Source organism: Lutra lutra, chromosome 4 (genome assembly GCF_902655055.1).
Source record: "Lutra lutra chromosome 4, mLutLut1.2, whole genome shotgun sequence".
Taxonomy (NCBI): Eukaryota; Metazoa; Chordata; class Mammalia; order Carnivora; family Mustelidae; genus Lutra; species Lutra lutra.
The window spans coordinates 29,910,423-29,982,511 of record NC_062281.1 but is presented as its reverse complement, the minus strand read 5'-3'; the positions used below and the strand labels follow the sequence as shown (position 1 = coordinate 29,982,511).

The following is a 72,089-nucleotide window of genomic DNA, read 5'->3' as shown; positions in this document are numbered from 1 at the left end:
GCAGTAACCTCCTAGACATTGGCCACAGCAACCTCTTTCAAGACATGTCTCCAAAGGCAAAGGAAATAAAAGCAAAAATGAACTTTTTGGACTTCCTCAAAATCAAAAGCTTCTGCATAGCAAAGGAAACAGTCAACAAAACAAAGAGGTGACCCACAGAATGGGAGAAGATATTCGCAAATGACACTACAGATGGAGGGCTGATATCCAAGATCTATAAAGAACTCCTCGAACTCAACACCCAAAAAACAGATAATCACATCAAAAAATGTGCAGAAGACATGAACAGACACTTTTCCAAAGAAGACATACAAATGTCTAACAGACACATGAAAAAATGTTCATCAGCATTAGCCATCAGGGAGATTCAAATCAAAACCACATTGAGATACCACCTTACACCAGTTAGAATGGCCACAATTAACAAGATAGTACAGTGTGTGTTGGAAAGGATGTGGAGAAAGGGGAACCCTCTCACACTGTTAGTGGGAATGCAAGTTGGTGCAGCCACTGTGGAAAACTGTGGAGATTCCTTAAGAAATTTAAAATAGAGCTACCCTATGACCCTGCATTTGCACTACTGAGTATTTACCCCAAAGATAGAGATGTAGTGAAAAGAAGGGCCATCTGTACCCCAATGTTCATAGCAGCAATGGCCACAGTCGCCAAACTGTGGAAAGAGCCAAGATGCCCTTCAGCAGACAAATGGATAAAGAAGACATGGACTATATATACAATGGAGTATTATGCCTCCACCAGAAAGGATGAATACCCAATTTTGTCTCAACATGGATGGGACTGGAAGAGATTATGCTGAGTGAAATAAGTCAAGCAGAAAGAGTCAGTTATCATATGGTTTCACTTATTTGTGGAGCATAAGGAATAACATGGAGGGCATTAGAAGAAGGAGAGGGGAAGGGTGTTGGGGGAAATTGGAGGGGGTGATGAACCATGAGAGACTGTGGACTCTGAGAAACATACTGCGACTTTTAGAGGGGATGGGTTGAGGAATTAGGTGAGCCTGGTGATGGGTATTATGGAGGGCACGTATTGCATGGAGCACTGGATATGGTACATAAACAATGAATCTTGGAACACTGAAAAAATAAAATAAAGTTTAAAAAAAATGAATTGAAAGACATAAAAGACAGAATGGAAATTCCTCCTAGGTAAACCAGTGAAAATATTGGAACAAACTTAATAGGAACACAGAAGAAAAAAATAATAGAAGAAAACTCTCCTAAGCTGAAGAAAGACCTTAATTTGAAAAATATAAATTATTTTTATAAAATCCACTCTCAGTTATACACTAGAGGTCCCTGTGAAAGTTGAAGAATGCAAAATGGGGGGGTCATCTGGGTAGCTCAGTCTGTTAAACATCTGCCTTTAGCTCAGGTCGTGATCCCAGGCTCCTGGGATAGAGTCCCACATCTGGCTCCTTGCTCAGCATGGAGTCTGCTTCTCCTTCTCCCTCTGCCTGTCCTTCCCCCTTCTTGTGCTTTCTCTCTCTCCAACAAATACATAAATAAAATCTTTTAAAAAATAAATCATAAATAAAAATGCAAAATATGATGTCATGTGAAAAATGCAAAGTGAATAGAAGTGTATATAGAGAACCATGATCTAAGCAGGGTGGTGGGGAGATAGTACATACATGCACTTGCATATATACACATACATATATGTTATACATATAGATACATTATAAACATACTGATTTTACTTTTAAAAATGGAAGAATAATAGTTTTCTTAATGTTTATCTGTGATAGGAGGAAGCAGCTAATTTTTTTTGAAGATTTTATTTATTTATTTGACAGACAGAGATCACAAGTAGGCAGAGAGGCACACACAGAGAGAGAGTGGGGAGCAGGCTCCCTGCTGAGCAGAGAGCCCAATGCAGGGCTCCATCCTAGGACCCTGGGATCATGACCTGAGCCAAAGGCAGAGGCTTTAACCCACTGAGTGTCCCAGGTGCCCCACAACTAATTTCAACAGGGAGAGAAACCAAACTCTTTTGTTGATTATAGCTTACACCATTTACCATCATTTTAAAAAATTAAATATCTTTTTAAATACCTAAAAATAAAATGGAATTTAAACAAATGAACCTAATTGTCTAACCATTTGGTGGCATAACTACACAGAGATGAGTAATTCCAAATGACTTTGTAGTTCACACACTGGATTATGTATCCCTAGTAGGATATAAACAAAGCACAAAAATAATTGAGAAAAATATTCAAGTGGTCATATTCTTGGGGATGATGTTATTGTTATTCTGGGATTTTTATGTCTGTGTTTTTTTGATAAATCAAGTGAATAATTAAATTGTCACAAATTTTTGGCTTTGGATAAAGAAGATAGATGAGATTGTTACTAAAATTGATGAGATTAAAGAAAAACCTTCTGGTCCTGAATTTGAATAGAAAGTGTCAGTATAAACTGAAAATAATTTTTTAAGATTTCTTGACTTACTTTAAAAACTTGTTAACAGCTTTATTTAGCTAGAATTGACATACAAAGAACTGCACTTATTTAATGTACAATTTGGTGAGTATGAATGTATACAAACACCCCTGTTACCATCACACCATCAAGGGACTAGATGTATCCAATACCTCCCAAAGTTTCTTTGTGTCATTTTGGGTTATGTTATTCTTAGTTTATTTGTTTTATGTTAAGACCACTTGATGCAATCTACCATATTGGTACAAAGTTTCCGTTATGCCAGATGAGTAAATTCTACAGATCTGTTGTAAAACATAGTGCCTCTAGTTAGCATTATGGTATTATATGCTTCAAAGGATTATTTTCTTTTAATGATACGAACCTATTTCCTAGATCTGTTTACCAGAAAGGCCTAGAAGACATAACTGGTGTAGTAGCAATGGCATCCTAGCATCAAATTGCAATCTTTAAATGACTATTTCTCATTATAAGAAACCAAGGCTCCTTAAAGAAATGACTGATAACCAAGTCTCATGCAAAACATGCATATAAGAAACCTGCAATTTCTGGTCATACTATATATCAGTGATGCTGTCAGACACTATCAGGGTCAGGTAAAAAAGACAGAGGAGCCAACTTGAAGAGAATCCTGCAAGCCATATAAGGGATAATTGAGCATCAATAAGAAAATAAATGCAATCCGTTAAAAACATCAAACATGTTTAGAGCTACAGATTCTTGATACCTCACATACATGCACATAAGCTAAGACTTGTCACTTTTGAAGGGTGTTAAGATACCAAGTGTGCAATTGCCTTGATGCCCTGCCTCACATTCCCACGGACACACCTCTGGGTGAAACTTCAGGGGCACTGATAGGACAGTCCCATGTGGGCTTATGTCTCACATTATGTTGACAGCAGCTGAAAAGCATGTGTCACTGCTTTCTTGCCTCTTGTTCATGCACAACTCAGAAACTTGAGGGAGTTAACCTTCCTTAGGATAGCCCTCCACCAATGGGGTTTGAGAATTAATAGATTAATGCTAAGTACTACTGCCTTCTGTTTTTCTGACAACCCTGAAAAGTGTTCTGCATTTTCTAGTTGTCCTCAACAGTGACCTGATAGGGTGTCTTGCCCGTCTGTTGTCTTTCCACCTTTTTCATCTCTACATGCCACTCAACACCTGCTCCAAGGATTTGATTCCAGAATAAACCACCTATACAGAAGTCTTGGCCCCAGGCTCTGCTTTCCCATGAAAGAAATCCAATATAGCTGTCTCATTCACTGAATATTTTGAAAGCTGGTAAATAAAAGTAAATAAGTATTTACTTCATCATGTATAATCTGGACCTAAAGGATAATCAGACAGTTGGTAAAGGGAAGTTTCTCTTTATAGAATTATTCCAATTAATAAAGGAAGGGATAATAGAATTTAAATACCACAATTTTGCAAGTACTTATGATTAATGGATTGGAATGAGCACCGATGACTGATAGCACCACAAAAGGAGCAACAAAAAAATGTCAAAATGATATGTGATGGAAGTATACACCACCACAGTAAAGAGATCTTGTCACTCAAACAACTCAGTCTGACCAGGACCTCCGGATCTAATTACCAATTTGCATAAAATATAAAAGACAGAAGAATATATTTAAGTGACACTGTGAAACCACAGAATTGTACAGAATTGTAATCAACAGAACCTAAAACGTAAGAAACTCTACAGAACTAATGAGTTACTTTGCTTAGTAAAAATTTGTAAGAAAAAAGATAGAAATTAGTAGCTCAAGAGATTTAGTAGACACATTAAACTAATAAATGTAACTTATTTGGATACTAATATAAACTTTTTTTTTAAAGGTATGGGACAGGTGGATATGATTATATATTTAATAATATTGAACAATTACTAATTATCTTTAGATGTAATAATGATACTACATCATATTTAATAAAGAGTTATCCTTTAGAAATACATATTAAAATATTTATAGATGCTGTGATTGCATTTGCTTCAAAATAATCAGGCATAGGAGTGGGTGAGTGGATGGGGGTATAAGTAAAATAAGATTAGTTGTGTATTGGTAATTGTTGAAACTCAGTGGAAGATAATTCAAGTTTTTTACAGCTATCTCTATACTTTTATATACATTTGGAAATTTCCATACTAAACATTAAAACTGCATGAATGCATGTGTGAATGTGTGTGTATACATATACATACCAACACCTGTTTAAAATATAACAGAAATTTCTATGACACAAAAGTGTTAAATTTCATATAGTTTATTAGGCTTTAACCAATTAAATAGACAACAAATGATTGATAAATGAATAATATTAACTTATCTGATATCTAACTTTGACCACATAAAGACTGTATTTTCCTTCCTAACAAAAGCATGGTAGTTACAATAATTAACCAGCCATACAATAAGCCATAAAGGTAACCTTAATTTCAGAAGCAAAATATGTGCAAAACACATCCTATAATCACAAAGCGATAAAATTTAAATGTATTATGAATAGTTCAATAAAAAATTTAAAACACTATTCTGAATTATTCTTGGATCAGTCTGTTATAGTTCATTTAGAATATGTCGTTAATGGATACTTCATAAAAAAAATAGTATGGAATGTGGCCAAAGCAACAGTGTTTAGAATAGAACCTATGGCCTTAAATTCATAGATTGATAAGGAAGAAAAAAAACTAATTATGTGAACTTAATTTTCTTTTCTTCTTTTTGTGAATAATAGAATATATCTTTAATTTTAAAAATTTCATTAGGAAATCTTACATATGAATAAAGGTTAAATCAGAATCTTAAAATTAGATTTGGCAGAACAATATAATGAAAATGATAAATCAAGAAATTAATGCTAACTTAAATTTTAGAAATTTATGAATGTAATTTATTACAGAAATGGGTAAGTGAGAATCATGAGACGACTGATGTAATTTCAATAGAGAATAAAATGTCACTGTGTAAAATTGAATATCTCAAAAGCAATTCAGTAATTTTATAATCCAATGATACTCCCATAATAGAATTTTTTTTAAATTCTCCTTCAAGCAAATAGACAAAACCAGGCTTTAATGGTGAAGCATTTTAAATACCTTATTAAGATACAAATCATAGCACAGATGCTATCAGTAATATTGTATGAATATTTACCAATTTAATATGCAATTTTAAAAGACAATTATGTATCAATTCAAGACAGATTGTAGATCTTAGTGTGAAAGATTATACAATAATTTTTTTTAAAAAGCATGGAGAATATCTTCATGACTTTTAGTACATGTAGTAGTCACAGTTCTCTAGAGAAACAGATCCAACAGGCGATATGGATATGTTTATAGATATACATATATATGAAAAACATAAAATCATGGTAAATGAGAAAAAACAAAAGGAAATTATATGTCTGAACTCTGTGGAGAAAAACTTTTGTTAAGCATAAAAATAAGTTCTAAAAGAACTTTGATATGTCTACACAAAAAAAGTGTCCTTTAAAACTTCAATATCAAGGGGCACCTGGGTGGCTCAGTGGGTTAAAGCTCTGCCTTCGGCTCAGGTCATGATCCCAGGGTCCTGGGATCGAGCCCGAATCAGGCTCTCTGCTCAGCGGGGAGCCTGCTTCCTGCTCTCTCTCTCTCTGCCTGCCTCTCCGCCTACTGTGATCTCTGTCTGTCAAATAAATAAATAAAATCTTTAAAAAAAAACTTCAATATCAAAAACAACATAAAAGAAAACAACAGAACCATAACTTGAGAGAAAATATTTGCAATATATATGGGACAAATAGTTAATCTTCTAACTCTATATAGAGCTCCAACATTAAATGAGAAAATGGGCATAACATAGGAACATAATTCAAAGAAGGAGAAATGTAAACAGATGTTAAACTTGAAACCATGGTACTTTACTAATAATCAAAAAGTGCTAAGTTTAAAACTCTGTCTAGGAAAATGTCACTAAGGCCAATGTCAGAGAAACTACTGCCTGTGTTCTTTTCTAGTATTTTTAGAGTTTCCGGTCTCACATTTACATCTTTAATCCATTTTGAGTTTATCTTTGTGTATGGTGTTAGAAAGTGGTCTAGCTTCACTCTTTTACATGTGACTCTCCAATTTTTCCAGTGGCAGTTACCAAAGAGACTGTCTTTTCCTCGTTGCATATGCTTGACTCCATGATAGATTAGTTGACCAAGTAATTGTAGACTTCTTTCTGGAGTCTCTCTTCTGTTCCATTGTTCTCTGTGTCTACTTTTGTGGCAATACCATATTGTTTTGCAGTATCCTACAGCTTTGTAGTGTATTTTGATTATCTGGCTTTGTACTTCTTTCTCAGGATTTCTTTGGCCTTGAGGTCTTCTGTGGTTCCTTAAAAATTTTAGGATTATTTGTTCTAGTCCTGTAAAAATGCTGTTGGTATTTTTCTAGGTATGTCTCCTCAGGCAAGAAAAAATCAAAATTAAATTATTGGGACTACATCAAAATAAAAGCTTTTTTGCACAGTGAAGGAAACCATTGACAAAACAAAAAGACAACCTACTGAATGGGAGAAGGCATTTGCAAATGATGTACTGAATAAGGAGTTAATATTCAAAATATATCAAGAATTTATACAACTCAACACCAATAAACAAACAAACAAACAAACAATTAATTCAATTAAGCAATGCACAGAGGACACGAAAGGACATTTTTCTAAAGAAGACATACAGAGGGCCAACAAACACGTAAAAGGATGCTCAACATCATTTATCTTCTGGGAAATGTAAATCAAAACCACAATGAAATATCACCTTACACATGTCAAGAATAGCTAAAATCAAAATGACCAGAAATAACAAGTGTTGGTGAGGATGTAAAGAAAAAGAGACCCTCATGTACTCCTGGTGGGAATGTAAATTGGTACAGCCATCATAGAAAACAGTATGGAGGTGCCTCAAAAGTTAAAAATAGATCCAGTAATTCCACTATTGGGTATTTACCCAAAGAAAATGAAAATATTAATTTGAAAAGATATATACACTCCTGTGTTTACAGCAGCATTACATACAACAGTTGGGATATGGAAGTAGCCAAAGTGTCCATCCATAGATAAGGAAGATTTCAATGGATGGATAAGGAAGATGTGGTAGATACACATATGGGAATATTATGCAACCATAAGAAAGGATGAGGTCCTGCCATTTAAAACAACATGGACAGACCTGGAGGGTATTATGTCAAGTGAAGTAAGTCATACTGAGAAAGACAAATATCATATGATTCCACTCATAATTGGAATCTAAAAAAAAAAAAAAAAGAAAGAAAACAAATGAATAATAAACAAAAAGCAGAATTAGACCTATAAATACAGAGAACAGACAGATGATTGCTGGTAGGGTTGGAGGAAGTGAAGGGTGGGGCAAAATAGATCAAGGGGAGTGGGAGATGTCTGCCTTCAGTTATGGCAAAAGTAAGTCATAGGAGAAAAAGTCCCAGCTTAAGGAATGCAGTCAATGATATTATAATAGAGTAAAATGGTACAGATGGTAGGTACACTTACGATGAATATAGCATAATATATAAACTTATTAAATCACAAAGTTATACACCTGAAACTAATGTAACATTGTATGTCAACTATACTCAGATTTTAAAAAATTATAAGAAAATAGTTTTTAAAGATCAGGGTCCCTGGCTGGGTCAGGTGGTAGACTCAGTCTAGGGGTTGTAACTTTGAGCCCCATGTTGGGTACAGAGATTACCTAAAAAATAAAACATCTTTAAAAAAAAAAAGATGAGATCTTCAGGAGGGTGGGTAGAATGGGCAGTTTTATGTACTTTCTGAAGAGTATAATTTGTTAATGAGTATCAAGTATATACCAACTATGAAAATGACAGTGACTTTACTGAAATTTTATTTGTAATACCTGAGTTTTGGAAATAATATCACTTTTTAATAATAAAAATAAGAAATTGAAATATAAAGTGTGCAAGTATGCACCCATTAAAAACAAGTTTTGGAATAATATGCAACAGTATGATGACCATTTCTCATTGTACTATGAGTGAAAAAAGCAAATTATAAATCTCTGCATATATAACCTTTCCTGACTTTTGTAAAAAGTTAAAACAAAATCCAAAAAATATTGGTAGATTCACATATGGTAGAGATAGAGATAGAAAAAAATATTGAAAAGATATATATTAAAATGCTAAGTTTCATTGTTGGAAGTACATAATGTTAACCTTCTTTGTCTTTTTTTTTTAAGATTTTATTTATTTATTTGACAGAAAAGAGATCACAAGTAAACAGAGAGTCAGGCAGAGAGAGAGACAGGAGGAGGAAGCAGGCTCCCTGCTGAGCAGAGAGCCCAATGCGGTGCTCGATCCCAGGACACTGGGATCATGACCTGAGCTGAAGGCAGAGGCTTTAACCCACTGAGCCACCCAGGCACCCCCCTTCTTTGTCTTTAATTTTATATGACAGCTATTTTTAATTTTGGAAATAGAAACAAGTGGAAAATTAGAAAAGTAAGTGAAAATTGTGGTCATTTGAAAATTAGGAAATAGAATGAAAATTTATAAAGGCAAGAATATGGAAATCATAAAGATAAAATATGAATAAATGAATATAAAAGAGATGAAGCAAAATTTCTTCAGATTAATAAATTCAAGAACTAATTCCTAGAAATATTTAAAAAATAGGTATATATAATCGTATACAACTGAAAGAAACCCAATAAGAAGAGGAAAAGTCTAGATACAGATTTTTTTTTAATAATTTTTAAAAGATTTTATTTATTTATTTGACAGAGAGAGAGAGATCACGAGTAGGCAGAGAGGCGAGTAGAGGTGGGGGGAAGCAAGCTCCCCACTGAGCAGAGAGCCCAATGCGGGGCTTGATCCCAGGACCCTGAGATCATGACCTGAGCCAAAGGCAGAGACCCAACCCACTGAGCCACCCAGGTGCCCCTAGATATAGATATTTTAAATTAGAATAGTACCTGGAACATAAAATCCTGTGTTTGATGAATATGTTGAATGAGAACAATATACAGCACATGCTTACATGCTTGAATAGCTCTATTTAAATGGATGTTTTTGAAAGAAAAACATAAATGTCAAATTTGACTCACAATGAAAAACAGAGGAAAATAACAATAATGTAAATTGTAAAAAGATTTCTAAAATTACTTCCAAAAAATACTCAGTCCAAATATTCGAATCAATTACTTCTTTCAAAAAGCAAGTACTTTTCATGATAAAATCCATATGATACTCAAGTTCCTAGGAAGTCTTGAATGCTTTCTAATGCATTTGAATAAGTTAGCCGTAACCTTGACACCCAAACCTGACAGATGAAGCACCCTACACAGCTGTGTGAGAGAATAACTATCTCTTCTATTTTTGTTAAGAATATTCTCTGTCTACCTCACCCCAGGACACCAACTCCCTGCCCAATTCCACTGTTTGGGGTCCCAGCAGGTAACAGATGGCACAGCCAAGAACTTAGAACTTGGAGGCCTACTTGCTTGCTGGCTTGTTTGTTTGTTATTTTCTTTCTTTCTTTTATTATTAACATATAATGTATTATTAGCCCCAGGGGTACAGGTCTGTGAATCGTCAGGTTTACACACTTCACAGCACTCACCATAGCACATACCTTCCCCAATGTCCATAACCCAACCACCCTCTCCCTACCTCCCTCCCCCCGGCCCCCCTCAGTTTGTTTTGTGAGATTAAGAGTCTTTTATGGTTTGTCTCCACTCGATCCATCTTGTTTCATTTTTTCCTTTCCTACCCCCCAAACCCCCCACTTTTCCTCTCAACTACCTCATATCAGGAAGATTGGAGGAGGATTTCTAATGAAGGAGCTGTTTGCCGAGGTGTGACAGGGTTAAAGAAAGAACATGTGATTTGGGGTTGCATAGGAGCTAGTGATATTTGGAAGCATTTATGGCTCACTGTCCTGGGAACGGACAAATGAGGGAGAGGTGTTGGAACTCTGTTAAGAGCTGAGGTCATGAAAGAAGGGCTGATTGACAGAAACTATAATTTTGGAAATATGTAGTCATAGGCAGAGCCCCAGCAAATCCAAGGAGGAGATGGAGGAAGAAAACCACTACACTCATTTCTTTGCCTTCTCCTGTCTTCCAAACTTTAGTGAGTGCTTTTCATTGGCTGCCTGCTCAAGAAGACTGAAGGCCAAGGAGCCCAAGTGATCCTGTTGGGCTCAGAGCAGGGAGGATGAGGGCCAAGAATCAGTGAGGGAGTGCTGTCAAAGAGAACCACGGGACATTCCCCCTGACCACTTCCACCACTTTCTTTAAGAACTGTGGCAAGAAGAAATCATCGAGGGACCTGGCATGCTAAGTGTTTAGGATCAAAGCCTGAACGTCTTCCTTGCTCTGAGACATTCTTAGAAATGTTCCCCAAACTTTTTTTCACCCAACCTTAGCCACTTTTCCCGACCTTCTTGCTTCCAGCAATTGCGCCGCCTCTGAAATACTGGTTTCAAGCATTCCACACACTCTGACTTGGGTTTGTAATCTCTCTACCCAAAGATGACTCAGCCAACAATTCTCCCAACTAAGAAGCTCTGCCACACATACCCTCCACATCCCTATCCCCAACACACTCCCTCACAAACAGATTTACTATTCACCACTGTTTTTTCTTGCTTACCTGTTTTTTCAGGTTAGGGTCTATGATATCCCAGGATTTTAATCCTTCTCTTGGAAACACCTTCAACTATCTGGCTTCTTGCTTCCTTTGGAGCTCATTGGCAAAAACGGTAAAGCAACTAAGTATGTTCACTACTTGCAAGTTAACAAGTTAACCTGCCATGAATTCATGGAGCTGGCCAAAGACACAGCTCCTGGATCAGAGGCAAAGAAGTTTTGTTCCTCAGGAATAGTGGTAACCAGATTCTCAGCATTTTCCCTCCGGTTTCCTGAGCCCCGGTTGCCACAGGGTGACACCAAGAGGGTTGGAGGACACCTGCACATTCAGTGGGCTGTACTACAGGAGAGGAGCCCTAATCTTAGGGAACCTGAATCAGGTATAATGAGCAGGAAACAGGCCCATGATATTCAAGACATTATCTTTGTTATACTGGAGAGTAAGCATGCCAGCCTTTTACTCTGGAGGGAGAGAGTCTGTTATTTCTATTTTCTGAGCCCTTTTACTTCACAGACATCCTTGGAAAGATAGTCCAGAACAAATTATAGTCCATGTTTCTACTCACAATCTGTGTAGAAATGCATTAGGGCTATGGAGAATATCCACCCTCCCCCAAAATCACCTGTGCCTGTATTCAACCAGTCCAAGAAACTGCTAGAGAAGTCAGCCAGTTAAATTGAGGCTATCTTTCTCTGGGATCACCACTCTCTCCTTTTTTACTGGATCATGGCCATCAGTCTACAAAATGTTCCATTTTTCACTTTCAAAATAAAACCCCAGCTTCCCCTCTGTCTATCACTTAATCTCTCTGCTTTTATTCAGAGCAAAACTTCTTCAAACAGATTGATTCTACTCATTCTTTCTGCTTCTTTACCTTTGCTTTATTCTGTTGGTCTCTCTGTCCAATATTCTTTTTTTTCTTCCTTTGAAGATCGATCGACCGACCTACCTACCTACTTACCTACCTATCTATGTCTTTATTTAAGAGAGAGAGCTAGTGGGGATGGGTGCAGAGGAAGAGGGAGAGAGAGCATCCCGAGCAGACTTTGTGCTGAGCTCAGAGCCCAACTCAGGGCTCAATCCCACAACCCTGAGATATGACCTGAGCTGAAATCAAGAGTAGGATGCTTAACCAGTGGAGCGACCAAGGTATCCCTCTCTGTCCAATATTCTTAAATGATTTTTCCCAAGTAAAGTATGTTGCCAAATCACAGAGTTTCTCCTACTTCATCTGAACCAACCTAAACATTTTCAAAATAACCAGCATCCTTGGAATGCCTGGGTGGTGGCTCAGTTAGTTAAGTGTCCACCTTTAGCATCATGATCTCAGGGTCCTGGGATCAAGCCCCAGGTCAGGCTCTCTGCTCAGTGGGGATCCTGCTTCTCCCTCTCCCTCTGCACCTCTCCCCCTGCTGCTCAGCTCTCTCTCACAAATAAGTAAATAAAATCCTTTTTTTTTTTTTTAAAGAGTGACCAACATCCTTTCTTCTTGAAAAATCTCCTAACCTGGTTTCTGTGAGATGAACACTCTCAGAGATTTGCCTCTCTGAATGTTCCTTTTTATTTTTATTTTATCTTATTTTATTTTATTTCATTATTTCTTTCAATGTCCTTTACTGGAACTTCCTTCTTTGTGTACAGGGCTGGGCAGTCACACAGGGTACCTGCCCCCATTAGAAGGGTCTCAGACTTGGTTTAAAGCTCTGTTGTCACCATCTTGAAATTTTTAATACTTTTTGAACAAAGGGGTCTGCATTTTTGCTTTGCACTGAACCCCACAAACGACAGGGCAACGTTCTGAAATATCCACTCTGAAATATGGTAGGGCTTCAACGCTGTCTTCTCCCTCCACATTCACTTCCGAGGTAATTTTATCTAGTTCAATGGTTTTAAATACCATCTTTATTCTGGCCACCCCCATAAGTTTTATTCCGGCACAAAATTCTCCCCTGAGTTGCTCATGTATGTCACGTATCACTCTTGGATGAGTAATGCCCATTTTTTTTATGTCCAAATAAAAGTTCTTAATTTCCCCTTCTCTGCAAAATTTCCCTCTTCAGGTTACCCTGCCTGTGAATGCCACTGCTACTCACCAAATTACTGAAGCCCCAAACCCAGTCATCCTCCTTCAAGTGTCCCTTTTCTCAGCCCCCCGTAGAATCCAAAGTCAAGTCCTGTTAGTTCTACCTCTAATCTGTGTTGAGTCTGTTTACAACCCACGTACCCACTGTTCCCATTGTGTGGTCGGTGTCATGGCCGTTTGTCCTCAGACAACTATAATAGCTTCCTTTCTTGGATTCTTTTCCCCATTTTTCTTTCCAATTTATTCTCCCTAGAAAGGCAAGATATTTTTTTTGTTTGCTTGCTGATTTTCTTAAATTTTGTGTTTTGACATAATGCAGAATTACAGACAAATAGCAAAAGTGTATAGAAAATTCTATATATCCAAGATTTCCCAAATGGTAACATTTGACCACATTTATTTTATCAATCTCTCTCATGAGAGAGATGCATATATACAAAAATATGCATATATATAAAATTCTCTGCTGTTAGTTTTTCCAAATATCATTTGAAAGGTCGCAGATATGATACCCATTTACCCCTAAACACAGCAATATGGATTTCCTTAAAACAAGAATATGCTCTCAGGTAAAATCAAGAAATTCACTTTGATACCATACTATTATTATCTAATCTACAGGCCTAACCCAATTTGGCCAATTGTTCTAGTAACAACTTATAGAAAAACTTCATTTTCTTATCCAGGAACTAGGCCAAAATTCATTTTGCATTCAGTTTCATGTTTCTTTATTTTCTTTAATCCAGAACACTTTGTCCTGCCAAAAAATAAGAAAGTTCTCAAAGAATAATGGAGACATGTCAAAGGACCCAGATGCCAGCTTAAAGAGGTCCTATCAGTCAAATCTGGGAAAACTAGAGCATTAAAATAATTCATTTTAGTAACAGATTATAACCAGTGAAAAAAAGTAAGAATCCATGAGCCCATACTGCTAAAAACAAACCAACAAACAACAACAACAAAACAACAAGCCAATAAATAAATGGAAGAAAAGAGAATGCCCTTCCCTATGTGGAATGTCAACAGATAGGGAAGAAGTAATGGCATTTACAAATCATCAATGAATAGAGCACGATATGCTCAGTGCTGTGCTGGGTGCTGGGGATAAATGTTGTCCAAAACAGACACTGTCGTGGAGTTATAAAGACAATGTCCAAACCTCTGAGGCTTTGAATATAAGGCTCTTCTGGCCTGGTCCCCACTGAGAATCTCCAGTCTGATCTTGCATAACACTCTCCTCACTCTCTTGACTACCGCCATACTCAACTAATTTCAGTTTCCCTCTTGTCCTGCAGTTTTGCACACCCTCCCTTTGCACACACCAATCTCTTTAATTTCCTTCTCTGTGCTCCCTCCCATTTGTAGCTTACTACCAAATGTCATTTCTTCCAGAAACCCTTCCTTACTTTTTCATTACTCATACTACAAATCTCCTTACTACGTGACTTAAATCCTCTTCTCTGTCCTATAGTACTATTTTCCCTGTATTTTAATTGTCACTTTATTATTTTCCCAAGCACTAGAATGTAAGCTTTTTTTTCTGAATTGATAAACTTTATTTTTAGATTTAAAGAAAAATCGAGCAGAAAGTATATTTTTTGTAAACCCCCTCTCTTCTCCCTCACCCTCAGTTTCATCTATACTATTTTTTTAAAAAAAGATTTTATTTATTTATTTGACAGAGAGAGATCACAAGTAGGCAGAGAGGCAGGCAGAGAGAGAGAGAGAGAGAGGGAAACAGGTCCCCGGCTGAGCAGAGAGCCTGATGTGGGACTCCATCCCAGGACCCTGGGATCATGACCTGAGCCGAAGGCAGAGGCTTAATCCACTGAGCCACCCAGGCACCCATCTATACTTTTTTTTTAAGATTTTTTTTTTATTTGACAGACAGCAAATGAGCACAAGCAGGGGGAGCAGCAGAAGAGGAAGAGGGAGCAGCAAGGTCCCCACTCCAGGCTCCCCGCTGAGCAGGGAGCCTGATGTGGGGCCTGATCCCAGGATCCTGGGATCATGACCCCAAGCTAAGGGCAGATGCTTAATGACCCAGGTGTCCAGTTTCACCTATTCTAAACATTTTGCATTCATGTGGTACATTTATTACAACTGATGAACCAATATTGATACATTATTTTTCCCCAAGTCCATAGTTCATGTTAGGATTCATTTTTTGTGTTGTACAGTTCTATGGCTTTCCCAGCTGGAAGAGTCTTGAAGATGATGATTCCCAGAGCCATCATAGTGCTTGGTATATTGTAGTTCATAAAAATACTTGCTGAATGAATGAATACAAACAAACCAAAATCTAGAGTAAAGGAAAATCCAGATTCAATGGACGTGTATCATTCTGGGCTTACCCAAATCTCTTTGATTACCTGCTCCACATTTCGAAAGCTCCCCCACACTGTGAATCTCCATATAATACAAACCCAATTTCCCCCCTTACTAACCTCTAAGGTGCAAATGTGTGATAGATGTTCAGCTAATAAATATGCTTGTGTAAAATTTCAGCTCAGAACTAAGCTATGGAAGACATAGAGGAGGTTCTAAATATTTGCTCTGATGGTTTAAGTGGCAGGAGAGGCATTAAGGGTATGGGATGGGTTGTAGCAATTGTCCTCATAGCGAGCAGGTACTTTGGTGTCCTGAGAGGTGACCTTTAGCCTACATACTGCTCCTCCTACTGTTTCAGTGACTCTGAGATTTTCTGCAGCCCTTAGTAAATCTCTTTCTCTTTCAGCCAGTTGGAGTGGATTCTGTTGTCTGCAACAGGGAAAGAACATATATCATGAAGGAGGACTATGATGTATAAAATGTTTGTTTAGATAAAGAAGAGAGTACACCTGATTTTGTCCTAAATGGTGGGTAATATTTGAGTTTGATAAAATGCAGAAAAAGCAGTCCAAGTGAAGCAAGGACATGTAAGCAGGAACGTGCAAAACGCATGTGGGGACCATGAGTAGTCTCATTTGGCCAGAGTAGCACAGAGGAGAAGAAGTTGGAGAAGAAAATCAAAAGATGGGTTTGGACCAGATTTGTAAGGTATTGAGTGGCGGAGTAAGAACTTCAGTCTGAAATAAATTAATCAATTAGCTCACCGTGTGTGACCTGGAAGCCAGCAATTTCTCAATTGTTTAGGATTACCCTTCCATATCACATAAAGGAGGATGTAAAGCTTAGCCATTCCTGGTTTTTCTGTTATAAATATCTCTCTACCTGACCATATAACAGAGAACCATAAACTCAGAACCACCAGGCCAAACTCAGCCTGCCACCATCTTTTATTAGGGAATCTGTTCAGTTTATTTCTAATGCACTTGAGTGTGACTGTCTTTCGGAGGGATTTGAGCTCTCCAGTGTGGCATAGACCCACCCTTCCCTACTGTTGTGTACCTGGCCATATCATATACTTAATTTGGAATTGCAATGATGGCTCCAATTCTGGAATTACTTGCCCTAATTAATGTCATTTAAACATTAGTGAGAGAATAAATCCTGCATGTCAGTTTACCTTTGCTCAGGCAAAAATTATATGCACAAAATCTAACACAGAGCAGCCACCCAACACATACTTTTTGAAAGAATGAATTGATTTGACTTTTGAATAGCCTTTGGGTCTGGATGAACTTCTTTAGAAGTGGTCAGATTTGCATAGGAGCTATCAGATCCTGGTCTACTGATGGTTGAGATGCTTCTAATATGGTTGGTGGATATCCCATCCAGACATCCCAATCTTTGAAACTTACACCATTACCTTTTGTGTTGAAGAGACCGCCTGTGAAGTGAGGACGATAACATGTAATGTGTCCAAATGTTCACTCTTTGCCTGCAAAGTAGTATTACGTATTATCTTACTGAATTTTAGCAAGAACCCTATTTAGTATGTACTAATGCACCCATTTTATACCGGATGAAACTAAAGTTCAGAGATACGGAGGGATTTCTCAGCTCACACAATCACTAAGCAGACAAATCTGACTTTAAACACAAATCTTTTGTTTTATCCCCAAGGATAGTTTGGCTCCTCTTGTTTTCTGATTAATTGGGAATAGATGTATTCAGCTGTTTACAAGAGATACATCCGAAATGTTACCTGACCTGTTGAGATGGACTCGAGCGTGTGAGGAAGAGTAGATCCATCCAGCCATTCACCTTCCATCTCCCCCTTCTGTGTGTCCATCACACAGACAAGGGAGCTGAGAATCCGTCTCTCAACTTCTACTTCTCTCAGCCTTCATGTCTGCCGACTTCTTTCCTATTTTCAGATTCCAAAGGTATTTCTAAGCACTTGCTTCTGTCCTACAGAAGTTTAGATACCAAATATTATGTGGAGGGTCAAGAGAGAAAGCCCAGAAGTAGTTTCTTCCAGGCTTTATCCCTTCTAGGACTCTCTTTCAGCCTCTCATTGAAGAGAGCTAATGTAAAAAGAAAATACAGAAAAAACACAGAAATGTCTTCACTACTTGGTTTTGAATAACCTACGGGGATTAGTATTCAACCATATTCTAGAATAAGCCAGTGTTGCAATAGTTACTTGAAAGCCTGAATCACATACACATGTAAAATGTGAATTTAGTCCCACAGTTGTCCCCATCATTCAGGTTTTCTCTTTAGAACACTGATGTTGCCCATTAAGAAAAACCCTTTCATCCACAGGAAAGCAGGAACTCAGACTATGTCTGTTTAAAAAATATTCTGGACCAATATTACTATGTTAATGCATATGTCTTGATTACAATAATATACCTTAACTTAAACTCAGTCAGTATTTCTGCTCTCAAAGAATTGACTTGACCCATCAGCCTGTTTTAATTTTTTACCCATATAATTTCTCCTAAATCAGGTCACGGGTGGCTGCCTAAACACATCTTCAGGTCAAATGAATGTTCTTTTAGGCTTTTCTTAAATGCAATATATTCTTAAATTATATTGCATTAAAATAAATATATTCTTAGATATATTGTTTCCGTATATTTAAACTACTACTTCAAGAAACAGAATAAAAACACTAAATGCTGGGAACTGGATTCTTTTTTTTTCCCCAAAGATTTCAATTATTTGACAGAGAGAGAGATCATAAGTAGGCAGAGAGGCAGGCAGAGAGAGGGGGAAGCAGGCTCCCCACTGAGCAGAGAGCCCGACGTGGGGCTCGATCCCAGGACCGTGAGATCATGACCTGGGCAGAGGCTTAACCCACTGAGCCACCCAGGCGCCCCTGGGTACTGGATCTGTAAAAGAACTTGAAAGTCCATGCTGGGTTACTTTAGACAGACCTGCTGGGACTAGAGAAGAGGATGCAGAGGCCTGCTCTCCACAAAGCCTCATTTATGACTAGTCACGTTAGGTGATGGACTTTTAGATGGGGCCATTTCAGAAATATTGTCTATGAAATTAGGCAGAGTATTTACCAGAATCTCATAGAATATTCTTGAAGATGAGCTAAAGACTGAATCTGAAGGAAAAAAATACATGGTTGATAGAACAACTGTGCTCCAGAGGGGAACACTGGAGACTTTTTTTTTTCTCTCTCTTAACTCAGCTGCATCTCATGCAGACTGTGTTTTACCAGCAAAATTTCCTACTAAATCCTAAAGGGCAGATATATACTTCATTACCATCATTTCACTTCATCGTACATGAAGAGACAAGATTTGATCCTTCAGAAACTAAATATCTATGAAGCACGGTGATCTGTCAAAATATCTCTGGTTTATTTTGTTTTTTCACCAAAACAGTCTATCTGGGCCATGCGTGTATCAACGGGACCTTGCTTCTGCCCTGCTACAGATGAGTGCTCTTGAACCCACACCTCAAGTACACAGAATGACCCCTGCTTTACGTCTCCGCAGAGCTTCACAAAAAGAATCATCCTTCAAACAGGCTGATCCATCTTGCAAAGACTACTTTTTTATCTTTTGTTTAAAAATTAAGTAAACTCTGGGGGCGCCTGGGTGGCTCAGTGGGTTAAGCCTCTGCCTTCGGCTCAGGTCATGATCTCGGGATCCTGGGATCGAGTCCCGCATCAGGCTCTCTGCTCAGTAGGGAGCTTGCTTCCTCCTCTCTCTCTCTCTGCCTGCCTCTCTGCCTACTTGTGATCTCTGTCTGTCAAATAAATAAATAAATAAATAAAAATCTTAAAAAAAAAATTTAAGTAAACTCTGTGCCCAGCGTGGGGCTTGAACTCCTCACCCTGAGGTTAAGAGTCACATGCCCCTCTGAGGGGCCCCAAACACAACTTTTTAAACCGCCCTTTACCGAGTGCCTCCTGCAGACTAGGCACTGGGGTCAGTACTGCACAAACAGGCTTTCGTTTTATCTTCCCGCTGTCCAGGGAGTTAGGTATTATGTCTTCTAAAATGTTGAAAGCGCGGCACAGGCAGATTTCAATTGTATGAACCGAGGGGCAGAGCTGAGTAGCTGGACAAGGTGAATGACCCACCGTGTACGTTTAAGCATGAAGCTGCCACTGCCCGGGAAACCAAGGGACGCCTCGAAGATTCCCCTCGGGCAAGGCAGGAACAGCTGCTGACAGGGCAGCAGAACAGGCAGGTGCATTAGAGAGCCTTCCAGATGAGTCACGCCGTGTTAGATAGGACTCTTTTTGGGATTCGTGATGTTGGTCAAGTTCCAAAGGCTAAATTAGCAGCCGGCTCCAGATCATCTGTGCAGAACCGGCCCAGAAACTCTGACTCCAGTTTTGTGATGCTTGGGCCATCGCTTGTCTCCAGGCTACACGGGCAAGACAAGTGTGAGGCAGCTGGTGTGAAGCCCAACAGGGATGATTCTTCAGAGGACAGCTGCGAGGTTGTTGCCAGACTTCGCCGCCACTGCCCTGTTCAAGCCCTGCCAAGCTGACTTCAAAGGAACCAGTTCAAAATCTTGTCATAATTGTCAGAAAAATCAAAGCCTGAAGGTAAGACGCTGGCCAGGGACATGCAGCCTACAGTGAAGTGGGCTTTCTGGAGCTGTCTACACTCTCCCAGAAGTGGAGCTGCTGTGGATTTGAACTCCTGGGAGCTACTGAGGAGTGTGCTGATGCCAGCTAAGGCACAGAAGCAATTGCCCACATCAAGGGGACTGCTGGGGGGACCTTTAGAGAGGGGAGGAGGCCACCTCCAGGTACCCACAAAAACGCCAATCAGTAAAGCATGGTGAGGTGTCGGGGTGCCTGGGGGACTCAGCTGACTAAGCATCCAACTCTTGGTTTCAGCTCAGGTATGATCTCAGGATCGTGAGATCCAGCCCCTTCTCTGGGGTCAGTGGGGATTCTGCTACCCCTCTCCCTCTTCCCCTACCCACCCCCGGCTCCTGCATGCTTGCACACCCTCTAAAATAAATAAATAAATCTTAAAAAAAAAAAAAAAAAGAATGGTTAGGAGTCTGACATCCCAGAGGGCAAAAAGATGGGTGAAAATGTACCCATCAAACACTCTGTCCCTTCTTCCCCCCAACCCCATGTCACAGCCCTTCCGCTTCCCGTCTAGCCTCTGATGCAGATTTATAAATGGGGAGGAAAATGCAGTCAGGCAGTTTTGGGGAAGGGAGTGAAGCAGCTAACCGTGCCCTCTCCTCCATCGCAGGTTGCTAGCCTGGGTTGAGCCCAAGGAGTGGGTTGGAGTATACAAGTTTTAAATTGGAGGAAGGCTTAGGGTTCTAACATTAGGTTCAATCAAGAGTTTATTGTCTTAAAAATTAAGACTTTTCGGGTTACTATCTAGAATGTGCACAGAAGCTATGGAATCTAGGTAAAACTTCATTCAAGAACAGGGTAGAAACAAACCAACAGAGTGGATTGGCAGATGCCATAGTGTGGAAAAGGAAATAACAATAAAATGCACCCCTAGGAATTATAACTTATTTTAGAAACTGGCTAGAATTGGAACAAATCCCTGATCAGTTCTTCATATACCAAGACCCCAACTCTGCTCTTAGTTACCTGGCCAGTCCCTGTATCCACTACATTTGGTTCTTAACTCTGCCTTACTCCATGCCTTGTATTTTATATTCTCTTACAATTTCTTGATTTCCACCTTTGGTCTTCTGGCTCTTTCTCTGTCCCTGCTACTTCAGTTACCTGATTCTCTTCATCTCAGGGGCATGAAATGATCCAAATCCATTATTCTCATTATGACCCATACCTAGGTGTGAGTCTAGTTCCTGGTCTTAACTCCTTCAATTTTCTTCTGTTCCGAAAAATTCATTAACTGGATTATTCTCAGACATGATCAGAGAAACGGCATTCAAGTGATAAAATATAAAATGGCCAAACCACCAGGGATGTAAATAATTCCTGAAGAATCATTTTCTAATATATTTTCCCACTTGCTTTTTTTTTTCACTAATGTGTTAGTGCATTTTTACCATGAAAAGAGTTCCCTCTGCACCTTCAAATAAACAAATGTTTGCCATTTACTAACTTCTGTAATGGGCTAACACTTTCATATAATCATTTCTAACCCTCACAATACCATCTTGCTCAAGCAGGCATTATTTTGCTTGTCATACAGATAAGGAAGTAGACTCAGAGAGTTTTTATGAGTGGCCTAGTTCATGACAGAACTAGAATTCAATTCCATATTTTACTGATCCAGAAGGAACTAGAATCTGGCAAAATGTTGATTTAGAAGTAATACGTAACAGATGTTGGGAGAATTGTGGTGAGATTTCAAAAGGCATGTTTTGGGACTCATAAAGAATAATTCAAAATATTAACTGAGAAGTGAGTTGGATAAAGACAGGCACAGGGAGAGAACTTGTCTTTGGCTAAGATCCCAGCGGTAGAAACTGCCAAACACTATAAATTAAAGCCAGCGCCTGGACTCGTCGCTGGGTATAGACAAATATCCATTGTGGAGCACCACCAGAGGGATGGACCCCGCTGAACTTATGCGTGTGTTGCTGTGGTTGGCACCAGTTGGAATTTCAGGATTCATTCTCTGACTGAACATGGCAGGGTACACAGTCAAAGGCTTCCACTCCAATCTCAAACTGAGTGCTTGTGGCTGATAAGCAAAGGGAGCTTTGAAAGCAGATAAGCTGCAGGGTTTTGCTTGCTTGTCCCACAGGGCTTGCTGCTTCAGCCATGTGACCGTACTCCACCTCAGGGCCTGGCTGGGGAAAGCCAGAGCGGCCATTTTGTGCGGACAGAGAATTTCATAGAATACACGAGCCTTCTCAATGTTACTTGTCATGTTTCTCTGTGATACCCATAGTGGGAGTTTACTGAAGAGTGGCATTTTCTGCTCTGGCTGTGATTATGGTATCGTGTGATGTAGATGGGAAAAGATATTCAGGAGTCCAGCGATAAATTTGCAAGTTGTTTCCATGGCTACCAAACTTCTGTGATCCTGGATATAAATCCTGCTGCAACAAATCTGTTTACCCATGATCTTTATAATCAGTGATACTTTTAATTCAATACTATATTTCAGATATCAATTCAGAAGGTATTTACAAGGCACATAACATGAGCCAAGAAACAGGCTCTGAGAGTCCAGAGGTGAGCAGAATAGACACAAATCCTGAACCTCCCAGTCACCTTTCTGACTGTCAGATAGAATTTAGCAGAATACTAGTCCACTATGGATTCTGCCTGGTAATACTACAAATAGTAAAATAAAATAATTACATTTGAATAACAAAATAAAATAGTACTGGATCATAGCCCAAAGTACAAAATAAATACCCATACCCACAGTCCATATGGACATGAATAAATGATTCAATAACTAAACAGGTGGGGAGAATTGGCAAATATCTCATGAAGAAGAATTCCAGATAAATTATGTAGGATACTCCACCTTCAAGGAGATGGAACATAACACCCCCTCTACTAAGTATGGACTGCTCATAGTGACTTCCTTCCAAAGAATGTAGTATGGAAAGGGGATTTTTTAAAAAAGTAACTTTACTGCATGAGCCAGGTGATCAAGGTTAACGTCAGCAAGGATAATTCACATTGATGGTGTGTACCTTTGATATGATGTGATGAAGGTGGTACTTCACCTCTGTGGTCCTCCTTCCCCAAACACGTAACCCCAATCTAATCACAATACATTCCCAAATTCCAATGGAGAAACAGTTTACAAAATGCTCAGTACTTCCTAAAACTATCAAGGTCATCAAAAACAAGCAAAGTCTGAGAAATTGTCACTGTCAGAAGGAACTTGAAGATTCATGATGGCTAAATGTTATGTGGAACTATGATGAGATCCTAGCAAGGAACAAGAAAAAGGGCATTACCTAAAAACTAAGAAAAGATGAAACAAGTATGGACTTTATAAAGTTAATTATAATGTATTGATATTGGTTCGTTAATTGTAACAAATGTACCATACTGATGTAAAATGTTAATAATAGGAGAAACTGGGAACTGCATGTATTACCTTCATAATTTTTAGAACTAAAACTGTTCTAAAATAAAATGTTTATTTTATTTTTTTTTAAAGATTTTATTTATTTATTTGACAGAGAGAGATCACAAGTAGACGGAGAGGCAGGCAGAGAGAGAGAGAGAGGGAAGCAGGCTTCTTGCTGAGCAGAGAGCCCGATGTGGGACTCGATCCCAGGACCCTGAGATCTTGACCTGAGCCGAAGGCAGTGGCTTAACCCACTGAGCCACCCAGGCGCCCTAAAATGTTTATTTTTTTAAGAAAAATAATTAGTTCAGTTCCTCTTACAGTTTCCAAGTTAATTTCATATCCATAAGCATATTTTAACTTCATTAATTCAATAAAGAACAGACCCCTCTATTGTGCTAAGTACTCTTCATGACACATGGAAATTGTCCTTAATCCTAAAAGTGTATAATCTAGCACTGAACATAGATAGGGATATTGGCCTGGCTTGTATTATTATGCCCATTTTATACGGAGGTGGGCAGTAGCCTAGAGAGATTGAGATTAGCCAAATCTATGTAATTTTTGAGAGTCAGAGCAAGAACTCAATAGTAGGTTTCTAACAACAGATTTCTCTTTCCATTAAATTAAGTTTATAACTGAAAGTAATACTATTTTACCTAAGAGACTCCATCATAACATGGATTCCCAAGACCATGCTAACATGGGTGCCAGTGTATAAAGATAAGAAAATGTCCTTTATTTCGTGTCATTGTCCCCTGAGGAATTGAGCATGCTCTATCAGCTTCAGACCTCCTAGAGTTCCTATCTCCAAAACTCCTTAATTGATATAAAATAAAAAGACTTGATTTTAGTATTATACTTTATGGGATGTATATCCCAGTCCTTTAGTCAAATGACATTGTACCAAATTGAATTCAGATAGTATAATATATGTTCTGGAATTCCTTCTTTTCAGAAGTTCACATGCTTCAATTCCAAGTGCTTACTTACGATGATAGCAAAGCAGAGTAACACAGTGGAAATATCACTGGTTCAGACTTAGAAGACATAGATTCAAATCCTAGCTTGGAAACTGTCTTGTTTCAGTATTTTGATCGAGTTATATACATACCCTTTCTGAGTAATAATTTCTTCATCTGTAAAATGAAGAGAGAATAATATCACTTAAATATCTCTTAAAATTAAGAGAATAATATGACTTACTTAGAGGCGTTTGAAGTATTGAATAAATGTATATGTGTGACCACCGAGTACAAAACCTGATGCAAAAAAGAGGTTCAATAAACATTATTGTTAGAAACTTGCTAGGGGTGAGATACATGAGGGGAGAGCAGAGAAAGAATGACAATGAGTTAAAGATGAGAAAATTCGTATTATAGAATTGTCCCGAGAAATGGTCATCAGATATATAGAATTTAAACAATTATCAAAAAAAGGGAATAATAGGGTAATTTCAATCAACACGGATCTCTTGACCCATTGGGTCAAGAGGTGTTGAGATTCTCTAAACATTTGAGGCCTGGAAGATAATCCTAAATGCTCGAGCATATTTCTGTCAAAACAAGAGCAAATAATTTCTTCTTTATGTCTGACAACTTGACAAATCACATAATCCAATGTGCTAATCTAGAGGATGAGCCTTTTTATTAATAGCTCTTGGTCCCATGCCAGCTCAATATTCACAACTACGCCGAACAGTCATGCCAGAAGTTTGTACAAGCTCTTTCATTACATTAAATGTAATTAAACCCAGGCTTTTTACATTATAAATGATGCCTCCATATGTTCCTTAAAACTAAAATGTACAGAGAGGATTAAATCCCACGTTCTGGTCTGTAGTGAAGGTTCTCCAAACACTGGCTTTGCAGCCACCAGCTCCTCCCTCCGGATCCTGTGTGTGAGGGAGATGGTCAGCTGTGGCACGGGACTCGTAGGGCACCCCTCTTCTTGCAGAGGGTGGAAGAGAAAGCTTCCAAAGGCTGTTGCCTCGCCTCTGCGTCCCCAGTACTTCTCCCTCCGAAACCTTCTTCTGACCTTCAGCATTTGCAGCATAATGTTTGGACTGAAATTCTACCACCTAGTTTTCTGTTTGGAAGTAGCTGCTTTTCATTTAAATGTTGAATTTGTTTTCTGTAGGCAAGTTTTAAAGCCCTGGGCCATGAACATTTCCAAAATAAATCAGCTCAATAATAAACATGCATCATTCCCATTATAGGTAATGATCTGTGTGGCTTCGGGCTGCTAAGTTGGGTCCCAGATCAATCCCCAGAACTGTTTTGAAGGCCTAATATGTATAGAGGCATTACTGGTGCTGATTCCAGCCGTATGAGGTCACTGTTTCAGTCTCCCTGACAGCAAGTTCATTGGCAGGACAAAGTGTACAAGGATTGCCAAAGCTAACATATCAGGTAGCTGGGCCTCCAAACAGATGTGTTCCCATTTCCTGTTATTCTCCCTTTGTCTTTCATTGGCAATTTCTATATGTGTACCAAGCCAAACTGTGATGCTGAGTTGGATGTGCTCAAAGGCCATTATAGTCCTTGGCCATTCATGGCAGAACGTGAGAGTGGAATCTGACCCAAACGAGAGAGTTTGAAGTAGTTGGAAACATTTAAGGGTCTTTATTCCATGGCTGAAATATCAGTTTAATCTTGTCTAGTGTTGTGAGGGGAGCTGAGAGTTGGGGGAGGAAGTAGTGGAAATGAACATTACCTGTCATTTGCTTCTCCTTAATTTTTGCCAAGTCCTAGACTGAGATTTTAGTCAGTTCATGTACCAGCTAAATGGCTACATCAAAATTACCTGAGATACATACTAACAATACTGATTTCCTGACCCTACAGCAAACCTATAAAATCAGACTTTCCAGTAGTGGGACTCTGGAATCTACATATTTTAACCTTCAGATCAACAATCAGGTTTGGGGGTTCACCAAGAAGGTTCTCTTTCACCCAACACCTGCTTAGGGTGTCTGAACTTGGATCAGGTTATCACTGATCTGGATCTTTTTTATCCACAGCAGAGTAAACAGTACCATAGTACTTTAAATCTTTCCAGTTTGTCCCAGAACTGATATCAACTCCTGGAGAAGGCACAGGGCTAGATGGGAAATGGAGGAACCCAGCATTGAGCACCTGTTATGCAGTAGTTACATGGTATGTCGAGTGTTCTCTGTGTGTAGCCTGCGAAAAAATTATTTGTAATGTAAAATTCTTTTCTACCTTCTAAAGAAGATATACCACAGGAGGGCCTCCTGTGGACTGAAAAGAATGATGTTTGGAAGGAATGGATAGAAGTTAAACTGAACTATATGAGAAAGGGAGCAAGAGGGAGTGAATAGAGGCATTGGGTGCAGGAAGGGGAGACTAGCCTGGAAAAGCAGGCCCTGGGGAATAAGGAGGAAAGAGATCTGAAACTGAGAACTGGTCTGTGTGTGGTGAGAGTGCAGACCATGCTAACAAAAACCATCTCCATGTAGCGGCTTAAATGAGATCACTTATTTTGTTAGCATTTAATAGTTCAAGGATGGATAGTTGGGAACCCTAAACTTCTAATGTTCTTCATCAGGATTCTTTAGACCACAGGAAATGGAAAAGAGTACAAGATGAGCAGCTTTAACTCTGCAAAGATGATGGGGCAGTTGCACACATCATTCTTCGTACCCCATGGACCTGACTTGGTTCCTTGGTCACACCTGGATGCAAAGAAGCTAGAATATGTCATCTCTAGCTGGGCAGCCATGTTCTTAGCTAAAATTTGGAGATTTCTGTTGCTAAAAGGAAAATAAGGGCCATGTATATAAATGGATATAGTGACACACTTCGCAGTCTCTGCCCACTCTACAAGAGATAGCTAACTGCAAGTTCGGGTGGGAAATGCTATATCCTGTGCTGTGTGAATGCTTGCCTCTAACTTCCCCCCAATATATTTAGTAAAATACACATTGTTCACCATTTGGAGTGGTTTCTTTCTAGTAAATGTAAGCAGGCAAGTTCTGCTTCAAAGTTAACACACTGGTGAACACAAAAGCTCTGCCCATGGATAGCGACAAGTGCGTTGCATTATATGTTGTCTATGTTGTCTTGTTTTATCTTCACAACAGCTCCATTAAGGAACTATCACCATCTCCTTATTAAAAGAGAAAATGGAGGCCCAAAATGCAAACAACAACTGGTAGCCACATGTCTAGGAAGTGAAAAAGTTGGGATTCTAGCCAGAGTGCCTGATTCCAAAGCCTTTGCCCTATAGCCTGGTGCCCACTTCATGTGCTCCCTACTCTATTTCCTGTCTTCAGGAAAGGCGCCTCACTGGGCCCAAGGATGTGGCTTTTTTCCCTCTAATATGTTGTACATCTATTCTCCCCTTTTCTTCCCGGGTGACCAAACCTTCTACAAAGCAAACCCAAAACCACCTTAAGCGAATGGTTTTAGATAGGATAAAGACCCATTATTTAGTTCGGAAACTCAACCTTTTGAAAACTCCTCCCCCCCAGAGTTTTGACAGTTAACCTTTAAAACATGTTAATTTAGCAAGTTATAGGGAAAATTGGTAGAAACTTTTCCAGTATCTTTTCAGAGACATTCAAATGTGATGAATCATGACACAGTTATGTGTTGAATTTGTTTCCATAGATAATTAAGAGACACACAGATCATGTCACGGAGGTAAGAAAAATCTAAGGTTTCCATGACTTGCTGCTTCCATTAGTTAAAGAACTACTTTAAAAATAATGAGCATGCTTCCTAGCAAGAATAACTTTGTTTCGGGGCTAACATCCTACCCAAAAGGGCATAACATTTCTCTTGACAAATCCAGGGTTCTCCTGCCCATTAAAAACTAGCCATTCCATAAGAAGGCAGACTTGTCTTTTCACTGATGTATAAGAATCTTCCATGCACTATTTCCTCTGGTGGAGAAATGCGGGTATTTAATCAAAAGCTGGACGCCAAAAGGCATAGACTAGGACTGTAAGGATTTAGAAATATACTCAGTGCCCTGATTCTCAACACAGAATTCTGAAAGAAATCTACTCTCACAATGCCTTGCTAAAAAACAGGAAACAGTCTCAGTAGGGTCAGGAATTAAGGTTGCAGAAGAAATTATGAGGCGCTCTGCTAGAAAGCTTCCCTCTTGGCTCTGTTTGAAAGTGTTTGTTTCTCAAAAGACAGATGATTTATTTAGGTGGTGTCAGCATCAGCAACACCCTGCGTGAGGTCTGTGAATACTGATCTCCAAAGAGGGTCCATAAAAACAATGTTTTTGTGGTCAGAGTTGCAAGTTCCATATTCCATCACACTGAGATACACAAAGTACATGAACATATTAAGGCTCTACCAAAAAACAAAGAAACAAACAAACAAAAAAACCCTTAATACTCACCTTTGTTTATTATAGTGTTTCCAAAACTTATTAACCATAGAATCCTAAGGGGAAAAAATGCTATAATATCCTACCTCCCCTCCCAACTTGCCATACAATTTCCCACTTAGCAATCAAAATTATCTTTTATAAAGCACAAATCAAATATGCCACCCTCCCTTTGCTCAACAATGTCCAATGGCTTCACATCAACTTAGCATGGAAATCACAGCTCTGACCAAGGTCTATAAAGTCCTACATGATCTGGCCTCTCACTTATATCAACATCTGTGTCACATATGCCCGCTGAGCCACATTGACTGCTTTGCCATGTCTCAAATATGTCAAGCGCTCTTTTGCCTTCTAGGGATCTCCCCACTGCTATTCTTTTGTCTGGACCATTCTTCCCTAGATATCCCTATGCTTTTCTCACCAACCCTATTCCAATCTCCATTCAGATATCATACTATCAGAAGGTTTTTCCCACTTTACATAACACGTCATCTCTAAAATAATAATCTCCTCTATTCTTTAGCCCTTTACCTTATTTTTTTTTCAGAATACTACTTACTACATGATATTACATGATATTATTACCTTATTTCTCACACATGTAAACTGTGTGAGCAGACGTATTTTCTGTTTTATTTGTCTCTTTATCCCCAACAACTATCTCTGACATATAGCAAGTACTCAGTAAATAAGCACTGAATGAATGAATGAATGAATGAATGAATATCTCACAGGATCAGCATCATCCCATGAAATACATTCAGGAATTCTTGGTTCTCATAATACCAAAAAAAAAGGGGGGGTAGATTTGATTAATTCAAACAATCAACTAAATTCAAACAAACAGGAAAAGAAAAAAAATGTAAAACCAGGTATTTGGCTGATAAAACCAATCCAGAAAAAAATGATCAGGCTCTTCTAACTACATGATGTTCCAGAGCCATTCTACAAAAATAACTTTTAACCTCTTTTTGCTGAAATATATGAGGTTTAATTCCTTAGAGGAGCTTTCTTACTTTTTATAGATAGGAATTTTTCTGCTCACAAAACTGACCTACAGTTGTGTGAATTATAACCTGGCTTGATTTCCACTGGAGAATATTCAAAAATTCCATGACCTTCAGTGAGAAAAACTGTAAAGTACTTTTCTGGCACCCGAATTCCACTAAGTAGGTAAAATATTGAATTTGGTTACTTTGCAGTTCCAGAGGTCTTACATCAAGAAATCAAGAAATCTTATATCAAGTGACCCAGTTTCACATTATTTGAATTATGATTCTAATAATCTTATTGTGAACTTAGAGTTCAACTATTATAACCCTTGAAAAAAATCAGAAAAGCCATTAAATAGAGGTGTGTTTCCTCACATATGTCACAAATTGAGAATGGGATATTATTTCCAACCATCATTAACATTATAAAAAATTATTGCCTTCACTTCTTTAAAAAAGTCACTCACTCTTACTAAAGAATTATCTGCTTGAAAGACAAAATAAAGAAATCAGCATTAAAGTTACTACTAAATTCCTCCCACAGAAAGCTCTAATTTCTAGCTGCCACTAAAAAAGAAAAACGATTACTATACTCTCGTCCTTGCTTGGTAATAGCTTAGAAGTTGCTTTTTCAAAAACAAGCTTAGGAAAATTTGATGAAGTGTCTCATTTTTCATAATTATGTAAACTATACATAGTAAACAGGAAAGAGCAAGAAACTCTTATGTGGGAGAATGTCATCACCAGCAGAAGCTTAGGTATGAATGAGTGCCTTGGATGGACTTGGATCCCTTGAAGTCTAAGGACAGAAAAGTAAAAGAGGTGAAAAGGAAACCGAATAAAGCAACAGGGTGCTGACTTAGAAGTTTCAACTGAGGCACAGAGAAAGGCTACAAAATAACAGTGGCTGACAGTGGCCCATGCCTTATGCTAAGAGCTTTTCATACTTTAACTCTCTTGATAAAGACATGAGGCAGGAACTTCTCTAAACCTCATTCTACAAATGAGGACACTGAGGCACAGAGAGGTTAAGTAACTTGTCCGATGTCTCATGGCTATTGTCACGGGTCTCAGATTCCAACATAAACCCAGGTATTCTGATGGAGAGCACAAGCTGAAAACACAGCATTCAAGACACAGGGAGCTCAAAGGACTGACCACACCCAGAAGTGTGATTTTATAACACTAAGAAAAAGATCTCATCCACCCAAGGAGTGATGAAAGAGAATGCCAGTGATGAGGAGAACAAAGGCAAGAGAAATATAGATAAAATTAAATTTCCTTACAACTTGCAGCCCACGGTAAATACCTGAGACATACCTGAGACATGCAGAAATTCCTCAAGGAACTCAGAGCTGCCTTAATGCTTTGTTAGAGACTAAAAGCAACCTTAGCTTGACAACAGGCAGACCTCCAGGCTCCTGTAAGTCATCTTTAACTACAGAAATCGCTTTAGAGATTTTCATTATCTCTACCCCTCCTCTCCCTCCCCCACCTACTGATTTTTAAAAATATATAATCAGTAGCACCTCACAATAACAGGTGCAGCTCTTTCTGCCCAGGGGTCCTGTCCCCATACTGTAATCAACATCTCAAGAATTCTTTCTTGACCACTGTCCTCAGTGACCCTGCATCACCAAAAGAGCACAGGCGAGGAAGAGGATTCTGGGAGGAATTTCTTTGGCAAAATCTTTCCTTTGCATCCCAAGCCCTCTTCCTTCGAGAAGGGGTGACAGGTGACTCCAGCCCCCTCAAAACAAGTCTAATGATTAAGAGGGTTAGAGAAGGGGGTTCAGCAAGACTACTCAGAGAAACTTTGTTATTAGGGACACAGCAGACTGAGGTCTGACCTCTTTGTCTCTGAAATTCTGGAAGGCAGACAGGACTCAGGAGCTGCTTTGATGCTGGGGCTAAGGCAAGTTTCCACAGCTTGCCTGAGTGACTACACTTCCCTCTTGAGGCAAGTCAGAGTAGGTGATTTTTTTCTTCATCTTCTGTGAAACAGGTTGGAGAGAGAATTGATTGGGAAAATACAGATATTTGTGTCTCTTTTACTCATGCTGTTCCTCTAGTACTTAAATCAGTGCTTCTTCTAGTGGCTAGAACAGATGGTCAATGAATATTTAGCCATATTTTGTAAATTATTATCATGTTATTATAAACTATTTATTAGAAATATGGTTTTATAAGTCATTAATATTTAATATAAATACATTAAATAAATAAAACATTTACTATTTCCTTAATATTTAATAAAGAAATATTTGTTGCTTATTAATACATTGATACTAATTAATACACTAATACATAGTTAACTAATGGAAAAACACCGAGGAAGGAGTGATCAGCCAAAGGAGAGCCACTGCTACATCACAGAAGATCCAGCTGGAGGTCCAGCAAGAGCCTTTCTCCACAATAGCCACTCCATTTCTTGTGCAGAGAAAACCCTAGCATTTTAAAATAATTTGCCTCAAAGTTTCCTTGTAGATGAAGACATTTGTGGGTGTCATGTGATCCACTAATTCCACTCCCGGTCCTCCCATTTTATCCTGGACAAGTTATTCCACTCCCACCACTGCCCTTGCAGGAAAGAGGTCTGAGGAGGGAGGCAAAGATGCACTGGTCATTTTCCCCAGTGCACATGGCAGGCTGGGAGAGGAGAGTGAGGACAGGTTTGACTTCAGATTGTCATCTAGGGTTTGATTACCTTTAGAGCCCCTGACTCCCAATTTCTTAGGCATCAAGACTGCCTTTGCACTTAGAGGGACTGCAGGGCAAAAGCAGAAATTATGGATCATGCTGGAGCCTTGGGAGAGCCATGTCTAGCCTTGTTCAGTGATGTCACACTGACATCATAGCTTAAAATCAGTCATGGTGGGGGGCACCTGGGTGGCTCAGTGGGTTAAAGCCTCTGCCTTCGGCTCAGGTCATGATCTCAGGGTCCTGGGATCAAGCCCCACATCGGGCTCTCTGCTCCGCAAGCAAGGAGCCTGCTTCTCCATCTCTCTCTGCCTGCCTCTCTGCCTACTGATCTCTCTCTATCAAATAAATAAATAAATAAAATCTTTAAAAAAAAAAATCAGTCATGGTGGGAGAGTTTACACCAAGGAAATTGTCAAGCACTACAGATCAGCCGCTCTGCCTCTCCCCCCAGCCAACAACCGAAAACTAAATATTAAACATGGAGCAGCATTCTCCCTATACACTAGGTGCATGTAGTTTCACAGGGAACTACAATTTTTTTAAGTTGCTGATCAACCCAATCTGCTTCAAACACTTTAGAGAATAGAAAGAGGAAGTATTCCCAAGTTCATTCTGTGAAGACAGCAACCCAGAGAGCAAAGCCAGACAAAGGAAGGAAAGCAAGCCCATGTCTCTCCCGATCATCAGTGCAAACTATCCTAAACCAAGTACTCACAGTTTTAATTCACTAATACATAAAAGTGGTAATAGTCAATGAATACTTTGGGTACATCCCAAGAATGTACAGCTGGTTCAGTGTTATAAAATCTGCCAATGTAATTTACCATGTTAACACATTAAAAGAGAAAAGCTATACGACCTGTTTCATAGACCCAGAAAAAAAGTTAATGAAACCCTCAGTAAATTACAATAATAAAGGATAGCTGAAGAACAGCAACAGATGGTGCAGTGAACACCACACTAAACTGGGAAAAATAGAAAACAGATGAAGATGTCCGTGATCACCACTTCTACTATCAAATTAAGACAAGAAATAGAAACTAAAACTATAAGAATTGAGAATAAAAAATATTACTGGAAAGCAACATTATCATGAACATAGAAAGCCGGAAAGAATCTATAGACCATTTATTAGAAATAATGAAGGAAGTTACCAAGGAGGATACTCATTCTTCTACACAAGGAACAGCTTAGAAAATTTAATGAGAAAGAAGCTTCTTTTAAAAATAGCAATAACAATAGCAATATTATTATTAATAATAAAATAGCAATAACACCCTGGGTGGCTCAGTCGTTAGGCGTCTGCCTTCAGCTCAGGTCATGATCCCAGGGTCCTGGGATAGAGCCCTGCATCGGGCTCCCTGCTCGGCTGGAACCCTGCTACTCCCTCTCCCTCTGAGGCTCCCCTGCTTGTGTTCCCTCTCTCACTATGTCTCTCTCTGTCAAATAAGTAAATAAGATCTTTTAAAAAAAAATAGCAACAGCAAAAAAATCAAAGATACAAAATTAAACGAGACGAAATGTGAGAGACATCTTGGGAAATCTATAGACACCACTGAAAGACATTAAAGAGATAGAGAAAGAGATATACATGTTCATGAGAGGAAGAACAGATTCTAAAATTAATATGGAAGGCCAAAGGGTCCAAGATATCTCAGACACTACCAAATATCCAGGTTTGCTTTAAAGCTATAGCAATTATATCTTGGCGGAGGAACAGAAAAATCGATCAATGAAATACAGATTGCAAGAAACACCCACACACATGTGGAGCTTTGATATATAGAAGAGGTAGCGCACGCGAACGTGTGGGGGAAAGGCTCTTAAACAAATGGATTTAGACAAAGGCTGTACATAAGGAAACAGACGAAAAACTGAATACTTCCTTATACCGTACCAAAATCAACTGCAAATGCCTCCATATTTTGGAAATCAGTTTGGTTTTATCTTGTAAAGTGGAACATATGGCATAGGCTACCATGCAGCAATTCTTCTAGGCACGTGCCCAAGAGAACATCCTGTATACCTCCACCTGGAAACCGGTACAAGATGTTTATCCCTGCCCTGTGGCATAGTAGCAAAAACTTGGAAATAACGAAATTGAAAGAAGAAACGGAAAATAAATTGTGTTATTTTGGTATGCTCTTATGATAAAGTACTCTGCACCAGTCAAAAAAAAAAAAAACAAATGACACCTAGACACAAAGATACGGGTGAATCACAGAAATATAATGTTAGGTGAATAAACAAGTTGCAGAAGTTTATGTACAGTCTGACATTTTCATTTTATAAAGTTAAAAATGACTAAAACTCTTTGGTGAAGAGATATAATGGAAATGTGCTGGGATGAGGCACCACATCTGGACTAATGGTTGCCTAGACAAGAGAGAAAGAAAGGGGTAGGAGATAGAATCAGCTATTATCAGTGTCCTAGTTTTGTACTTCTGGGGATGGTTTCATAAGAGTCATCCCAGAGAGATGGTTAAAAAAATCACCTTGAATGGGGCAATAATGAAAGTTGGTCATAAATGAACAACCATATTCATCCAGTTCTATGATTCTGAGACCCAGTTAGAGTAAGAACCCTATTAAAATAATGAACCCATTAAATTTGTTACAGAAGGGGGCCATTAAGGCACAGAGAGGTCTCATAGCTTGATAACAAGTAGTGGAGTCAAGATTTTTAATCCAGGGGCGCCTGGGGGGCTCAGTCATTAAGCGTCTGCTTTCGGCTCAGGTCATGATCCCAGGGTCCTGGGATGAATCCCACACTGGGCTCCCTGCTCAGCGGGAAGCCTGCTTCTCCCTCTCCCACTCCCCCTGCTTGTGTTCCCTCTCTCACTGTGTCTCCCTCTCTATCAACTAAATCAATAAAATCTTAAAAAAAAAAAAAAAAGATTTTTAATCCGGATGGTGTGACCCAAGAGCCCCCATGATCTCAGTCATATGCTTTAAAATGGGTGGAACTGCTTCCTAGTCACAATACCATCCGCGCCATGTGGAGTGTGCAGCTAGAAAAGAGAAAGTTAAAGATAGAAAATAGAGTGGGAACAGTCGCAGCAATGGTGGGAGCATAGATTATCTTTCCACTGACTTAGCCATTGTACCGTGATGACTGGACTCCAGGTAAACACAGACAGAGAGCAACAAAGAGCATCTGCAACTTACTAGAAAGAGGGAGACTTGAGATTTGAGCCACACAAGGTTTGGGATGAAAAGAATGACACAGGAGGAGACACTGGGAACCAGGAACAGGACCGAGACACAGAGTCAGCCACTCCTGACACCCGAGACGTTAACGATCCTTCAAAGGAAAGAATTCGTGATTAATATAAAAGCTACAACTGCACAATATAAATTATTCACCTGACCCATATAAAGGACTCAAATGTCAGCTGGAGCCACCCTGTACTCTGATATTTAATTAAGTTTTTACAAATGCTAGAGTCCCCCTCCCACCATATGCGCGAAATTCAGAGGGATTCTTAAGAGCTCACACTGCCTCTGGTGCCCACGTTCTGCATTTCTGCATCCGTGGGTTCTCTCAGTCACACCCCACTTTCCATGACTGTTCTCTTCTCTCCTGTCTGCACTGACCCACAGGCAGAACATATCTCCTTTTCTATTATTTCTTCCTACATTACTCTCATAAGGCATTTCTATGCCACTTTAGTACAACAACGAATTTAAATTTTAATATTAAACATTATCATTTGAAAGTCCTTTAACGGCCATGCCTCCGGGCATCCCTCCATGGGCGTCCTTCTCTGCGGAGCCCAGCCAGCGGCTGTGTGTGTCCTCACGTTGCTGCTGCTTCATCCACTCGCCTGTTTCTTCCTTGGCACGGATTCAACTTCTTGTTAACTTCTCACAGACTATTTTAGCTTTCTTGTCTCCATTATTTCATGGCAGCGCCCAAACTCTGTCAAAACACCCCATTAATGTATTTCCTAAACAAAGACAATCACTTTCTTAAGGTTTATCCTTGGGCCATCTAATACTTGTATACTGAGCAATAAACAGCTACTAATGAGGGCTCCTAGTGCCTCCCCAGCACTTTGTCGGACCCTCCCCTGGCACCGCAGACCTCCTGCCCACGGTCCAGCCACTGAATAGTAACACACAGCACAGAAGAGAACCAGACTGATAAACATTAAAAATATATATATTTTTAGTATCACCCTATTAAGTGTGTATGTTAAAAAAACAATAATGAACACACATTAACTGATGACTAAGAGATAGAGAGAATGGTCCATTTAACATCCTAACATTCTTTACCTTTTCCTGTGGTTGAAGACCCCAATTTTCTTTTAGAAGTCTCTCTCTCTCTTCCATGACTTGCGGTGTTCCTAGATGGCTCATTCAGGGGACTAAGGATAGACATGTGACCCAAATTAAGGAACTCAGACTCTCACTCCTAGTCATTAGAATTGCTAAAATAAAAGTTTGCATGGGACATACTTATCCTAAAAAATTATTGGTTGTTTATCTGAAGTTCAAATTTCACTGTGTGAAATTGTTATTTGCTACATCTGGCAACCACACCGGTAATGGAAGTCATCGTTGCTTGACACAGACGGCAGTCTGCGGGAGTCCCGCTACTCCTCTGTCCATAGCTTCTGGTCTCCAAGATTTGCTGTCACTACCCAGGCTCTGTCCTGCTTCAAACCTGGTTGTTCAGCTATGCCTCCAATTCTTTGACTATCCCTAGTCCTATATCCTTCCACTATGTTTCTTTCTTTTTCTTTTCTTCTGTTTGCTGTGTTGTTGTTCTGTCTCAGATACCTAGAGTTGTTGTTTGTAGTTTGTAAAGAAAAAAATCCCTTACCAAAATACCACAGCAGAGACACAACCGGAGAACCCCTGCTGGAGACAGCCAGGTTTTCTTGGCCCGAAGAGAATCTTTAAAACTGAATGTGTTGCCACTAAGGTCTAAGACAGAAATATTTACTTAAAATATTGACCCTTTTGACTTCTCCAAAACCTCAGATCTGGCAATATGGGGCTGCAGTCCCATTGGTAACAACCATCTGGGTTAGCGTAGCTGTTTTCCTTACGTGGAACATGCTGTTGTTTATTAATACTATCTGTCAGGCCTGGCGGGTGTTTGAGAATGTGATCTATGGTACATAGAGTGCCTTATGCTCCCTGGGTCTTTATGGCTTGCCTGATTCAGTTCAGTTTAACTCAATACATCTCTTCTCAGCACCTAAAGTAGCTGGCACAGAGGAGAATGAAGTAAGGCATGGTCCACACCATCAAAGAACCTCTTAGTCTAATGAGTGTGGCAGACACTTCAAAGGAGAATTTCATATGTAATATGAGGAAAGAAATAATGGAGGTAGGTCCAGGGTAGTATGAGAACCAATAAAGATCATTTCATTCAAACTGGGTTACAGGGGAAGTTTCTAGAGAAGGCGAAGACTCACTGAGTTTAGAAGGATAAGAGAGAGAAAACTGCTGACAGCAGGTCGAATAAAGGGAAGAAGATATGAAACAGTACATGGAGGGGCGCCTGGGTGGCTCAGTGGATTAAAGCCTCTGCCTTCGGCTCGGGTCATGATCTCAGGGTCCTGGGATCGAGCCCCACATCAGGCTTTCTGCTCAGCGGGGAGCCTGCTTCCCCCTCTCTCTCTGCCTGCCTCTCTGCCTACTTGTAATCTCTCTCTCTCTGTTAAATAAAGAAATAAAAATCAAAAAAAAAAAAAAGAAAGAAAGAAGCAGTAGTTGGAGTATGACTAAATACGAGGCTGTTTTTTGTTTGCTTGTTTGTTTTTGTTTTTAACAACTAGGCAATTTCTGATGCTACAGCTCTATGGTAACCTATGGCAATCTCTAACTCCTGACTAGATTTTAACTCCAAGTTCTGTTTTCACTCTGCTTTATAGGTGCTTCCTCAGTCTTGGCCCATTCCAGGACATACCTGTTTGACCAGAGATAATTTTCCATTCTCTCTCTCTCGTCCCCCACCACAGAAGTGGGAGCCCCCCAGTTAAAGAAAAACTTAATAATAGTGCCACCTCCAAGCCAATGGCATCTCAGGGATCCATGCCCACAGTAAGTCAAATTCATCTTCTTTTTGATCTACCTGTCCCTGGAGCTTCAAATTCAGATGAGGATTTTATGATTTCTAGGCAGGTAACAAATCTCTTAAAAGATATCATACACTTTCAGCAGTAAGGGGTGCCTGGGTGGCTCAGTGGGTTGAGGCCTCTGCCTTCGGCTCAGGTCATGATCCCAGGGTCCTGGGATCGAGCCCCACATTGGGCTCTCTGCTCAGCGGGGAGCCTGCTTCCCCCTCTCTCTCTGCCTTCCTCTCTGCCTACTTATGATCTCTCTCTGTGTGTCAAATAAATAAATAAAATCTTTAAAAAAAATAAGTTACTACAAATTTGTTCCATGTTTCTCAACTCCTAGAACCCTCTACTATGATCTAGCTGTTCTTAAAAAGTATCACGAGGGAAGAGTTTTGTCTTGTTCAGTGCTATATCCACAGTCCTGCAAACAGTATTTGACACATAGACATTGCTCAACAAATACCTGCTTGGTTTAATTAATGATATACGATTGTCATGAATTAAAAATATTTTTTATAGTTCCACTTGCATAGCTTTTTAAAATGCAACCAATTCCAATAATCCTTATCAAGCATATTAAATTAGTGTGCCTGGGTAGTTTGAATACAAACCATAAGCATTCTTTCTTTTTGATATTTAAATGAAAATTTGACATTTAAATCACAGGCTTACCTTAGAAAAGACAGTGGGTTGGTTGCAGCCAAAATTATTTTAATCTTTTTGTATGGTATAGGGAGCCAAATGACTAATAGAACCAAATATTTCTATATTTATATTTCTATATTTCTTTATTTACTTTTTATTTATTTATTTTGCCTCACACTACTTTTTATTTGCAACATAATTCACTCAATTCTTCTAAACAATGACATAAAAGAGATTTCCTTGTGTATAAATAACTTACACACCTTCCATAAAGGAAACGCTCAAATATACTAGAATAGATTGCCTGCTGCTACAGCATTCTCATAACCCACAGAGTTGATGCAAAATCTATAAATACTCAAGGCCAACGTTAAAAACTCAAGTACTTCAAGTTTCCCAAACTATATCACTATATTTAAAGTGCCTATATATATTTTTAAGAACGATGATTGTCAATAAATTCTCTATAAAAATAAGTACGATGGTTTGGTCCATCTAACTTTACCACTATGAAATATGAACATTTAGCTTTTAATATGTGGTCAGGCTTGTTCTACCTTCTCTCAACACTGACACCAACGGAGAAGCAAAAGGAACTAGCAGAGTGCTAAGATGTGAGGGTCAACCCAGTGATTCCTGTCACAGTGCATTCTGGGAGAAGGTAACTGGATTTGGGTGACAGGGTTTATTCTTCCTTCCCTGGTTTGGATAACCAGATAGACTAGGAGGAGGGTAGTGATGCTGATAGCCATTCCCTGAACACATTCCTGGCTTCTTTCTGGGCAAAAGGTGCCACCTTGGAGGAAGTGGGATTGTCACTTTGGAAATCTGGTACACTGGGCTTGGGGCTGCCGTCCCCCAGTTGGGTTTCCCTTCTACTTCCTTACTTGTTTCTTCCTCTGAAGAAGAGGATCCTGAATAAAAAATCAGAAGCAACGCTGTCAAGGGCCCTGGTAGCTTTGATAGAGATGTCCTCCTTATTCTCATCCTCATTTTCTTTTCTTTTTTCTTTCTTGTTTTCTTTTTAGGATTTTATTTATTTATCTGACAGAGAGAGAGAGATACAGAGACAGAGAGTGGGAACAGCAGAGGGAGAGGGAGAAGCAGGCTCCCCGCTGAATAAGGAGCCCGATGCCGGACTTGATCCCTGGACTATGGGATCATGACATGAGCCAAAGGCGGACGCTTAACCAACTGAGCCACCCAGGGGCCCCTCGCATCGGTATTCTCAAAGCTGGCACCAGCGAACACATTGTTTTTCTCTCCGTCCCCACCTGGCAGCACACCTCCCAAGGCGCCGGGCACTGAGTGAGCTCCTTTGGCAAACCCGGGTCCATGGACCAGGTGCCCCTGTTCACACAGGCTTCCAGGACCTCAGGATCTGCTCTGGAACATCGACACGAATGCCTCTGTAGGCCTGTCCTTTTGATGGTTTTTCTGGGTACCACTGATTTTTCTGTTTTTCTGGAAGTATAAGAGTCAATTTCTCAGCAAATCTCTTAACTGCCTTTTTTTTTTTTTTTCATCCAAAGTTGCCGTTTTCGACCTTGCCTGGTGAGAAAGAAAATGGCAACAATTTCGTTCTTCACCTTTCCCTCCAGCTCGGGGACTCTGGGGGTACTCGGGCTGCCGATGTGGCCACCACTGCACAATCCTGGATGGGAACCCGGGCGTCGCCTCTGAGCAGTGAGCCTGGTCCCAGCCTATGACTCCCGCATCGTCTACATATTTCTCTTAAAATTATAAGATTTATCAAGTGGTAAGCTGGGAGTTATTTTGTTGTGTTATTTATAAGGTATTTTAAGGAGAGAACCAAAAGACATATTAGCACGTTACTGGAAATTACCTATCCACTTCCCTATTGCCTATCTATTTATATCCAATCTTATTCCAGAAAAGATTGAATGTGGCTTGCAAAATTACATAAAATACTTAGCATAAATAAAAGCAGAGGAAAGGGAAGATACAAAGGACATAAAACGTAACTAGGAATGATAGTAAAATATACATCATAAAAATCCACGCAGTTGCTACAGCTGAGTGACAGATTTGGCCCCCAGCATTCCACCAAGTTCACCAGCAAGGGGAAGCCTGATCAATTCCTCAACCACAGGGTGTATAACACAGAGCAGCAATTTATCAGGATGAATATGATTATTGTCCTAAGATTAGACAGGATGTGCTTACTAATGTTCTTATATTTTATAGTATAGGCTGGTGATCTCAGTAAAGAGCAATTTAATAAAAGCAGTTCTGCAAGGAGGAAATAGCTGCTGGTGACTTGCCTCTCCTTATTTACCAACTTGCTGTAATCAGCGTGACTAGGTAAGAATTATAGTACACACAGCATGCCGTTGCCGAGCAGTCCCTTATGAAGAATACCCCTGTGTCTTTCCAAATTATCATTTTAGTTTCCATGCAATGTATTTCTAAGAAAACACTGAAGCAAAAAAAAAAAAAAAAGTAATAATAATAATAATAATGTATCTTTAACAATATCATTCAAGAAAAAACAACCAATGATCTAGACTTCTACTATAGGCTTTTTTGTTTGCTGCTGAATAAAGAGAATTATGATTTTTACCATTTAAAAACTCAGAAATATTCTCTCTCATTTCTATTTGCATAAAGTCTGTGGAGTTCAGCACTGCGTCAACCACATTATTACATTATTTTAATTATTTATCACAAAGATGGGTAAAGATTATATCGTTTAGCAGAGTCATGATGACAAGCAAATAGCAGTGTTTTTTAAAAAGGAAAAGGCAGAATATTACTTTTTGACACACAAGTGTTTCACCTTATAAATACAAGGTTAAAACGAAAATGGTTTTAAATCAACCATTGGGTGTAGGTGAGAATTTTAGATTCCAACTGAACAAGAATTACTTGCACAATGGCTGTATGCTAAGCAACTTACCAAAGGTGTTCACACAAATATCCCAAAGTAAATGTCCTGGCAACAGCTCTGGGAAGTGGGGGCTATCATTCCTGTTTCACAGATAAAGCAGCTGGGGCAGTAATGCTATAGTCAGTAAACTTTTTCCGTAAAGGGACAGAGAGTGATTATTTTAGACATTGTGGAGCAGTAAGTCTTTGTCACAACCACTCAGCTCTGCGGCTGTCATGGGGAAGGTATAGACCATCCTTAAAGGAATGGGTGTGCCTCTGCTCCAGTGAGACCACAGCCACAAAAGAGATGGCAGATCCACTAAACAGATCCTTGAGCCATAATCTGCATACCTCTGGAGCTCAATATTTTTCCCAGTCCCTCGTAGTTTCTTTAGTACCTAGACTCCCATTTTAAAATAAGGAGTTATTATTGATGGACAACTTTGGGCTAGTTGTTTTTAACCTAGCCAAAATAATATCCCAGCAAACTTATTAGAAAAATATTTTAAAACATTCAATCAATTATCTACTAATGGTTTTATGTGCATGCTGACAAATACACTTCAACAATGTCTTTGTTGACTTCACAGGTACCATCTTCTTTTTGTTACTGAGAAAAAGAATCGTCTAAAGTCAATGATTTATTTCTACATTAAAAAAATAGAAAAAGAAGAGCAAATCAAACCCAAATCACATATAAGGAAGGAGACTATAAAGATAAGAGTAGGGGTACCTGGGTGGCTCAGTCGGTTAAGTGTCTTGACTTCAACTCAGGTCATGATCTCAGGGTCCTGGGATTGAGCCCAATAGGGGTGTGCTTCTCCCGCTTCCTCATCCCTGCTCATGCTCTCTCTCTTTCAAATAAATAAACAAAATCTTTAAAAGGGGGAAAAAAGATAGGACTTGAAATCAATGAAATAGAAAACAGAAAACCAATGCAGAATATCAGTAAAACCAAAATCTGATTGTAGAGAACCATAAAGTAGGTAAACCTCTGTTTTTTTAAGATTTTATTTATTTATTTGAGAGAGAGAGTGAGAGAGAGAGCATGAAAGGGGGTAGGGTCAGAGGGAGAAGCAGACTCCCTGTTGAGCAGGGAGCCTGATTTGGGACTTGATCCTGAGACTCCAGGATCATCACCTGAGCTGAAGGCAGCCACTTAACCAACTGAGCCACCCAGGCACGCCAGTGGTGTAGACCTCTAGAGGGCCAGTGGTGTAGACCTCTAGAGGGCAAATCAGAGAGCTAGTATTTTTACCCTGGGATCACAAATGACACTGAGATTCAGAGCAGAGAATATATGTTCTTGTGGTTTTCTACCCATGAAGTGACAGGATCTTAAACCCAAGTCTGCTGTGTCTAAGTTCCATTTGATTTTCTCTGTGCCAGCAGCGAACAGACTGCAGTGTGGACTGCGGGGTGTTTCGGAAAGACGTTTTCCCATCTCTTTTCTCTCAACCTTAAATGAATGACCAAGCACTAGAAGTGGAATTGGAATACTTTTAGCACCTGAAGATAGACACACTACCACATTACCATTTGTCAGACAGTAACATGATCGTGTATTTCCAGAGTCACAGCATAGGACTGCACAGCAGAGAACTCATGTCAACACTAGGCACACGATGACCTGGGTGAGTAGTTCCCCATGGGCTGCTTTCACTACCATAGCTGCTGGTTGTTATGGCTCATTCATTCATTAAACAGACATATACTGAGTGTCTGCTATGCGCTGAGCTCTGAGATAGACTCTGAGGATGCAAAGCTTAGGAGGGATCTTAGAGGTTAGTGGGGAAAATGAGCAAATGGACAAATGATTGTAATAGATAATAGTGAGAGCAGAATGCCCTGGTAACTCTTAGGAGAGACTTCTAACTTAGAGAACAAATGAATATTGGGATTTGCCTCTATTCTCTTACCATTCGGGCTTTTCACTCCTTGGCCACTAGGATTCCTCAGATTCCTGCTCCACAGAGCTAGTGCTACCCTGAAGGTCAAAGCAGGAATGGCCTTGTTCCTGGCTCCTTGATGGTAAGATTATGGTGGACTCTTGGAGGTGTTGGTCATTAGAGATCTCTTGGGTAAGTTAACCTATAAAATAAATAAACCTGTGTCTGTGACAATTGACTGTCTTTCTTTTTAATGTCAAAGTTATTAGGCTAACAGTCCCCATCTGTGACAAAGCTGAGAAGAAACACAGGAAGGGAATGGGATGGAGAAACCTCCTTCTGCCAGAGCTCCAAATCCCTCCAGCAGAGAAGCCATGAGTGTCTTGCTTATGATGAAATCCTTCTCCCACCCTTACCCTTCACCTGAACTAGTGCTGGATTGCACTTGACATCAAATGTATAAATGGATGAATGAACGATAGACGCATGAAAGTCCTAGCCAGGGAATGTGGCTGTTTCAGTGGATAGGAAAGAATGTTCTAAGCAGAGTGAACAGGGGCGCCTGGGTGGCTCAGTGGGTTAAGCAGAGTGAACAGCATATTAAAAAAAAAAAAAAGATCAGGGAGAATATCAGAAGTTCCAGCAACTGAAAATAGACCAGCCTAGCAAGAGTTGAGTATAAAGGGATTTATAAGATATGAAAGCTAGAAATGTAATTCTGAGTCCAGTCCCTGCTTGGTTCAATCACTGGCATCATAACCTTGTTCAGTAAATTCTTACCTGTCTATAGACTGGGTAAACATTCACTAGCATATCATAATATCTAGTTAATAAAACATCAAACTACCTTTTCTTTATCAATTTGCATTTATCAGGGTATCAATAAACAATCTATCATTGTGAGTATAAGCACATGTAAGATTTAAAACACATACTGTATTTATAATTTTCCCCAATTTTGGTGACTTTATCTGAGTTTTCATGATTAGGAAATTTGGAAAATCATTCTGTAATTTAAAAATACTGTTAATCAATCTGAAAATTAACATTTTCTTTCTTGTGCTTGCAGCAATAACTTCTGAGAACTTTATTTCAATTAGAAATGTCCAATTATAATAAATGTCTCTAATGAAGATGTAAAAGGACAAGAATAAAAGTGAAGAAATGGGAACATTGGAGAGATGGGTTCTAAAGGGCAACCATTATTCAGTTTCTTGTAATTGCCTTCAAAATTCTCTACCTCCCTTAGAAGGAGGAGATCTGAATGATATATAATGTTGGTACTTTGGGAGTTTTTCCAGGTGGTTCACATAAATGGGAAAACAAGTGCATGTGAGGTCCAGCATATCCATCTGAATACTTCAGGATAACAATATTAATTTTGAAGTACACAAGGAGGGTGCCTGGGTGGCTCAGTGGGTTAAGCCTCTGCCTTTGGCTCAGTCATGATCTCGGGGTCCTGGGATCGAGCCCCGCAGTGGGCTCTCTGCTCCCCAACCTCTCTCTGCCTGCCTGCCTACTTGTGATCTCTCTCTCTTTCTGTCAAATAAATAATAAAATCTTAAAAAATAATAAATAAAGTACACTAGGAAATAAAGGGCTTTTCCTTCCCTATTGTTCTTAGATCCCTATTGTCTTGTTCAGATACACTTGTGAAAAATGTAGAAGAACATAAATTGTCAAGTGCCAGCATCTATTCATTTTAACCTATGAGATCATATTTAAACTGTAAGAAATTTTTAAATGTGTCAGCCTTAATTCTTAATTACTAGGATGTTAATTCTGCCAGCTCCGGGTTTGTGTGGCACACATGTGGGAATGTTTGCCATAAGAAGTGATTAAAATTCAAGGGTTCTGGCTAGACTTGCAATCACACAAGAGTAGCATAAGCACCAAAGCCTATTTGAATGAAATTTATAGCACAATGTTTTCTTTCAGCAAAGCAACATCTAGCAAAGGATGGAACAACACATGGAAATCGATGCCTGTGTAAGCTGACAGATTTAAATCCAGATGCAGGGGAAATTCTGACAAACTTGTCCCTACTACTAATAATCAATTTTTGCTCAATTTTGCCCATAAGGAAGCCTAAGGCTTTTAGGAAACTCCACAGGAATCTATGTAATAAATATATGTCTACTATTTGTCTATTGTCTATTAAGGTTTTAGTTCCATGATGTAGTTTAATTCTCACATTTCTATGAGTTAGAGAGGTTGGTTTTAGCACCTCTGTTTCCCTGATATGGAAAGTGAGGATGACAAACTTGACCCTGACACAGCTAAGAAGAGGAACATCCAGGATTTGAATTGAAGTCTAACCCCAAAGCCTCTGCTTTTTCTTCTCTACCCACAAAGAGCCAATCCTACATGAGCCTTTTGAAACACGCAGAAAAGGACTTGGGACATGTAGCAACTTTATTCCTCATGCTTATACATCAGTACTTGTCTTTCCTTCAGAATAAAGGGGATGCTTCATTGTCATAGGGGAAAGTCTGGAATAACCTAGCCTGTAGAAAAACTTGTGTAAAGTACTCTGAGCAGAAGAGACCCAAAGTGTTTACTGTTCTGTTTACTATGGTTTCACATTTAAATATTGTTCTATATACAAAAACCTGACATCTGTGGCTGCTGATATAATTACAGAGGCAGAGAACATCCTCTCACCTCCACCTTGAATGTGAAACATTTCTACAAGAAACTTTCTCCAAGAATATTGCTATTGTAATAAAAAAATTTAACTATAATCCCCTCCCAGATTCCAATTATGGAAAATCTGCCTCAACAAAATTCTATTTAAAAAAGAAATAAGGGGGCGCCTAGGTGGCTCAGTGGGTTAAGCCTCTGCCTTCAGCTCAGGTCATGATCTCAGGGTCCTGGGGTCAAGCCCTGCATCGGGCTCTCTGCTCAGCAGGGAGCCTGCTTCCCCCCCTCTCTCTCTCTCTCTGTGTGCTGCTCTGCCTACTTGTGATCTCTCTCTGTGTGTCAAATAAATAAATAAAATCTTTTAAAATAAATAAATTTATTTAAATAAATAAATTATTTTAAATAAATAAAATCTTTTAAATTTAAATAAAAATTAAAATTAAAAAAAAGTAAGACACAAAACAAATGGGGTTGCCAGGGGGAGGGGAGTAGGGAGAGGGTGGTGGGGTTATGGGCATTGGGGAAGGTATGTGCTATGAAGTGTGTAAATTCACAGATTTACAGATTCACAGATCTGTACCCCTGGGGCTGATAATACATTATACGTTGATTAAAAAAAGAAAAAGAAATAAGGTACAGAATGAACCACAGATTTCCTCAGGGAAACTGGGGTAAGGACAGGACTTGTGATGAAATTCCTCCATGGATTTCCTTTTCTGGTCTTTCTTAGGTATTCAAACAACATAAGAGCCAAGGACGCTCAGAGATGACCACTGAAGGGACGTCTGCTTGATGTTAACAGGAGCAGAAGGGGAGAACGAGGCCTCCAAGACTCCTGTTCATAATGCGTCTGTCGGTAATTCTACCCAGCTACACCCCTAATTCTCCAATAGCTCTTCCTCCTTATGGCTCTTCCCGGATACTTTACCTCCCATGCATTTGGAAATGATTTCAAAGTGAGAGCTTTAAGTAAACAGAAGTACCACTGCCTGTCATACCTTAACTAGATGCAGCATAGACGTTAGAAACATGGACTCCAGAGCCATTTTGGTTGGATTTGTATCATAGCTTTGCCATAGACTTGGGCATGTTGAATATGCTTCACTTCTCCATATCTGTAACGGGTAATAGCAGTGTCCCCTTCTCAGAGTCGTGGTGAGGATTAACGGTGGAACGCCAGTGCCTGGAACAGAGTAGGTTTTCAGAAAATGTTAGCTATTTTAAATATTTTGAAGAAGTAGTAAGTTGAATTATCCTCTTCCTTACCCTTATACAGTTGATCCTTAAAGCAACATGGATTTGAACTGCATGGGTGCACTTACACACAGATTTTTTTTTTTTATGGTAGTTCTATATTTGGATTTTCCTTATGGCTTTCTTATTAATATTTTCTTTTCTCCAGCTTACTTTATGGTAAGAATACAGTGTATAATACATATGACATACAAAATATGTATTAACTGCCTGTTTATGTTATTAGCAAGGCTTCTGGTCAACAGTACGCTGTTAGTAGTTAAGTGTGGGGGGAGTCAAAAGTTATGGATTTTTCCAGGGCAAGTGAACAGAGTTTGGTGCCCTTAACTCCCAAGTTGTTCGAGAGTCAACTCTACTTGTAAAAATTCCATTGGCAAGTTCAGTTTAATTGTGAAAAACAGGATCTTTGCTCCAACCTTCATCAGATTCTCATAAATTACTCAGAGAAAAATATCCCATCTGTCTATAAACAACATTTCAAACATCACTGATCACTAACTTCCCTCCACTTGAAGCTTTTCCGTGCTCCTGCACTTTATATTACATGTTTGTACTGAGTTGAAAGAGGAGCATTCACACTTTGCCATGTTTATTTTCTTCAGCTTTTAATGTGAGTAATAAATATTTTCATTTATTTTTTAGTATATGTGCTGCCGAAGCGAGCACTTCATTTATTTTTTAATTCAGTCTTGGTGACAACCCACTCAATGGCATGCTAATCTTTTCACGTGTTTTTCCCCCCAATGTAAACACATGGCCATTAAAACCAACAACTGTTGTTTTGCTTTCTTTTAAATCCTATAAACAATTAGATTTACAGATGGAAACCCACTAGTGCCAGTTTTCTGGGGACTTTCTAGATTTAAGCACTGAACAGAGAACTCCTTTGATCCTGGACAAACCAGGACACTTGACTCATATTGGGCAAATATATTGCAGTTGTCTTTAAAATATCCCAAACCATGGGGCCCCCCGGGTGGCTGAGTCAGTTAAGTGTCTAACTCTTGATTTCAGCTCAGGTCGTGAGCTCAGGATCCTGGGATCGAGGCCCATGTCAAGCTTCATGCTCAGTAGGGAGTCTGCTTGAGGATTTTCTCCCTCTCCTTCAGCCCCTCCCCCATACACTTATGTGCACGCTCGCGGTTTCTCTCTCTCTCTCTCTCAAATAAAAATAAAGAAACTTATTAAAAAATTATCCAAAATCATTTAATAACAAAGCATAGTGAAAGTAGCACTGGACTTGGGACTCAGAATTGCTGGTTTCAAGAAAGTACAGGGTTTGATTTTTTTTAAAAAGATTTTATTATTTATTTGATAGAGATCACAAGTAGGCAGAGAGGCAGACAGAGAGAGAAGAGGAAGCAGGCTCCCTGCTGAGCAGAGAGCCTGATGTGGGGCTCGATCCCAGGACCCTGGGACCATGACCTGAGCCAAAGGCAGAGGCTTTAACCCACTGAGCCACCCAGGTGCCCCGAAAGTACAGGTTTCGCCTTCCACTCTTTCTGTGACTTCAGCAAGTCAGTCTCAACATTCAAGGTTCTCATTAATAAAACAAAATTGGACTATTGGTCTTTGTTACACTAGGACTGTTGTCAACGCTATCCTCATAATGGTCATGCACCCAGAGTCTTGATGAAGAGTTGCACATGTTTTCTCATCTGATTTTAAAATTTAGTACAGAAGTTGCTAAATGGTATGAGGTAGCCTGTCTGTCTGTGGTGGCTACTAAAATTTAGAAGTTAAAGTGAGGTATTATACATGAAGTTTTAGTTCTTTTGTGTAGATATTTCATGTCTAAACATATCCATAAACAACTCCATTTTATGTCTAATCAATAATAAAAATTCACATCTCTTCTAGTATTCCAATATTTTCTGCTGTGGGAGTTTCCAAACCCTCCCTTTAACTTTTGTAGTTAAAATGTTTTCTTAGTTCAAAAAGAATTCATAAGAAAAGAAGATTTTAAGTGCTTCTTTCATCAGTGAGCATTTTCATGTATAGTTCTACAGATACTGTTTTTCTGGGATAACCCATTTCTTCATAACTACACAATATGTTTTTATACACCCAGCTTCAGAAAATAGACTTCTGCTCATCACTTTACAAGCTTTCAGACCTTGAGCCAGTTGTATGGTCTCATGGTACCTATATCTTTGCATTTGTAGAACCCAAATAATAATAGCACCTACCACATTGGATTCTTGTTGTTGTTGTTTTAAAGATTTATTAGTTATTTGATTATTTATTTATTTATTTATTTGAGAGAGAGAGAGAGAGAAAGTGGGGGGTGGGGGGAGGGTCAGAGGGAGAGGGAGAATCTTAAGCAGACTCTGCACTGAGGGCAACCATGTTTATTTTCTCAAGGAGCATTACAGATGCTTTGGGGGAAGAGATCCTGGGTCATGGGTCAAGCAAGGCTATCCTAGAGAACATTGTGTTTATTCTCTGCCTTTAATTTAGGAAAGGGACCTGACCTTTCTATGCATTCATTTCCTTTTAAGCTTCGCCTATGATCTGCTGTTGAAAACCTTAATCCCAAATCATTTCCAGATTTCAGATATGTTTAGTCTTTAATAACTTCTCTTTGCAAATAGGACATCAGAACTTTTAACATTTCAGGCACATACCAGGGTCAACAAAAACAGCTTCTGTCTCCATCTCAGTGCCTTCTATTTTGAATATTTGTGTTAATAATGTGCTTCTTTGGTGCTCTAAACCAAAAGATTGTTTTTATCCTAACCTTTTCATAGGTTGTCTTCAAAGAAATGTTGCCAAAACATCACTATTTTCTCCATTAGAAAACTGAAGAGTCGTTTTCCGTGTAATTCAGTAAAAATGTGGGTATATATATTTTTTAAGATTTTATTTGTTTATTTGAGAGAGAGAGAAAATGACAGAGCAAGCCTGAGAGCAGGGAAGGTCAGAAGGAGAAGGAGACTCCCCACTGAGTGGGAAGCCTGATGTGGGACTTGATCCTGGCACTCCAGGATTATGACCTGAGCTGAAGACAGTCGCTTAAGCAACTGAGCCACCCAGATGCCCAAATGTGAGTATAATTGAGGATATCTCAACCAGCTACACTGTGGTCAGGTGAGATCATGGTGACCATTTAACACAACACCCTCCACACACACACCTTCAAGTCCTGTCCCCCTGTCCCTGCTCTCCCTCCCTCTCTTTAGTCCCTCCCAAATTTTGCAGTGTGAGTCACCTTTCACCCACAGGGGAGATGATTAGTAATGTACTGCTGGGTACAATCATTAAAAGTGCAATTTTTATTTACACTACGCGTGCTGAAACGAAGCCCATCGTATCTCACTTGACTTTATTAGTTGCCAAACTTCTCCTTTAACACTCTCAACAACATGGTACCTACTACTCAGTGTTCTTCATTGGAGAAACAAAAGTGTCTTAAAGAGGGTAATGAGATCTTTTCACTTTCTCCTACCTTGTGTATTTAATCATTAAGAGCAGATGGGGATGGCATCTAAGGAGTGAGCAGTGGCTGCAGGGAAGCGTGCATGGCATTTGCCAAGCTCAGAGCCCATTCCCAGAGCCACTGAGATGTACCATTAGCCACAGTGACCCATGATTCAGCTGAGTCCCACCACGACCCAGGCTATCTTCCTGATCTTCATGGTCCAGTTCCCATACCTGCAGAAGCATCATCCCAGAATCAGAAGATCATGGAGTTATACAGGCCTAGAGTTGGGTCCTCCAAACAAAAGTGACTCAGGCTGTCAATTTTCACCTATTTAAATTTCCTATTGGTGCGCTTCAGGGATTCAAGTTCAGCAGTGTACCCTGGGTTTTGTCTTATGGACAGTTCATGTTCTTCCTCACGTTCATTTCCACATTTCTCTGCCACATTCCAGACTGCTTTATCTTGTTTGATTCTCCTACTTAATGAAGTTTTTCTTTTACTCTCTTACTAATATGGAGAACCATTTCTTTATTTTCTTTAAGTTCTTTGCATTCTGGAGGTTAGAATTCCTATCCCATTAATGCACCCTCTCTTAAGTAACAAGCATAATCAGTTACTGAGTTCTGATTCTTCTTCATGGGTTTTTATCACATCTTCTCTCTCCCTTTTTTAATCCCTCTGGCACAGTCCTAACAAAAACAATAAAAACCCCAGTTTACAGAAGGACTATTCTGGGACAGGCACTTGGCCTACATTTCCTCTAAATCCTTGCCATTACCATGTAGTGAAGGGAGTTACTGTCTCTATGTGTCTCTTCTCTATTTCACTCATTATGATCTGATATAAACATATTTGCTTTATTTATATGTCTATTCGTTGCCTCAACCAACCGGAATATAAGCTCTATGATGACAGGGATATTTGCTTTGTTCATTGCTACATCACCAGTACCTAGAACTGGTACCAGGTAGACAAGAAGCCATCATTTTAATTTAGAACATTGCACAGTGTCTGACATTTATGTATCACCCAATAAATATTTGTTGAATTAACAAATCAAGAAAGACATACAAGACTCCTTTTCTATTTCTGTCTGCTTATATTCTATATTTGACTTTTCAGTACAAATTGGCCCATCCTGCATTTACTTACTTACTTACTTACTTATCGAAAGAGAGAGAAAATAGGGAGGTGCAGAGGGAAGGGAGAGAGAGAGAGAATCTTAAGTAGGCTCTATGCCCAGTGTATAGCCTGATTCGGGGCTTGATCTCACAACCGTGAAATCATGACCTGAGCCAAAATTAAGGTTTGGATGCTTACCCAACTAAGCCACCCATGCACCTCAAGGTCTATGTATTAGAGCTTCTGCAATAGTGGCAGCTGGTTAAGTGGTCTCTGCAGGGTTTTTGTCTTTGCATCTTATGTTAGAGCTTAAAGTCCAGTCATTAGGCAGCCATTCCCAGGGAGGGAAGGTGGGAATAAAGTAGGGGAAAGCAAGAAAAAGTTGGAACCCATGAATATGATCTAGAATCCACAAGGAAAGACTGAAACCTGTGTCATTTCCTATTGCATTTGACCTTGATGGTGTAGGTATCTGCAGAAAACAGGGCCTTTCTTCATGGAGTTAAATACACACAAGTGGCCCAGGATTCAGAGATACTGAAGAAGGATCCAGAGGAAGGTGGAGTGCGTGCAGGCCTGACAGCTACCTCACGTGAATGATTCAGTCGTGTAAGTTACGAAGTGGCCCTCCGTGTTGCTGACAAGGCTGTCCCTTATGGCCCACCCCATCTAGAAACATACAGAAAAGGGAATTCTAAGAAATGTAGTTCAGTCTAGCAACATTGATATATTACAAAGCTGCTTCTCATCTCTTCCAATTAATTGCTCATGATAGTTTTGAGTGGCATTTCCTATTTTGCCATTGGTTAACAACCCACCCTAATAAAGACTAGAAGCTTTTCTTGTTCTTTTTTTTTTAAGATTTTATTTATTTATTTGACAGACAGAGATCACAAGTAGGCAGAGAGGCAGGCAGAGAGAGAGAGGGAAGCAGGCTCCCTGCTGAGCAAAGAGCCCGATGCAAGGCTCCATCCCAGGACACTGGGATCATGACCTGAGATCATGACCTGAGCTGAAGGCAGAGGCTTTAACCCACTGAGCCACCCAGGTGCCCCTTTTCTTGTTCTTTTATAAAGATCATAAGGCATTCCTGAATTCCTATGTCTTGCCTCTACTATGCCACTTAAAATTTAATTGGACACTCATTAAATTAACTTATCTACTGGTTAGAATTGCATTCGTCTACAAATAACATTAAACCAAAACAAACAAATAAAAAATAATGCCTTAAACAAAATAAAAAAGTATTTCTTTTTCACATAAAAGACATAGGAATTCTAGAACTGGTTTGTGTATGAACATTGGAAACTCAGTCTTTCTCTATCAATAAGATAAGGTGTAGCATCTTTTTTTTTAAATCTTTTTTTATTTTTTTTAAGGTTTTGTTTATTTATTTGACAGAGAGAGATCACAAGCAGGCAGAGAGGCAGGCAGAGAGAGGGGGAAGCAGGCTCCCCGCTGAGCAGAGAGCCCGATGCACACCTGGATCCCAGGACCCTGAGATCATGATCTGAGCCAAAGGCACAGGCTTAACCCACTGAGCCAACCAGGCGCCCTCCCTTCCCAATTTCTTAAAGGTTTCCTGGAAATCCTGAAGAATAACTTCCACTTGCATCTCAGAGCTTCAAGAGGAACTGAAAATTATAGTCCAGAGCTATGTACATTGTTCAGGGAGAAATTAATATTTGGAAGGAAATAGCAACATCTGCCACAATTTCTAAGAAATGCTCCCCCAACAAGTCATACTTACCTAGATGAGATATTGCTTCCTTCCCTAGGAATGAGAAGAGTATTGAATATGAGGTGGGCTTTAAAACAGTTAATTTTGTGGCAGGAGACTTTATTCAGCTTTGTCCACAAACGCTTTTGAAGCTCTGCACTTACAATATGGGTCTTACAGAGAAAGTTCTGCAAACTCTTAAGCTGAAGCAGTGGAGATAATACAGAAACCCCAATTTTGCCGTCAAAGACATGAAATGTGAATTACTGTAAAAGGTGTGCAGAGTGTTAGGAGACCTCGTGGGACACTGGGTGCACGTCAGAGGGCCGTGATCATCAGAGGAGCGGGAGGCTGATGCAGACAGGTGTGTGGGTGGGGCCCAGGCTGCACTTTGACATCTCCATGAAACCAACGTGGTTTAAACCAGCTGGTGGAGACTGCAAGGGTCAATCAGAGGGGTTCATTAGTTTATTGGAGGGCCTTCTCTCAGTTGCGGGGTGGAGAGGGCCCTGAGAAGAAAAACTTGATAAGGATCCAGAGGTCCTGCAGAAGTGGAGGAAGCAATGCAGAATTTACTCTGGACACAGAATTAATGTCTGTTTTATATCATAGCACGTGAGCCGGAGCTACCCACAATCCCTTGCAGGTATCACTTTAAAGTAGTTCTTCATTCACCTGATTGTACTATTGTCCAAACACTTTCCTGTCTTCATCATTAAGAGTGTTATTCCAGGCAAACAAACTATCTTTGTTTGTACTACCTTCCCCCTTAGCATTAAAAAAAAGAAGTTGGTTTGTCAAAATTTGCTTGTCATTAACCATGTTGATTTTATATAAGAAATATGACCACACTCTAATGAGACTAATACCTTACAAATACAGTGGCATTTATGCGTCCTATTGAATGCCAATTACTTCAAAGCATCATGGAGGGAGAAAGCACAGTTATGGATGCTGCTATAGTTGACCACACTTTGGGAGCCCCCGTTCTAGAATTCAACAGTGTGGCATTTTGGGGGTGAGGGGGCACTCTCAGGTATGCTTCTTGTTTTCCATCCTGCTTGGGTCAAGGAGACCCATTCCTGTTCAAATGGGAGGTGGTACAGAGGCCCAGAGCATATGGTTAAGAGCACAGGCTCCAAGGACAGAGTGCCCAAGTTCAAATCCTAGCCTTGCTCCACATGAGCTGGGCCACCCCAGGTTTCTTAAAAGTGGGGATACTAAAAATAGTTCTACACCAAAGGGTCTGGGGCAGACCTGAGGCTGCAGGTCAGGTTCAAGTTATTTTACCTGCGAGGATAAAGTCCCTGGGAACAACCAGAAGAGGAGTATGGTTCTGCTGAACAAAGAAGTATGAACATTAAACTTCTATTTTTTCCTCAACCAAATATTCTTAAGCAATTAAGTTAAATATGAACAACCAAGTACCTGCTTTAAAAAAAAAAAACAAAAAACAAAAATGAAGAACTTCTTGTAATTAATGTCTTAAATCATTTAAAAATAACAGATTCTCAATAATATAAAGAAAGAGCAGAACAAGGTGTTTCTAAATTAGCATTCATGATTGGAAGACAAATTGAAAGTTGTTGAGAAACAAAAGGGCAGTCTCTAGTTCCTCATTTAGCTTGCCTCCAGGAGTGTGGAGTCTGAGCTCTAGGCTCTGGAATGGTTTTATGGCCTCCCCTCAGTTATCTAGGTACCTGGAGTTGGGTCAGCCTGACAAGTCAAATTTAGTTTGAGGGAACAAATTGTAAAAGTAGAACCAGTTACTGGTTAGCTTTAAAGACCTTCAATTGCTTAATTACAGTCTTTACTGAATTTATCGAATCTATTTTTATTCCTCATTAAGAACTGAGTAGTTATCACCACACACAGAAACAGGACCGCCATCTGTGTAGTTAGAAGGCCCTAGCGCAGATGGATCCACTGGGCTCCATGACTCAGAGAGCAGGACAGCAGACCAATCCAGCATGCCAGCCAGCACTGAGTGGGTCTTGCTGTGAAACTGTTCGTATGCTCTAGAAATCTTCATGTGCATTTGGGGTTTGCATGAATATTTAAGTTCAGACGTGTGGATGACTATGGAAACAATAGTTTTAGCCAAAAGTGTGTTTCTTTTTTCTTTGATAGACCCAGATTTGAAGAAGTCACAGGGGTCCTTGATTGTGTGTTTGAGTGCTTTGCAACTCATGGCCACTGGTAGAATATTCTATTTCTTGGCCATGGCTGTTTCCTTCAATCATCTTCAAAAGGATACATTTGTTTTCAGGCAGTGTATCCCTATTTATGCAACATGCATTCTCTGGTTGTGAGCATTGTACAAGCAGTACCTGAAAGTAATTGGTACAATGAGCTTGAATCAGATGGAGAGGAAACCTTTATTAATGCACAAAACAGAATTCTTTCAAATCGAGATGAAAGACTATTTTCAGAGTACACATTTGTAATGGATTTCAACTATCACTCTCCTCTTTTCCTATTATTTGCTTTCCCCCCCCACCCCATTTTAAAATGTTAATCTGATGCTTCGAGAAAGTTTCCTTTAAAAACATTTTAAGATGCTCTTAGGAACTCACTGTAAGCAGTTCAAAGGAAAATCTCTAGGACTCCTGTAAGTTTCAGGAGATGTGAAGAACACCGTTATGTCTGGCATGGTATTATATTTTGACCATCAGAACACCAGCAGGAATGTCAGTAGGAGGTAGCAGACATATATGAGTGTTATATGGGTGTATACAAAGATAAAGCATAGTTTTCCAAAATTAGTTTTGCTGGACTTGGGCATGAAATACACACACACACACACGGGGCAGGGATCAGGGAGAAGAGGGAATTCCATGGTCAAATACATTGGGGAAATGCTATATACTCTATCCCTTCATAGAGATATCCAATACACTTATTATCTTAAACGGTATGAAATGCTCTGTAGAAAAGAAATCTGTTTAACCTAGGATTTGTCTACATGTTTGAATCACAGAATCCTTCTCATTTGGGATTAGCAGGACTTGAGTTTTCGGAAAACACTTTGGGAACCATTCTCTTAATAATCACCAGTTAAGGCCTGTATTAATGATTAGCCAAGGCATTCATTTTAAAATTCATTTTCATTTAAACAATTCATTAAGCAATTAAATTCATTTTCATTTTAAACAATTCTCCTGGAAATATTTTTCCTGTGAGCTAAATATTTTATCCCTATAACAGTCATTTGTGTTGTTTGAATTTCTGTACATTTAGAACACCGGAATGTTGAAGTTTTTTCTGCAGAAGTCAGGAAGTAAGGCCTTATTTAAATCAAGAGATAATTTCTTTTCGAACCTGCGTACAGTTTGGCAATGGTCGTGGCCTCCTCCACTCCCAGCTAATAATTATGGTAGTTTCCACATGCCTCCCATGTGCCCATTGGGGAGTGAAATAATATTTCCCAGGAAGCAGACAGGTAGGTAAGATCAGCCCCAGTCCATGAAGAAGAAAATGGAGGGTGTCAGATGCTGAGGAACTTTACTAGGAAGAGCAAGGAGAAAGCCCAAAGCCAGGTCCGTTCGGCTTCATCAGTCCCCTCCAGAGCACTCAGCCTCCCTCCTCTGTGAGGTTACCTGCCTGCCTGTGAGCTGCTCCCTTAAACTAAACACCGCCGCCTGAGCACACCTCAGTCGTCACCATGGTCACACCATTGGTTGATTCATTCCCTTCTTTACCAATCTGTGGAGTCTGCCATGTTGCCTCTTAGTGACAGCGTCTCTCATCTCAAAACACCCAGAATTTACCACAGGACCTTGGCAAATTACAAATATAATAATATAATAACAAATATAATAATAGTTAACACTGAGTAGGTAGTTACTTTGTGTCAGGACTTGATTTAGAGGCTTTAAATGTATTAACTCGTTTTCTCAAGCACTGTTATGATCTTTGTGTTATAGATGAGAAGCCTGAGGCTCAGAGAGGGGAAGCAATGTGTCCAAGGCAACACAGCTGATAAATGGAAGGGGCCCAGGTCTGAGCACAGGAGGGACAGACGAACTCCCTGATGAATAGTAAATGAATAAAAAACAAACTATAGCATCTTTTGAATTCTTTTTCTGGGCTAGGCACCATTCTAAAGACTTTATATGAATTATGGCTTTTATTCCTTACAATTCTGTGTTTCTTTGAGAAGGTGGATAATTCTTAGACCCCCTATTTTTTTTTTTTTAACAGAGAAGGAAATTGAGCAGAGAGAGCTTAAATAACTTATTCAAAGCCACAAAGCCTAGTAAGTGATGAGACAGGAATTAGAACCGACTCCAGAGCCAAGGTTTTATGAATGAATAATTAAGTTTTTTAATGCCGCACTAATTACAACATAAGTCAATAGAGAATCACACGCCTAAAAATTTTTCATTTTTAAGAAGCAATAAAAAGTGTTGTCAGTGGCCTCCATTATGAAATTCTCCAAAATGACGCCTGGCTTTCCCCAAGCGAGAGAGTATTTTAGCCCAGCATTCCTTCTTGTAGCTTGTGTGTTTGCAACAAAATTAATTAAGATTCTGATTGGGACTCTCTTGGGAGAACGATTTGAAATCTTTGAAACCGATTATTGAAAAAGAAAGCAAATCATCAGGAGGATAGCCTCTAGATATTTCCAAAATTCATCTGCATAAACATTCCTATACTATTCTATATACTTTACGCTCCCTCTCTAAAACAAATATTCCTCAGCTCTAAGCTGCCCCAAAGGAGCAGGAACCAGTTAAATGAGGAGAGAAAACAACAAGCATCATAAGAAAAACCTTGTATTTTCATATACAACTGTGAGAGGACAGTTGTAGGCTGCCTGACAGCTGTGTAATGTTCAGCAAAAATTTGCTCTCTGGGTTTATGAAGTATAACAAAACAGGCATCATAAGATGTGAAAATGATGAGACCAGTCCTGAAATCACCATGTCAACATTTAGAAAGTACAGCGGGAGAGAAGTAAAAATGATAAAATTATGGGTGACAGAAGGTGCCGGCTCGCTGCACACAAACAGCCTTTTCCAGTGGGAAACAGTCATCGTCAGTGGGCTGGAGGGGGACGGGAGGTGGTGACCAGGGGCAGGCGCCCAGGGCAGGGGGACGAAAGGAGTCCTCTACTACTTTGGCAACTGCTGAAGAAAGGCAGGACGGTCACATTCTCTTTCTACATCACCTGGTTCTTAGGTGACATCAGATCTGGCTACTTAGGTCTGGTCCCAATGATGACAGAGCTGTTCCCACAGTGTCCTGAGCCCTCCTGCGAGGTGATAATGATTCCTGTTTGGGAGCATTTCTTCTGCTAAGAACACACTTTATCTGTCCTCTTACTGATTTTTGTTGTTATTTATTTATTTATTTGGCTTAACCAATCTTTATTGTCTCATGGTTCTGGTGGCCGCAAGGATGAAATCAAGGTGTTGGCGGCAAGGTGTTGGTGGGTTGGTTTCTTCTGGTTTGTTTTTTTCCTTTATGGAAACCTTAAAGAGCTCCATGAGTAGGTACCATCACCAACTTTGCTGTACACATAAGTAAACCAGATCGTGGAGAAATTAATTGTCCAAGGTAAAACAAGTAAAAAGTAAGAGACTAGAATTCAAAGTGAGACTGTCTCTCCCGAGATTCTGTCTTCTTAACATGCTATGCCGGAGTTCAGCCAACAGCAAGCAGCCTGCTGGCCAGACAGGCTCCCCTGCCCGTTACTTCAGTGGCCCATGAGCTAAGAAGAGTTCTTGCATTTTTAAATGGCTGGGTTAAAAAAAAAAAAAAATCTAAAGAAGAATAGTACTGTTGAAAATCACAAGCGACTCAAATGTCATTGTTCGTCACCGAAGTTGGTTGGAACACAGGCTCAGTGTTCATTTCTCCATCATCTATACCCGCTTCTGTTAAAATGGCAGAGCTGAGCAGTTACAGCAGGCATGGAGTGGACTGCAAAGCCAAAAATATTACTTCTCTGGCCCAGTACAGAAAAGGAAAAAGTCTCCCACTCAAAAACAGAACAAACAACAACAACAAACCTTTGAAGAAGGTTCCCAGTGCCCGGTCTATGCAATGCTGAGCACGGGCTGAGAAGGATTCTCCAGCTTTGTTATTCCCAAGGGATGATCGGCCCCACGGCTGTCCTGGCTGGCCTTCCGGTCCAGCTACCCCCCAACTGTTCATGCTCAGATCGTTGCCGTGTGTGTGAACGTGACGACACAGCACCAAGTTCCTGACCTACCGCCAACAGGCTAGCTTATTGTGTCTCAGAATGGGCGGATGGAAATACAAGCCTAGCCCACCAGCAACACGGGTTGCGGGCTTTCTACTAAATGGAACTAGATACAAAACCAAGTGTCCAGAGTACAGTTATTGTGACTTTAAAAAATACTGGCGGGGGGGGCCTGGATGGCTCAGTGGGTTAAAGCCTCTGCCCTCGGCTCAGGTCATGATCCCAGGGTCTCTCTGCTCAGCAGGGAGCCTGCTTCCTCCTCTCTCTGTGCCTGTTTCTCTGCCTACTTGTGATCTCCGTCTGTCAAATAAATAAATAAAATCTTAAAAAAAAAATACTGGAGCCAGTGTTCAGATGAGTGGGGAAAGAATCATTTATGATCTCTTTTTAAGCAGAATCAGACCTAGAAATATAAAGAAAAGACTGGTGGTTGCCAGAGAGCAGGGGTGTGGGGAGATGGGTGAAATGGGTGAAGTGGAGTGGGAGGTACAGGCTTCTGGTTCTGGGATGAGCAAGTTCCAGGGATGGAAGGTCCCGCACGGGGAATAGAGTCGATGGTACTGTCATAGCTGCACGGTGACAGGGGACAGCTTTGCTTGTGCTGAGCCCAGCATAACCTGTAGAATTGCCGAATTACTGTGTTCTATGCCTGAAACGCAAGTGACATTGTGTGTCGACTGTACACAAATAAAAGAAATAAAATCATAAAATAAAATAAAGCCTTTTTTAAACTAGAATGTTCCCATCAAAGAATAGGTTAAACGGTTGTCCATCGCTCAGCCGCCTTCACTGGGGCTCCGCGGTTCTCACCTGAGCCCAGGAGAACGCCGGCCGGCGCTGGCCCCGGCCGAAGATAGCTCCGTGCAGAAAGCAGCAGTCGGAGAGGAAGTAGCAAAGGTCATCGGGAAAGTAGTGCTTCAGCCTCCCTGATCGCTGGATTTCAAATATTTTAATAAATAAAACGCACGTTTAATCTAAACATGAGTTGGATAAAAATTTCACCTGAATACTTCATGCTTGGCTTTTCTCTCTCAGGAATCGCTATGGCAACAGCCAGGAGAGGGGTTTGGCATTTCCCTCACCACAGTTACGGGAGTCACCGATAAAGGAGATGAACCTACAACAGAACAACCATAAAATATGCATCATTAGACCAGCAGAGCTCTGGTTGACTTTCTCTTGCATTAATATGCATTCCTTAAGAACAAAAAACAGGAAGGTAGATAACATTATTATCTCCAAAGAGGCCATCTCACCCTCTCTCTTCTCCAGGGGACTTATCTGCATATGTACAGTGGGTTTAAAGGTCCCCGAGAGCCCGATTCTGTGACATCATGTGGGTTTTTCTGCTCTGTTCCCTTATGCAGCTCTCGGCTTCCGCAGTCGCTATAAGCCAATGGCATTAAGTCTATGATGCAGAAGAGCTTTGGGCCTTTTCCACCCCGGAGGGAAACCAACACAGGAGAGCCAAACAGAGCAGCGTGTCTGCTGCCAGAAGCAGGCAATGCAGTGTTAGAGATGGGCTGAAATTCCAGAGGCACAACCAGAGGGTTCCACTTCCCCGGCTCGGTTCAGAAGGCAGCTTTGTTCAACTTCAGGGAGGAAGCTGAACTTCTTCCATTTTGGCTCCTTTGAGGTGACGGGGGTAAGGGAGATGAAATAGCAGAACTCTGAGCCGCCTGAACTTGAAACGTCTCTTGGTTCTCACGTAGCCTAGAGTACTTAGCCTAGTATACTCTCAAAATCAGACTTTTAAAACTAGAACACGTCAGTTATTTCCACACCTTTAATTTTTCTTAATTTCATTTATTATTTATTTATTTATTTATTTGAGAGAGAGAGAGAGAGAGCAGGAGGGAGAGGGAGAGAGATTCCGAAGCAGACTCCCCACTGAGTGTGGAGCCCAACTCCTGGCTTGATCCCACCACCTCGAAATCATGATCTGAGTCAAAACTGGGAGTCAGAGGCTTAACTGACTGAGCCACCCAGATGTCCCCCCAAAACCCTTATTTTATTGACCAGGAAATTGAGGCTCAGAGAGCTGAAGCAAATTGCTGAAGGTCATCCAGCTGATTTATGGGATACTCAAATCCTTTAAGGACACTCAAGGCTTTCATTTCCACAGCACAAACCACCCTGCTTCCTTGTTCTTCCAAGCACAGACTGATTCTTTTTAAAAATGGCGCTGGATGACTACACTGTACACTGAGCTCTGGGTTGCCAAAAGCTCATGTTCCTTGTTGAAACATGTTGTAAAAAGCATGTGTCTAGAATGAGGAGAAATATTCTCATGGCTTGTTGTGCCCCAGAGAGGTGGTGAACACTTGCCATCATCTAACCGACATAAGCAAGAAGACTTTAAAGTTGCTGCAGGCAGCATCTCCCTTGAAAGGAGGACAATCAATCAGCAGAAAGTGTTTTGATCTCTGAAGTACACTCAGCCCTTAGGTAAGCCAATTCAACCAGGATTTATCAGGGACAGGTATAATATTGTAGAAGCTGCACTAGTACTCCGTTACACATACTCAACAGAGCCGGGAGAATGCTGCTATCTCGGCAAGGTCTGGCATTTCATCAATGATTAGGATGTTATAGAAAAATATAAAATGTTTATTCCCAAAGACATTCTCATGATGGTGAGGCAGATGAAACCACCCCTCGTTCTATAGACATGCTCCAGCCTTCATGCCTCTGCTTTATTACACACCTTCTCCCCGCAGCCTGAAACCCCCTCCTCTTTCTACTCTCAAGCATCAGGACAGAGATTAGTTCCTCCTGGAGCCTTTTGAATCCTCTAGGTCAGGTTGGTGGCCACTCTCATGTACAACTGAAGAGCTCACTGCATTTCTTCACATTCTCTCGTAGAACTTACAAGGTAATATTGTAGCTCATATCTTATGTTTGTTTGTCTCTCCCATTGGACTGTAAGCTGCTTGAGAACAAGGGACCTTGTTTTACTTATCTTCACTCCCCACGGTGCTTAGAATAGGTTGGTGCACAGTAAACATTCATTTTCTGAAATACTGTTTCACAAATGATACTAACTGAATTTTTTAGGACTTGCACATTCTACTAGTTCACCATTTTCTCTCTCTGAAAGCACGCCCTTGAAGACTTGATATTTTATTTGTTTGCATACACTTTCGTTCCTCTTTCATTCTTAAGTTGATTAAGCCATCCAGCTAAAACTCAGAAGACGTAGGAGCATTAGAGTGACTTTCAAGCTGGTAGAAGTTCTGCAAAGGCAAGACACTTCCCTAGGGATCCTGGGAGGGGGCAGCCACACATGTCTTTGTCATAATGGCTTCAAAACCACAGTAAGATGTACATTTTCTATTATACTCATGTACCTCAGAGCTTCTAAGAGCCGGACTTCCAGGTCCGCACTCCAGGCTCTGAAATATATCAGCTCTGTCCTTATAAAGTTGGTTAGCCCCTTGGTTACCTCATCTGCAAAATGGAGTTGATAATAAGATCTGATAGGACGTATGCAAATTAACTGAGTAGACATCAAATTCTCACTATCATATATGTAGTGTTCTCTGTTAGTGTCAGCCATGATGTTATTACCTATATGAATAAGAAGTTTATGAAATAATACCCATATTATCTGCAACCTAAAAAATTTTTTTCATGAAACTTTAAATTGATTTCACAACCAAATATTGGTCTCAACTGCAGTTTGAAAATAAAAATGCTTAGTAATTTCATTTTCCTTTTAGAAATTCATTTGCTGGAGTTTGGTAAACTCCAATTGCTTTTAAAAAAATCCCTTGAGGGTGCCTGGGTGGCTCAGTGGGTTAAAACCTCTGCCTTCAGCTCAGGTCATGATCCCAGGGTCCTGAGATCAAGCCCCGCGTCTGGCTCCCTGCTCAGTGGGGAGTCTGCTTCTCCCTCTCCCTCTGCCTGCAAATCCCCCTGCTTGTGTAGGTATGCTCTCTTTCTATCAAATAAATGAATAAAATATTTAAAATATAAATAAATAAAATAAATAAAAAATAATAAAAATACTTTGAGAATAGGCAGAAGAACCATAAGGCTTCTGTCAGAAGGAGTCATGAGAATGGACACTCTAGCCTCCATGACTTATTTCAAAATTATTTGTTCAGCATGAAAAACCTACACTATCCATTCCTTTCATCATTAAATAGACTTGAGTCCTGTGTTTTCTCTGGCATTACTCTGCAGTATAGATTAAGCATTCAGCTTCATAGCTGGCCCTGCCTCTTCTTGAAACCAATAAGTGTTAGCAGGGTACAACTTCGGAAGCCCATGCCTCAAAAACCAGTGGAATTAGAAGACAATATTTTTCTTATACTTTAAGGATGGATCTGTTAATGTTTACTCAGTACACTCTTTGTGTGGGCATAGTTCTAATAATTTTAACTCATATTATTTCATGTAATCCTTACAAAGAACACAGGACCCTATGAGAGCGCTACTATTGTTATCCCTACTTGGCAAAGGAAAATATTGAGATGCAGAAAAATTCAAGGATTTGCCAAAGTCACACAGAGAACAAGTGAGTTCAGAAGGAAGACGAGTCTGACTGAGGAGAGAACCCCGGGCTTAGCAGATGCCTTTGCTATAGGGCTCCATGTTCAAGGGCAAGGCAGTCAGGCCCTGCTTGTTACAGAATAGCATTCACTGTGGGACATCCTCAGAGAGAGACCCGGTACCTGCTGGTCTCCAACTGAGAATATTTTAGATTCCCGACCTTCTGTATTCCCCAGGCTTTGGGCCAGGGGCTTTTTTTTTTTCTCCCCTTCTCCTGGCCCTGAGTCCTCTGTTCATATTCTTGGCCTTTGAAATTGCTCCACACCTTTTCACATGGAATTAGTCTCTCCTAACACTGTACGTCTTAAAAATGTATATACACCTCAATTATAGCAGCTAACAGAGTGCAGTATAATTAGCAGTTTATGGAAGTCACCCTGCCAGGCTGGGAGCTGCTCTGTGCCTTTCCTATTTACATTCCTATCTATAGTCTCTGGCACAGAGCCTGCCCAACAGGCGGCACATACTAAGTACGCACTTAACAAGCGTGAATGGAGAACAGACAGGAAAGTTCAAGAAAAAAATATAATAAAATATTTCAGAAACATCTTGCCTTAGGAGAGACTATGATGATGATTTCACAAACTAAAAATTCATTCCACATTAGTGCCTCTTTTTTATTTTTTTTTTGTTTTGTTTTTTAATCATTTCTAATAGTAGCGTGGCCTTTCATTCTCAAAGATGCTATACTTCTGATTTTGGCAGATCTCTCTTAACTCCTTCAAACAAACCTCCATTCCTATTCTATCCTATCCTATCCTATCCTATCCTATCCTATCCTATCCTATTCTATTCTATTCATATCTATTCTAACTCCACCATGGCTTGGAGTCACCATGGGACTGTCACAAAACTTTTTCTCATGGAGACGTGATCCCTTCTGCACCTCAGTGCCAGGATGATCTTATCAGTGACACCAAATATCCCACTGCAACTAACAACCTGATAATTAAGTGACCCAATCATTAAATAATAATTATTATATACAACTTCAATAATCTGTACTCTTCTTTCTGTCTTAGAATACTCTTTAAGCCAACAATTCCTAACAATGAAAACAAATTACTTTTCCAAAGTTTTCTATATCACAATCCTAATTTCAAAGGCATGAGTAAGAATTTCAACTCCCCAAATTCCCTAACTTGCTATGATGAATATAATTATGATGAATGAACAAATGTTTGTATTTTTGTTGGTAAGTTAATACAATTACTGAGGCATAAAAACATTCAATATTATATTTTACATTAACTTGGTTTTAAAGAATAAAAATGATATGGCACTAGGATCTCCACAGAGACATAACTTAGTCAAACCCCTAAACATCTCCATTGGATGCAGCAAGATACCCTTTATCACTTAGATATTTTAAAGGCGCTATGTGGTGTTTTTGTCAAGTTTAATAATACTAGTTTTATATTCCACAAAAACGTTGTGCTTACAGAGTAATAAATACACTAATCTTTTACTCTGTGCCAAGGACTGGACTGAATGTTTGATGTATTATGTCATTTCCTCAATCACCTCTATTCTATGAATTACATTTTAAGTCAATAATTTGAGGAAATTGGGACACCTGGTGACTCAGTGGGTTAAAACCTCTGCCTTTGGCTCAGGTCATGATCCCAGGGTCCTGGGATTAAGCCCCACATTGGGCTCTCTGCTCAGCGGGGAGCCTGTTTCCTCCTCTCTGTCTGCCTGCTTCTCTGCCTACTTGTGATCGCTGTCTGTCAAATAAATAAATAAAATCTTTAAAGAAAAATAATTTGAGGAAATTAACTCACTCATGTATACACCCATTTGTGTTCCACACAAACTGCCTTCTCCCGGAGCTCTATATGTTCCGTCTGCTGCACACGAGTGCCTAAAACAGAGTTCACCCTTAACGCGTATGGTTACCCTCTGCTTTGAAGTTTTTGCATCCAGCCATTACGTCGATTTGTATGAAAACAAAATATTATGTAACTTTGTATGAAAATGGTGCAATCATTTTTGGAAAACATTTTAGCAGTTTCTTAAAAAATAGAAACATATACTAAATTTATGTCTCAACAATTTCACTCTTGGGGAATTTGTTTATGCTTATCCAAGAGAAATGACAAAATATGTCCACAAAGGTTGTATTTGCATAGATATTAGTAAAAGTTTTATTCATAATAACCAAAGCCCAAAGACAATCAAATTATCCACAAATAGGTGAATGTATAAACAAAATATATCTCCATTTATCCTTACAATGAAACAGGATGCATCAATAAAAGGGAACAAACTACTGATTCCTGCAACAAATGGATATTTATAAAAAAATTATGCTGATTAAAGAAGCTAGACACAAAAGAGTACATATTGTATAATCCCACTTACGTGAAATTCTTCGAATGATAAATATAATCTTGACATAGAAAGCTAAAGGACATTGACCTGAGCACAGAATTGTTCAGAGGATACAGATTTGGCTGGGAGAAAACAGGGAACATTTTAAGATGATGGAAGTTTCCTGTATCTTAATTGTAGTGGTATTTGTTTAAATTCATAAAACTGTATACTTAAAGTGATCTCCAGCTTATATAAATTGTACCTCAATAAAACTGATTTTTTTAAAAGATATATACACATCTGGGAAGCATTGTTTTGTGTCTGCATTTGTGTGTATGACATCGTAAGGAGAGAAGAACAAGAGAAATGGAAGGTCAAACAGTAAGTTGATAGATTTAGTAGACAAAAGAAAATTTTATTGGGATGTTCCTATACAACTAGTCATGTAAGGATATGTATTTGGAATTGAGATCCCTAGCAGCCAGAAAGAAAGAATAAAACATGACCCGCTACAGTTGGAATTTTATAATAATTTAATTGAAGTACATTTTTGAATTATGCAAATGTTTAAAAATAAGCTTAGTGTTTCATAAAACTTGCAATAAATCAAGATTAAACACAGGCTCAGATGTTAGATGTTTTGATTACAATTCTTATTCTTAAGCCTTTCTTTTAGGTCATGCTTCCAAGTGACACTTTGGGGAACCTTATAAAGGGTGTTAATTCTTCTTAGACATATTTCACCTGACCAGATTACAAATGGTACAGACTATGGAGAAGGAGCTATGTGTTTGTGTTTATACTTTTCATTTTTAGATATTTTCAGGTTGAGTTCTACTGTGCTTTGTTTTTAAATCTAAGGTCCTATTTTCTCCCCAAATTTGGATATTAGGTGATATAAAAGTTTATATGATAGAGAAACAAAAAGGAAGGGCAGTTTATGCCCAAAAGACCCATTACCATCCCAACCTGCTTTACCATAAAGGGCACAAAGATTTCATGTCTTTTCCAATTAGCACAAACACAACTTCATAAACCCATTACACAAAGTATTTCCTTTTGTTGATCAACAGCCAACAATTTTCTGTAGCTAGTATTTAAATTACAGCAAAAATGAATTTGACATTTTCTGGAGTTTGCCAAATGCCTTCTCCTACTCGAGGCTCCAGGCTGAGCCTCATACCTGTGCACAGGAACCCAGGGAATCCTTACTGCAGTACTTAGGTTAACTCAGCACCAAATCCTGTTTTGACTTTGTTTCCTGCTCCCAGAACTCAGACCTTATCTCTCAGTTCCAGTGACTAAGCCTTTGCCTTGGTTTTGTGTCTGAATCTTAACTTGATAGACTCTACCAGGTTCAGCAACTCTAAACCTAGAAACCCGCAGAATTATACAGTTTCACTCAGGAACCCAAGTCCTGAGCCAGTGTCCTGTTGCCAAAATGTTCTGATGGCATCACCTTTCTGAAACAGTGCAACAGGACACTGGCTCAGGACTTGGGTTCCTGAGTGAAACTGTATAATTCTGCGGGAAAGAGACCTAAGTCTCTCATTTTTAAAAACCCTAGAGGATTCTGAATTTCAGACAGAGAAGAGAAGGCTGAGAATGGGCTGAGGCAAGGGAGAATGCCAAACTTAAGGGGCTCTAAGAAAACAGGAATCGATTAATTTAAGATTAATCTATTAAATCAAATTAATTATTTAATTTTTTATTTAGAAATAATTTATTTATAAATAATTATATTTAATTATTTAATGTATTAAATTAACTTAATCTTAAAAACCAAAAGGAGGAGTGCGTGGGTGGTGGCTCAGTTGCTTAAGCATCGGACTCTTGATTTTGGCTCAGGTCACGATCACGGGGTCGTGAGATGGAGCCCCCATCTGCTCCAACCTCCACAGAGTCTTCCTGTCCTCCCTCTGCTCTTCCCCCTGCTTGCACTCTCTCTCTCTTGCTCTCAAATAAATAAACAAATAAATAAAATCTTTTTAAAAAGGAAATGCAAAGTAATCCATAATATGCAAAGTATCAAAATTTTAAAATTTAAAAAAAGGCTCAGTACTCAGAGCCTGAGATGGAAGGGAAACATTTGTAATACTGACAGTGTCTTTATTTAAAATTTTGATATGTTATTCACCATTGACTTGTTGGCATTTATACTAATTTAAAAAATAGTCCATGAAAACATTGATTCTATTAATTACTGAGGTTTTGGGTGCTTCTTGAAGTGTTGCCTTCTGCTCACGCTGGTCTGGGTCCTACAAACCACTGACCTAATCACATGCTCTGCGTCATCTCTGACCCCAGGGCCAGCTGAATGTAGTGAGCACAGATATTCCCTTTCCCAACAATTTCCCACCTGCCAAGCCAAGCTCCAGTTATGACAATATAAGACAGAGAAACATATATATAACATATATGTTGTATGTAGTATACATTATACAATTGAAGAACAAGTCAATTGTTTTTGTCCAAAGTCCCAGTCTCTTTCCCAAACCTGAGCCCGATTTTAGGAATAGACCTATACGCAAAATATATAGGAGGACAAAGCTAGTATGTACATTTTAAAAATTCTGTCTAGGTGACTCTGATCTGTCTTTGCTCCCTACCTCCCACAGTAGCACCATTGAGCTAGGTCAGTGCTGCTCCAGGTGTGGGCCACAGACCAAAAGCATCAGCATCACCTGGAAGTTTATAAGAAATGTTGATAAGAAGTGCTCAGGTCCTATCCTTGAACTACTTAAGCAGAAGTTCGGGGATGGAACCAGGAATCTAGATTTTAATAAGCTCTCCAGGAGACGCAGATGCATGCTAAAGTTTGAGAAAGACAGATTGTATAAAGAATCATCCATCTACTCATGGATTCATGACAACCCGTGGGCAGTCACCTCCTCCCCAGATAGCTGAGCTCACCTCCAGAGATAATGGTGGGACTTGGCCTAATTCCTCCTGTGCAGAGGCAGGCAGGTCAGGCAGGCATGATATCACATCAGCCAGTGTGTCCCTGGAACGGAGAGTCACCAAGCGAATGGTTTCCCGGGGTACCCAGGAAAGGGAAAGCCAGATCCCGAGAGTAAGCTGTGACTGGAAATGCCGGGGGTCAGAAGCAGAAGTGCCAAATCTTTCCTCAAGCTCAAGGAGCAAGTCTGAGTCCAGACCAAAGAGAACGTGCCGGCTAGAAGTCCAAGGACATTCTTACAAAGGAGTCTGGGAAGTCTCGTGCTTGTTTCTATTGACTCTAGCCAAGTGGCCCATGAGAGAGAAGGCCTGACTAATGGCATCAGGTCAGAGAAAACAGGCTGGGACTGAAATGGCCCTGAGCAATGCGTGTGGCGTGTGGGTTTGCCGTCTACACGGCTGTACTCAGGACTCAGCAGTCTTTTCCAAACAGATGCCACTGGACTGTTTTCAAACTTCTCTCTAGTTAGAAGTACTCAAAAGATATAAAAACTGTGGCTGGTTATAACGTAAGATGCTATTATGAGAAAAAAAATGAAAATGTAAGGTTTAACTGAGCCCCATTTTTGTGCATTTCTTTACCACAGAGAACATTTATTTGATATGATCAGATTGAGGTGTACAACTAAAAAGCCTAGTTTATGAAATCACAGCTACTTTGAAAATGTCATTTTGCAGAGAGCACGGAGTGGACTGAAAACAGACAGAACCACAATGAATAGGCAAGTCCGGGATGGTGAAGTCAGAAGTTTGGACTCTCCCGAGTTGGAAACAACAAGGTCAGGGGCAGGGGTTGGGGGTGGGATGGGGAAGAATTGTCTGAGAACAGTGGAGAGGACTCCTTTCCATAAAGCCTGCCTGTGGGCATCAGTGGCCGTCTCATGATCAGCTCTAACTCCTCATGGCCAGAGCCAGATCATAAAATTGCCCGCTCCTTTCTCCGTCTGCCATTTCACACAGCTGGGCCTTATATACCCTGTCAACTCCAGGCAGAATATCTTGCCTTCTTCCACTTATCAAAAAGTAACTGTTCTTTTCTTCAGGAATGTCCTCCTGAGTCCCTCAGTCTAGGCCCTCACCACCGACAGATGCCTTTCCCTTCACACCTGAACCCTTTTAACATAAGCTATTAGTGCATTTATCCCTGTAACTAAGTCTGCTTCTCCCAACAGACCATGACCTAATTGAAGATAAAAACAGAATTTCACATACTAGGTGCCTGGTACATAGTCAGAATGTAACAATTACATGCTCAAAAACGAAGGGAGCCTCAGTGGCTCAGCCAGTTAAGGTTAAGCATCTGCCTTTGGCTCAGGTCATGATCCCAGGGTTCTAGGATTGAGCCCCACATCAGGTTCCCTGCTCAGCAGAGAGCCTCCTTCTTCCTCTACCTCTTCCCCTCTGCCCCACTTGTGTTCTCTCTCTCTTGCTCGGTCACTCTCTCTCTCTCTCTCAGATAAATAAATAAAATATTTAAAAAATGAATAGAGATACAAAATGGAGACTCAGAATGATGACTTCACAGAAACAGTGAGGAATGTGAGAAGATCTGGTGTGGAGTTGGAATTGCCGGAGTGGAGAGCATTATGACTGTTCTCTCCCTCACCTTCATGACCTCAGAGTAAGACTTGCAGTAAAGCCTTCTCAGGAGTCCTGAAAGCTAAAATCCTGGGGCGGGGGGGAGTGGGAAGATGTACTTTCAAAGTATGACTTTTCAAGAGATATTCTGGGTT

The 72,089-nt window shown here is 39.8% G+C and overlaps 1 pseudogene; it reads right to left on the bottom strand.

Annotated features, from left to right (window-relative positions):
• Nucleotides 1-39,966: 39,966 nt before the first annotated feature.
• LOC125097240 (protein BTG3-like) lies at nucleotides 39,967-67,012 on the bottom strand (annotated as a pseudogene).
• Between the last annotated feature and the right edge of the window lie 5,077 nt (nucleotides 67,013-72,089).